This window comes from Macadamia integrifolia, chromosome 5, assembly GCF_013358625.1.
Source record: "Macadamia integrifolia cultivar HAES 741 chromosome 5, SCU_Mint_v3, whole genome shotgun sequence".
Lineage (NCBI taxonomy): Eukaryota > Viridiplantae > Streptophyta > Magnoliopsida > Proteales > Proteaceae > Macadamia > Macadamia integrifolia.
In genome coordinates, this window is record NC_056561.1 from 7992125 (window position 1) to 8064213 (window position 72089).

Genomic DNA, 72089 nt, shown 5'->3' on the forward strand with positions numbered 1-72089 from the left:
TAATAATATTTTTTATGCCATACAGTGGAGAGATATCATATTCAATGTAGAATATGATATATACAACTAGTTCCCATCACGAATCTACAACAAATCCTACAGGAGTGAACCTGTTGTGATCCGATTTTGGTCAGTTTGAATCAATTTCAGGCTTATAATAGGTGAAATCAATCAAACCATTAAGCCGTTATTCAGTTTTATTTTCGATTCAATTTGAATTGGTTTTATAAATCAGGCTACTATTGGTTCGATTTCAATTTTTTATTTTTATGAAAATACAAACTTTTTGCTTTTTATCAGTTTCAGATTCAATTAATTTAGGTTTCCTCCGGTTTCATAGATATTAAATCAAAACCAAATTAATAAAAATTTGACTAAACCAATTGTTTCAGTCAGTCCAATTGATTCGAGATGGAAATTGACACCCTGATATTATATCATATCTTTACCCTATTTTTATATAGTTTAAATTTCAAATCAAAGATTCTAACCCCAACCGCCCCCCTTCCCCAAAAAAAAAATCCCAATCAAACAGCTTAGTTGTGAACTCTTATCCTACCAAATAAATTTTGTTTTAATGAAATACAAAATTACAACTATTGTTTTAAAACTCAATGGATTGACGGATTCGCAAGAGATTAATTAGTTGCTTACTTGCTTTCTAAGGCCCTTCAATTATACTTCTTAGGTCAAATAATGACTTGTTGAATTGACAATGCAAGCTAAGCCAAGTTGATAGAATATTGTGATCTAATCTAACTATTTACTACAAGGCCATAAGGAATGTTTTGATGCACAAAAAATCTTCTATCATATGTCTCAAAATCTAATCCCATTTCTATCTTTATTCTTGTGAACTCTCCTCCCGAGTTCCCATCAGTGACTTCATCCTTATAAAACAAATCTCCCTGCATTTTTTTATTTCACTATCAAAGTTTCAAGAATCAACGAATCGTATTAAGAATCGCCCTAAATAAAAATGGAATTGGTGATCACCAATCTTGATTTTTAACAATTTGATATGATCGATTCTAGGATAATACAATAGATTTATGGGACACATTCCTTGAATCTATCAATTATAGGGCTTTTTCAAACTGATTCAAATAGATTTCTATTAGAATCGGCACTGACCCCCTTATGTCTCCTATTCCACTCATTGAAACGTTGATCACCACCTCCTTACACATCTTTTTGATTGGGTTTACTTAGGCGGTCAATTTTTTTTGGGAAGGGTATGTCAAACCAATTTTATTGACCTATTTTTACCATGTGTCTAAGAGATGGGATAATTTTTTTGAAAATTAATATAATTTAAAAGTCTTTGGTTCACATGTTAAGTTTTAATTCAAATAGAGTTTGTCATGTGGTAAAATAAAACAGTGAAAATTTCAATACTACTGAGATGATGCATAAAGTGCAGAGGGGATGCTTAATCAAAGAAGATAAATTATTAGAATTGAGTACATGTGACAAGAAGAGACTTTTAAATATATGTTAGACATGACAAATCCAAGTCATTGGCTATATGTGTACCAAACAAAATTATCAAATCAACCTTCTATGCTGTAGAACTTTTGCCTTTAGGCTGTGTTTGGTAGTTAAGAGAATAAAATAAATTAAACAAAAAACATATAAACTTGATTTAAGAAATTCTCTTTATGCTTAGCATATCTTGAATCAAATCAAGAGAATATTCTTTTTTAGTTAGCTAAGCGTACATTTATTTTTCCTTACCATTTCAAATCTTTTTTATTATTTTCTTCTCTTCTCTAGATTTTTTTTTTCTTTTTATTTATTTTCTTCTATTCTCTTCGGTAATAAACAAAAAATTAATGTGATGATTTTTTCTGTTTCCTGATAAGACCTTTAATGTGATGATGACAGTACTTAAAAGGGGCAATCTCTCACATTGGAGCCATACAATTATTTTCTTAATTGTTACTGCTATTGTGGTGATACGTCAAGACTTCCGGTTTAATTACTTGAGAGAAAATTTTCATGCAAGTGTCAGTATAATAAAAGGATATCCATTTAAGATCATTAATGCCATCCCCTTATAGCATGAAATCAAGGAACTCCTTCAACTTCAAATGTAACAAAGAATCTCTTCAGCAAGTGATGGAGCGTGCCCTTTCTCATATTCGAGAATTGAAGAAGCCTTAACAACTTCTTCGTTTTAGAATTACAGATCATCCAAACAATGTTCAGCAAATCCAACTAAATGGAAAAAACCACGTCATGATATTTTCAAGCTTAACACTGCTGTTACTCTTAGTTCAAGGAATATTTGAAGTTCTATCGAAGTCATCATTAGAGATGATACTGGTAACTTTATTACAGGTTTTATCTATTATGATAATTCAATCAACATCTCACAACTTGAGGCAAGGGCAATTGAAAATGGTATGCTTATTGCTATTAAAACAAGAATCGATCGTCTTGTTATCGAATTAAACCGCTTAGAGGTGATTAAAGGGATCAAAGAGGGGAGCCCAAACAATTGAAGTCATTCCTATTACTGAGGATATATTACACTTAGGCACCGTTTGGTATTGTTCATAAAAAATGTTTCTGTCGTTTTTTGGTTTTAAAAGAACGAAAAAACGAAATCTTCTGTTTAGTGTGTGTATGTATCATTTCAGTTTTTTTGAAACTGAAAGTGAGTAAAAAACAAATAATCCTCGATTTGACAAAACACCCAAGAGGTTGTTCTGTCGGGGGTGTTTCGTTTCAAGTAATAGATATTGAAACCCCCGTTCCCGATAATTCTCTGGGTCCGTGATAGAGAGAGGAGAGAAGAGAGAACCCAGCTCGCCCCCTGCTGAAATCTCCAGATAACCGCCTCTTCTCCTTCTTCTCCTTCATCTCTTCTAACCTCTTCTGAAACCCTCCTCTCATTGATGCTCACCTCACCAAAACCCTAGATTTTTTGTTGAATCTCTTCTAATGATAATCCGAGAAGATTCAGAAAAAAGGAAACTATTGGAACGATTAAAAATCCTCTTTCCCCCCTATGACCGCCTTTAGCAAGTCCTTTTTCCGCTCGGGGAGAACCGCCTCTGTTTCTCCCAACTGAAAAACTGAAGGTTTCGAAACCCTTGATTTGTGTTCGACTCATCACCATTTATTTGGGAAAAAACCTTTTCCCTCAATGACTCCTCTGAGGAGTCGAAGCTCGCCCACCACCGCTGCAAACTCACCATCTATTTGCTTGCATATTCATCGTTGTTCATTGTTTTAACGTTACATTAACGGAAACGAAATGGGTTCTCAGTACTTCTGCTTCATCTATTGTAATCACAGAGCAGGTATTGTTCTCAGATTCCGCGCATAGAGAGAGGAGAGAATAGTGAAGAGGAGCTCGGCCCCTTGTGAAATCTCCAGTGCAGGTAACTTCGCCTCTTCTCCTTCTTCTCCTTCTTCATCTTTAGCTCTTCTAACCTATTTCTTCTATTCTAACCTCTTCTCCTTCTTCTTCATCTATTGTAATCACAGAGCAGGTATTGGTAGCAATTTTAGTGTTTTTCTGGACCACCAATTTTAGGGTTTTTCTTTGGGTAAATTGGTTGTGTNAGAGCTCTCTTACTCTCTCTCTCTCTCTCTCTTCCTCTGCTTTTAATGGCAGAGTAGTAAGAGATGGAGGAAATGGTGTTTTTGACTAACAGTGGAAACAGTGATTTGTTATCTCTGCGCGAGCTGCGAGGTCGCACAAAACTATAATGCTTTTTGAAAAGGAAATTAAAAAATTCGCTATCAGAGATCTCTTAGAAAACGACTTTCGACAAGCTGCAGATCTCATTCAGATATTACCTAAAGCCCCTTATTCGTACCCTGAAATTGCATATATGCCCTCTTTTTTCAAGAAAAAGAATGGAAAACCCACAAGATTTCTAAATATTGGGTTTTGATTTACCAAATTACCCACCGATTGTTTATCCAAAATACTCAAAACAAAAATTGGCCTAACAAAATTACTTAAAATAGTCATCTCTCTTTTTTAGACATTTTTACCCTTTACTTCATTCTTCCTATAATCACCACCTCCCTCTCTTCTACTTTTTGGATTCGACTCCTCTACCATGCGCAAGAGGCGATAGTTCAGATCCAACGCTCTGAAGCGCCTTGCCATGAAACCCAACACATGAGTATATGTATCAAGGCACTTCAGGGCATTAGATCTAAGTTGTTGACTCTTGTGCGTATATTCCCCTCCTTTTTAACCACTTTCATACTCTTTGATGGAGTTTTCAAATATAGTTTTTGTTCATCATTCTTTTTTTTTTTTTTTTTTTATCTTTCTATTCATGCCCTATCTTCAATCTAACAATTTATTTTTTTGTAGTAGTATTCGATCTCTCAACTTAAAATTGCATGGAGCTGGAGAGAAACTAAACAAAAAATCTTAGATCATGAAATAAAAAAGAAACAAATATCGCAATTGTACATATCCATCAAAAAATGAAAACAACACTGATACATAAATTCAGACCTTCAGTAGACACAATGGAAACAAGAATAAAATCAACCGAAAATAAAAAATTTGTCAAAAAAACAACAGGAGAGATTTAGGGGGAAAATGAGTAGGAAGAAGAAGGAAACAGCGGCAAAAATGCTTGAAAAGATAGGTCCAAACGATTAAACATTATTTTGGATAATTTTGTAATATTTATCTTTGTTTTGGTTAATTTAATTAAACAAATGAGTCGGTAGGTAATTTGAAGAACCCAAATTAGAGTACTCTTGTAATTTTCATAAAAAGAATTGATTCCGATTTGGCGTATCTCCAAGTTCTCAACCCCTGACAACCCAAATTGATGACCATTGGTCCTCATTTTTGAACCACTGCCAACCGTCAGATGGGAGTAAAGTGCGATAATGGGTCAAGTGTGAAACCTCCGGACCCCACAGAATCCTTTTAAGCACGGATTGGGTTGTAATGATCCGAGTTAATTAGAGGTGTCAAATTTCAGCCTGGAAAGGTCGGACCGATTAAATTTGTATAAAAATTGAACCAAATGCTTCTCGGTTCGGTTTCTGAATTTTAAAACTAGTAGAATCAAATCGACGTAAGCCAACATATATGAAAAACCAAAATCAAACCGTACCAACCCATTAATGAATTGATAAATACCCATTAAGTGAACCCAATAAAACTAGAACTGAACCAGAATCAGTTTAACGGTTTGGTTTCAATTTCAACCAATAAATGCAATAAAACAGAGTTGAACTGATGAAACGTGACTGAATCGACTGTGATACCAAGTCCAATTTAAGACCAAAAATTTGGACCAATTCCACATGAGAATTTGTAATTTTTTTTCCCATTGATCCCTACCAAGAATCATGTGCACATACAATATAGATTAAGATTTTATAATAATATTTTTTATGCCATACAGTGGAGAGATATCATATTCAATGTAGAATATGATATATACAACTAGTTCCCATCACGAATCTACAACAAATCCTACAGAAGTGAACCTGTTGTGATCCGATTTTGGTCCGTTTGAATCAATTTCAGGCTTATAATAGGTGAAATCAATCAAACCATTAAGCCGTTATTCAGTTTTATTTTCGATTCAATTTGAATTGGTTTTATAAATCAGGCTACTATTGGTTCGATTTCAATTTTTTATTTTTATGAAAATACAAACTTTTTGCTTTTTATCAGTTTCAGATTCAATTAATTTAGGTTTCCTCCGGTTTCATAGATATTAAATCAAAACCAAATTAATAAAAATTTGACTAAACCAATTGTTTCAGTCAGTCCAATTGATTCGAGATGGAAATTGACACCCTGATATTATATCATATCTTTACCCTATTTTTATATAGTTTAAATTTCAAATCAAAGATTCTAACCCCAACCGCCCCCCTTCCCCAAAAAAAAAATCCCAATCAAACAGCTTAGTTGTGAACTCTTATCCTACCAAATAAATTTTGTTTTAATGAAATACAAAATTACAACTATTGTTTTAAAACTCAATGGATTGACGGATTCGCAAGAGATTAATTAGTTGCTTACTTGCTTTCTAAGGCCCTTCAATTATACTTCTTAGGTCAAATAATGACTTGTTGAATTGACAATGCAAGCTAAGCCAAGTTGATAGAATATTGTGATCTAATCTAACTATTTACTACAAGGCCATAAGGAATGTTTTGATGCACAAAAAATCTTCTATCATATGTCTCAAAATCTAATCCCATTTCTATCTTTATTCTTGTGAACTCTCCTCCCGAGTTCCCATCAGTGACTTCATCCTTATAAAACAAATCTCCCTGCATTTTTTTATTTCACTATCAAAGTTTCAAGAATCAACGAATCGTATTAAGAATCGCCCTAAATAAAAATGGAATTGGTGATCACCAATCTTGATTTTTAACAATTTGATATGATCGATTCTAGGATAATACAATAGATTTATGGGACACATTCCTTGAATCTATCAATTATAGGGCTTTTTCAAACTGATTCAAATAGATTTCTATTAGAATCGGCACTGACCCCCTTATGTCTCCTATTCCACTCATTGAAACGTTGATCACCACCTCCTTACACATCTTTTTGATTGGGTTTACTTAGGCGGTCAATTTTTTTTGGGAAGGGTATGTCAAACCAATTTTATTGACCTATTTTTACCATGTGTCTAAGAGATGGGATAATTTTTTTGAAAATTAATATAATTTAAAAGTCTTTGGTTCACATGTTAAGTTTTAATTCAAATAGAGTTTGTCATGTGGTAAAATAAAACAGTGAAAATTTCAATACTACTGAGATGATGCATAAAGTGCAGAGGGGATGCTTAATCAAAGAAGATAAATTATTAGAATTGAGTACATGTGACAAGAAGAGACTTTTAAATATATGTTACGAATGACAAATCCAAGTCATTGGCTATATGTGTACCAAACAAAATTATCAAATCAACCTTCTATGCTGTAGAACTTTTGCCTTTAGGCTGTGTTTGGTAGTTAAGAGAATAAAATAAATTAAACAAAAAACATATAAACTTGATTTAAGAAATTCTCTTTATGCTTAGCATATCTTGAATCAAATCAAGAGAATATTCTTTTTTAGTTAGCTAAGCGTACATTTATTTTTCCTTACCATTTCAAATCTTTTTTATTATTTTCTTCTCTTCTCTAGATTTTTTTTTTCTTTTTATTTATTTTCTTCTATTCTCTTCGGTAATAAACAAAAAATTAATGTGATGATTTTTTCTGTTTCCTGATAAGACCTTTAATGTGATGATGACAGTACTTAAAAGGGGCAATCTCTCACATTGGAGCCATACAATTATTTTCTTAATTGTTACTGCTATTGTGGTGATACGTCAAGACTTCCGGTTTAATTACTTGAGAGAAAATTTTCATGCAAGTGTCAGTATAATAAAAGGATATCCATTTAAGATCATTAATGCCATCCCCTTATAGCATGAAATCAAGGAACTCCTTCAACTTCAAATGTAACAAAGAATCTCTTCAGCAAGTGATGGAGCGTGCCCTTTCTCATATTCGAGAATTGAAGAAGCCTTAACAACTTCTTCGTTTTAGAATTACAGATCATCCAAACAATGTTCAGCAAATCCAACTAAATGGAAAAAACCACGTCATGATATTTTCAAGCTTAACACTGCTGTTACTCTTAGTTCAAGGAATATTTGAAGTTCTATCGAAGTCATCATTAGAGATGATACTGGTAACTTTATTACAGGTTTTATCTATTATGATAATTCAATCAACATCTCACAACTTGAGGCAAGGGCAATTGAAAATGGTATGCTTATTGCTATTAAAACAAGAATCGATCGTCTTGTTATCGAATTAAACCGCTTAGAGGTGATTAAAGGGATCAAAGAGGGGAGCCCAAACAATTGAAGTCATTCCTATTACTGAGGATATATTACACTTAGTTTCCTCCTTTTGTTTCTTTCAGACATATTTGTCATACAACAAATACACTAGTTCATTCTATGATCAATTTTGGATTAAAAAATAATGTTAATTCATGTTTTCTTTCAAACCCAAATTGACTTGTTAACTCTTTATACTCTGATCCCCTTTACTCTTATTAATGCATGCAATCATCTTATTAAAAAAAAAACAAAAAAAGGGTCAAGGGATTCCCTTGCCCATGACCATGGCAAAAGAAAACCGCTCTTTTTATTTATGTCCCAACTTTGAGGATCCAATATGACTCGGATGTTAAAAGTCGACCAGCTAACTGACAACGTGCCCTGGAGCGCTAGACCACGGGAATCAAAATATATCGAGATACCGTTTAATAAATGATGTTGATTTCCTTAACTGGAATCGCTTATAAACAAATTGATTTCAATTTCTGCTATTCTACACCAAATGGTACCGTTTTCTGTATCAATTTTGGCATTGAACGTGACCGAGGTGTATGTGTACATGTAACCCTTATCTGGGTTGGACCATGGGCTTGGTTTTTCATAAGACAAAAATAACCCTGTAAATTAGTACTAATTACAATGTGGGAACCCGGATCTGGATCTTCTTCATATTGCGACGTCACGTGTGGGGAGTACGCAAGTCGCCGGTCTGAATCCTGATTCCTATCAGGAGATTAGGAATGCCAGCTTTCGCGAAGCTTTGTCGTGTAGTGCAAGTGGGATTTGACTCCTCTACAGCTTGGGGTTGTGCTTCCAAATTGATGGTATGGGTTAGATGAATGACACGTGGTGGTCTATAGATATGAGAGTAGATAACAATGAAGGTGTAGAGATTTGGCTAAACGCGAGAAACACAGAGTTGGGCTAACCCAAAGAAAAATACCTTCTCTGTCTTCCCTCTTCCCTCCCCCTCTTCATCTCTTTGTCAAATCTTAGACATTGACATCGAAAATTTTGGCATGGCAGTTCCCCAGACCATCCTCACCCAAGACCTCTTGGACGAACTCTCCTCGTTGATGTTTAACCCCAACAAGGTCCGCAGTGAGATGTTCGACCTCCAGCATGCCGCCGCGTTCCCCCCCTTTGCAAGATCATCGCCTCTGTTGACTACTCCATCACCATCGGGTCCAACCTCTAAATCGTCACCTTACTGCTTTGGAGATCTCCCGCAGTCCCCTCCCCTATGCCTTTGTACGCAGATCCATAATCAAATATGAAATATGGAGTGCGAATACAATCAGTGAATTTTGGAGAATATGCAATGGTGATCAGTGATGGCAATTCAGAAATATCTCTTGTTGTTGCTTGATACACTCACTGGTGTTAGGGTTTTGAGATCATTGTTGTTGGTTCATGAGTTCTTGTCAAGTGGAAAATCAAAATTTTTTTCTTCCCTTTCAATTATTATTATTATTATTATTTTTTTGTTCTTTTTCTAAGCTTGTTCGATTTGAGATGGGCGGGTGTTTTCTGTGCTTTGAATCATCTACAGAACCCATTACCCCAAAAAAAAAAAAGATCATCTACAAAACCATGAAATAACAATTTCTACTATGTTTGCATTAGCACACATATAGTGGAGTGATTTTGTGAAATTGGGTTTATTTTCTATAATACAAACTACATCCGATTCATGGCTAAACTTCTATGGGTTGCAAAAGAAGAAGAAGAAGAGGGTATTTTCATGTCCAATCTTCCGTGTTTCTCATGTTCAGCCGAATTCCTACATCTTCATTATTCCTCTCCCTTAAATCTATAGACCACCACTTGTCATCCATCTAGACTGTGCCACCAATTTAGCATCACACCCCCGAGTTGTAGAGGAGCGAAACGAAATCCAAGCAGGGATGCAAGTGGGCTGTAATTGAGATTTGAGACTAGACAGTAGTTGTCAGAGAAGTAGAGGGTAGAAGTTGGACATAAGATGACTTATTTGAAGAAAAGGGATTCGATTCCGTACAAGGTAAGATGTCGTCTAAGTCACTTAAACTAATTTTTTTTTTTAATTGGGTTTGAAAATAAAAAAGAGAAAGCAGCCAACTGCCAACCTACCATTTGATTTTAATTTTGAATCAAAGGGTCTCGTGCGTTGTACTGGGTCTTTTCCCAAATGAACATATTATTGAACTTGGACTTGGGACAGCACGATCAGCAAAATTATCCTCTGATTGCGACAATCTCTCACATGTAACTCATGTTTAGGCCTTTCCTGTATTTTGTTTTTCATTTTTTTTGGTCCCCTCGTACCATGGATATTAAGACTCTTTTTATTCATCGTCACCTACCAATGACTCAAACCCAAGATTTCCTGATAGGATGGGTTTGACCACATCAAACCCTTTAGGTAATTGTCCTCATATCTTTATTAAAAAAAAAAAAAAGTAATTATCCTCATATTAAAAGCCGAGGACTATATATGTTGTCATTTTAGTTGGCTTACTATCTTTCACAATGAGACAATTTAATCAAATACTTTTATATGTATGTCCATGCACACCTATTATATTTTGTCATTGGCAAACTTTATATGAGCAGAAATTTTGTATATGAGTAAGTGACCTTGGGTTTACCTAGTTAAAAAATTTGGGCCCCATTTAAAATGCCACTGGGGGAGATATTTGGGTTGCTTTGACAAGTTTATTAATGTGGATCATTGAAGAAATTTTTGCCTAGGTTGAAAGCCAATAATAGAGATCGATAAATATTAAAATTTGATAAGTGACCAATCTAGATTCCTATCTAAACCATATATATCCAATGATTGGAATTACCACGATAGCTTATCACCTAACAAAAGTTGACGAATTATACATAAGACCTTTAGTCTTTTGTGTTTTTCCCATCAAAGACCATCTTTATTCATAGTTAAATCAATTTTTTAGGAAGTGCCAAACTAAATGCTTGGTGACATTTGACACCCCACAACCTACCACTTGGGTGAGACAATTTAACCACATGGGTGAGGCAATTTAACAGAGGACCACTACCCAAGAATTGGTACCCCACCCCACCCCACCCCACCCCACCCCACCAAAAAAAAAACTCAAAATTATAAAGATTTTAGTCCTTGATAGGTCAGTTGTCCTATGTGAAAAAATGATATGACAATTCTAATTAGAAAATAGTTTAGACTATTCACATATTTTAGATCTATCATTAAAACATATACCATTCATTTGTTTTTAATTATTTTGTGCGAGTTTCAATGTTCTAATATATATTTAAGGATCGAGTTTCCCTTCGCTCACGGTGAAAATATTCCCTACCTTAATCTCTCTTGAATCATAGTCCTAGGGGTAAGGGCTGACCTATGTTGATAGTAGATTTCCTTTACCCACGATAAATGAAAACTTTTACCTATATTTAAAGCTTTATGTAGCCAGTTGACGGACTCCATTTGAATACAACTTAAGTTGTAATCATTTGACTTTAAGGTTTACATATCTGTGGAATTTTGATCTATCTTACCCACCATAAAGAAGATATTTGGCTATATAGGTAAGCCTTCTTAAGTTTGTTTTTTTAAACTATCATAAAACTGTTGTGCTTTGTAAATTCATTTTTCTCATGATAGGAGAAAAAGCGTAGTAATTGATATAACATACGATTTAGTTGAATCACTGAATCTGACATATGATGAAAGGAAAAAAATTGCTATGCTGCCAAAGTATAATTTCCCATTGACATGGATTTTTTTTTTTTAATAATATTTTATCTTTTTATTCTGAATATATGGGTCTCATACGAATGATATTTTTTCAAAACAACTATTAGTGTAGTTTAAATTCTCATAATCCATAACTCTTGACAAATTGGCATTACTCAAATCGGAAAAGAGGAGTAGAGAGATCTGATTACCAAATCAAATCAACCTTATGTCAAAAGGAAATAGATATTAGTTAAGGAGGGAAGAAAGGAGCCATATACAAAGAAATCAAATGTGAACCACTCTCTCAATCTTTTTTTGTTTTTGGAGGTCAAAGAACCACTCTCCCAATCAGTCTAACAAAAAGCAATTACAACAACCATGAGAAAGAAGGGACAAAAAAGAAAATCTGAGATTGCTCCAATAATTTTTTTTTTTTTGGGGGGTGTGTGGGGGTGTGGTAGGCTTCATCATGTGAGATAATTTTGGTCACTTTCTTTCTGTCCCTGTTGGGGTATTCCGTGAATTTTGTGGAACATTTCTACTTTTGGATTGAAACCTTTAATTGTGTTTAATTTGCATTTTCAAAATAGAATTTGAATCTAAAATGTAATCTAAAGTGAGAAAATAAAGAAGAAATAAGTTTCTGTATACGTTTTAAACCCAAAATTTATTCCAAGAATGCATACAAAACACAAACTTAATGATCAAATTTTTGAATCTATATGTTTGAGAGAGAGCTCCAAAGAAAACCATTCTATAGGTTAAAGAATGGACTAAGAATATGCTTGAAGTGAACTTGAATGACTTAAATGGACAGTTCTAAAATTTTAAGTCTTATCAGATCAAACATTGAGAGTGCCTTGACTGCTTTTTCTGTTCACCAACTTTTTTATTCTTCAACCCAATGAAACCTGGAGCCCATTTGTACAGATATCCATTATACATACACACTCTCTGAAGCCACTGTTAAAACTTCACATTAGATTTGATTTTGATGGTCTTGTGCTTTTGCTTTTGCATCTGCTTTTAACATTTGCATTTTGGGCACTTAGATCCAAACTCATCAGCTCAAAAAAGCCAAGGTTGGTGGAAAAAAGGAAGAAGAGCTAAGATTGTTTTTGGATAAATTGAATGATACTGATGATCACTTTGCACTTTTGTTTCTTCTTTTTATGTCCACTTCCTCCCAACCCATCTCACAAAGGAACTGGACGAGCATTAATGATAAAAGTTTGAAACTTAGAAACCTGTACATGCACGACAAGCTTTGTACTTTGTATAGTCCGTGGGCAATTCATGCTAAAAAAAAAAAAATTGATGCGAGATGAAAAAGGTTGCAAGGGATGGGTGATGGTTTTAGGTATCAGGTATTGGCTAGATTGGTATCAAGTCAGATAATGTGAGGATCAGTATAAGATTGTTATAAAAGATGGGTTTGCTCTTAAAGATACCGATATTTGAATTTAGGGTCTTGATTTTATTTTAACAATAATATCTTTGGTCATATGTCAAATTTCAAAATGAAATTTAATATATTCTCTCATATATAGGCATACCATCCCATGTATATCCATGCACTCTATTGTAGTTTCACACAAAATTTTTTCTTGGTAGCAGCCATCATCAAAATTATTTTCTTATAATTTAAGTTTCATATATAGGAGCATGATTTAAACGTAAAGGTAGAGATACTAGTATTTTTGTCTTGTAAAGTCTATGGATTCGTATCTCACAAACCTAGGATAAAATCTTGTTTTGAAATCTTAATATTCTAACAACATTGATCTTTCATAAAAAAAAAACACCACCACCACCAACAACAACAACAATATTTGACTATCTCATCTATCCTAGATAATGACTACAAGAGAAAAGGTCGTTCTTTGAGCGGTCTTGGGGGCTCTCTCTCTCTCTCTCTCTCTCTCTCTCTCTCTCTCTATATATATATATATATATATGGAATGACCTTGTTGCCCTCTTATATATAAAACTATTTCATCACACTTCAATGGTATATTCTTCGATGCCGCTTGTTCAGAGAAGATTAATCCGGCTTGATCATGTGCAGTATACACCTAGACATAGAGTTCTTTCCTTTATAAACAAAATATATACCTTTTTTTTCCGGCTAAGACCTTTAAAAACAAAAAAAGATGTTACATAATGCTTTCCACATAAGAAATGCCTTTTTTTTTTTTTTTAGCTGGTTCTGCTCCCACTTACTCTCTCTATATATTTGAAACACTTCACTGTAAAGCTCACTTGATCGATAGTTTTCCCAGCATGTGTATTCAGCTCAATTCAGAAAGAAAAAAAATTTGCTATTAAGGTTATAATTTTATTTACTTTGGTTAAGAGAGTAGGATAGTTTTTTGGTAGAAAGAGAGTATGATAATTGAACCATTTAAAATTGATGGGTGCGTACTCATGATTTAAGGTTTGACTATGAGTGTTAGTCCAATAATCAAAAACCTTTTCAATGGATCATTTTATGTTTAACTATCGCTTTCTCACACTTGTCTGTAATGATGATAACATATCTATGCAAGATTTCTTTCCCCCTTAAAGATACTCAATCAGTCCTTTTTTCTTTACAAAGCCATAGGATGCTTACAATTGGTTTTGTGAATTATAGATTACTTCATCTTTTATATATATATATATATATATATAGAGAGAGAGAGAGAGAGAGAGAGAGAGAGAGAGAGAGAGAGAGAGATTTCTTATTGAAATTGAAATTTATGTAAAAAATTAAATTTGTTATTTTACTCAATTTAAATTTGTCTTGTCCTGAGGAAATTGGGGGGGGGGTCGATTTTCTAGATAGATCTCTTTTTTCTAGCTCTATTTAAACTAATTACAAGTCTTAGACTATGTATATCTTTCCTAATCATTTCTTCCAGAGACATTTTAGGGTTACTTGTGATTCTTTTAGTTTCTACCATTTAATCAAATCACTTCTTTGTACTAAAGCATTCAAAAGAATAAAATGGCATTGTGATCCCTTCAACTTTTATTTCAAAGGGCCTTTCATATTTGTCTATTTTTTTATTAAAAAAATATTATCATAATGAACAACATAAATTATGCTTGAGCATGACTAGTTGAACTTTCTATAATTGGTAGAATAGAAATAGTTTAGATTAGGCTCTCATTGGAATGATTTCTATTTGTATTTATTAACTATTTTTTAGAAATTATTTGTGACAATAAATTATGGACCACAAATAGTATTCATTTGGTTATTATTTATAAAATAGATTATATAGTGAGAAAATAGGTTTCAAATTTCACCTTCAGCTTTGAGCTTCGAGCGAGAGAGATGATAGGATTTAGGGTTTTTTATTGAAAAAGCATTAAACATACTGAAATTACCTATTTATCATTGATTTTGAGTAGTTTAGCACACGTGCTCATTTAAAATAGAAAAAATCAACATAAATGATTTGTTGTCACAAATCACATATAGCTTGAGAGTAATTTGTGATTTGTAATTTATTCTAATTTATAAATAGAAATAAGGCTATAAATTATACCAAACACTTACAAAAATAGAAATAAATCAAATAAATACAAATAGAAATCAAACCAAAGAGAGCCTTTGACTAGTAATGTAAACACAAAAGTTTTCACAAACAATTAAATGGGTTGTTTATGTTAATTAGTTATATCTTTCTCACACAGGGTCACTGTTGATGTTAACATATCAGTGCAAGATTTAGATCTGTTTCTTCCTCAAGATACATTGAATTGTCAATTTACAATACCATTAATATTTAACCAGAAACAATTTTTTGGATCATAGATTCTTTTCTTCTAGAAACTTCCATTTGGTTTAGTTTAAGTTAAAAAAAAAAAAATACTGACTATTGACTTCACTAGTTTAAACCTAATTTTGATAATAATTTGATTCTCAAGTCTAAACTTGTTCCTATGTAACAAGTAATTAAGGTTCTTCAACCTTTTTTAAACCATTGAATCCTAAATCTAGCTGAGAGCCTCTTGAAGGAATGGATGCAGTTCATGTGGAGCTACTGATGATAAAAAACAAAAACAAAATCATTTCTCTCTCTCCTTGAGGAATCAGATCGGATGAATATTGGTTCAATTCGATTCAATTCTTGATTGATATTGTATCATTGAATTGATTAGGATGAAGGAAGGGTAGGAAACTAAACAAAATCAAAATTTTTTTTTCTTTAATGTCAATCCAAACCAGATCTAATCAATATCGATCCTATTGGATCCCAATACTGATTCGAGTTTTTTTTTTTTTTTATATATATATTTTTATTTTATAAATATTTCAATATCTTAAACCAACCATGCCCTATATGGCCTCCCAAAGAAACTTATTTCCTGTAGTAGTTTTGGAACTTACTGGGTGTAGTCCCAGACTTTTTCTGTTTAATTATTTCTAAAAGTTGCTTTTACTTACGTCACCTTGATGGTGAGACAGTGTTCAACCTTTCACCCTCAAAGAAGGAGAAAGCCAGAGAATAAAACTCAAAGAAAGTGAACAAATAAGCAATAAGGGGGAGGAGAAACTTTAAAATGGAGAATGATGGAACTCATAAAATCATTAGTATGTAATTAATCCACTTAATTACTTTGGTAACCATTAAGCCAACATATTATAATCCCCCCTCCCCTTCTAGCTTTTCTTGAAACAAATCAAAATTAAAAATATTTCAACTTTTTTTTTTGATTATTATTATTATTCTGTATGAGTTATGTTTAAAGTTGGGGGAGATAGTCAAAGAGAGAGTTTTGTCTAACCATTCAGTCGAGGATGTCGGATGCTCAATGTTTTGCTTGTATCAACTTGCCAGTGTGATTAGATACAATGCCATGCGTTACCTCAACTTGACAAGATGGTAATAAAGGTAATTACCACCCTTGTTCCGAGAAAAGGTTATTCGTTATTACCTCACCTAACTGAAAGTTGCAATCGAAAGTTCTCAACCCCATTTCTCAAAAATCTCATTTCTTTCCATGATGTTAGAATAGAAATATTTTATTCACAATGGTATCAATTGAGTCATTCTTAGAGTTTCTCATCACTATAATGAAGAAATTTCTTATCAATCGATAGTCATAATCACTTCTCCTTATTATATAAAGTGTCTAAATTAACTTTGAATATAAAGTTTAAAACCCAAAATTGAAATTTGAAACAATTTTTAAAAACCCTACTTGAGTAATGAATGGCCACAAAATTGGTTGATGAAGAGATTCTTTGCTCCCCATAGGTAAGGGAAACTCGATCAGATGACTAATATGGTTATTTCAGTTGACCTCGTTGGGTTATCCTTTTAGGATGAACATGGAAGGAGATTTGATGTGGACCATAATGGCAGGACTAAAGGTTACCTTCGTTTTGTCACTTAGTGTCTAGTGTGTACACCCTTATAAAGTACTTCCCTTTCAAAAACAGATGTGTCGGCCATGTGTTTGTTTTTTTGTCACAGCCCCACCGGCCACACATCAAATACCACCCTTATCACTTTCTAAAGAAAAGTCATATGGTTGTTCTATGCACCGAATGATCACCACCTGCCTTGTTCACATGGGTGTCACTCTGCTCGTGCTGCTCAGATATGTACATGCTCAGTGTCGTCTTTCTCTCTCTCTCTCTACTTTTTGATTTTTCTAAGTCTCTGTGTAGACTCATCAGAACGTATCTTTGTACTGTTAAAATCGAACGGCTGTGGTTTCATGTCAACATTTGCATGATGCATGCATCATTACAGTTGGGAAAGATGAGGAGTACTATGATCAATTATGGATGGTATATACAGGATGAAGGAGATTTACTGGGTCCCACACTGATTCTCCTGTTGGTTCCATTACCAGATATGTTAGAAGACATCTAACTAATATTCTTGTCATTTGCATTAGCTCCAGCCTATTGAGACCTGTTTTTTCTCCTCTCCGCCAAGACTTTGGTAAGATGTGGAGTGTTCACATTGCCTATTAGTCTATCAAATTGTCCCCATGAAGAAAATTGAAAGAGAGTTATTAGACAAACAACACTATGGCTTGACATTTTATGGATCATGGGTTCAAATTTCAGTCTGAACCGGTTGGATCGATTGAAATTGATCGATTAAAATTGACTCGAACCCTTATGATGATTTGGCTGTTTTGCAATGTGAAAGGGTGATACGAAAACTTTGACCACTAAACATTTAAGAAATGCTGTGAATTTAACATATGTCAAATTTCAAATCAATATTCAATGATAAATTTTAGATCGCAAGTCATGGTATCTTCTCAATTATAGGTATACCCTTCCTATGATGTAAATGTATCTCATTATTATCCCTTGGTAGTCCTTGATTTTTTCAATATCTGTGTTTTTTCACTTGAAAAATTCAGACTGCACAAAAATTTGACATGCATGATAATTATTTCGCCATCCACCATTCACATTTTCTCTATGATTTCATTTCTTTTACATGTAAAATGTGAAAAGAGAAAATAATTCTCATAAAATAGGATTTATCAATATTTGTCTTGGCACCAAAAATATATATATATATATATATATATATATGAAAGGAGAAAAAAATTCACATGCATGAAACAAAAATTTGATGTAAAATGCGAGCTGCCCGGTGCTAATCATGGTTCAAACCAAATATGTAGGCCTAGGCCCACCCAAAGTAGAAGTCTTGGGCCAAAGTTTTCCTTTTTTTTTTAGTGTGTGGCCGCGTGGGGGGAGGGGACGAAATGATCAGTTGGACCATCTAATGGACAGTTAGAAGCCCACTTCTGTTTTTTGAGAGCAAGACCCACAAGGGGTTGCGTCTAGATCCTCTGCAACACTCCAGCCTCTCCAGCGTGCTTTCAATGGTTGGCTGGCCCTTGGATGCGTACAGATCTCCCCTAGCTATTGGATGCTGGCTAGAGGGGCTAGAGGGGTTGGAAAAGATTCAGACCTCAAGGGGTCAAACAAGAGCCCATGAGGGGCTAGAAAAGGGAATGAAATTAAGTTGTTGCTTATGTTGCAATTAAGTGGCAGCCAAAGAAATGGAATCTTAAAGGCATTGCAGCTAAAACCTAAGAACGTATTTGTGAATCCTAGAGGGAAGTGAATTATTTCATTTCATTGGTTGTTAACAGGGGATGTAGCTATTTGACTGCAACCCAGGTAGCAACCAATTTTTCCCCTAGAAAAAGGGCCACTTGGCCACATTTATTACTGACTACTAACCTATTTACTATTATATCAAGGAAGATGGGATGTAAAAAGATTGAACCTTCCTAACGCTAGAGCCTAATTGCCTAGCTGCCCACAAAGTAATCGTAATGTGATAAAAAAAATATCCATAAAAAATGTGTTCACGCATTTTGCTTGTTGATCTAACTTCTGGAAACCATTTTCCAAGCCAGCTTTGATATAGAAGCAAAGTAGTTGGGAAAATCTTGTTGTAACTTGGGAGGGAGCATAAACGAATAGAACACTCATTCCTCACGTATTTTCTCATTTTGATTTTTGATGAGTGTGAGGGCACTATAGGGTTTTGATAACATCATCTATTATAGATAAAGAGATGGATGGTGATATCAAAACCCACTTTGACTTGGTACCTACATGCCCCTATATTATACCTACTTTATCATTTTAACTTGGCAATTACTAAAACAGGAATGTTGAAAGTTATTGATTTGTATAATTATGTTTGGAAGAGGAAAGAAAAATATTGTTTCCCTTTCTTACATGTAGGCTTAAAAGTATTGTTTGGGTTTGCTTCTAAAAGCAGCTTTTGGCTTGCAAAATAATCCCAAAACCCTCTCACACCAAACAAAAGGAATCTTTTAACAGTTTAAACAAACAAACACCACCTTAACGGTTAATCTTAATTTAATGTTGTCGCCAAACATGTCCTGAGTTCCGTTCTACTTTTTCACAAAGCAAGACCTTACACCATTTTGGCTAGAGTGATGAAGTTGAGGTTTGCTAGATCATGTAATGGCTATACACATAGGCTATTGGTCTCAACTCAAAGAAAAGGACAGGAACCCATTTTCTTTGCCACTTCCTCTCTCCTCTATACTCATCTCATTTTGTTGGCATAAGCAAGAGTGGAATCTGACTCTATAGATTCTTTGTGGGTTTCAAATTTTCCATCCATTGAACCATTTTTATCTTGGAAGCCCTACTGTCTTGACATTCCTTCATAGAAAAGCCTAAGCTTTTGCTTGAAAGGGGGCACAATTATATTTAAGTTCATGTCAAGGTACAATCCAAGTTTCCATTCCAATAAAGAGCAATCAGATGTATAGGTCTCCCCCACTTTTCACCTGCAAAGGCTTAGGTTTCAAAATTTTTATTAGGTAGAGGACCCTTCCACCACCATAGCCTTATCTTTTCAATCCTTTTTTCTATTAAATGAAATGCCATGACAGAAAGAGACTTGTAGATCTCTATCTAAAGTTATGGAATTTGATTTCTATTTAAATTCTTAGAATTAGTTGGAGTAATAGGAATCTAATCTGAGTTGAGACTATCAACCATCACTTTCATTGTTGGAATTCTTGGTCCAAACAGAGCCTTGGGAATGGTTGTTTCTATTTGATAAGTTCACCAGCAATGAAATGAAATCAATCATCCATTCTTGGAACTATACCTAAGTTAAAAGAGACCAGTTTAAGACTACATGATGGGCTTTTTTTGGCTCAAAAAAACCTATTTCTGTCCTCTATGTGGGCCTAATCAATTTAAGCCTGGCCAGATGTAATCCAGATTGTATACCTTACATTGGTTTGGTTTTGGTTGGGTTGAATTGGTTTTTGTCTGTTATTGGACCTACCCAAAACCAAATCAGTTTCGGTTCACTTTGGTTCGTTTAATATCAGTTTTTTATTATTGGTTTGCAATCGGGCAGTTATCAGGTCCAGTCCGGCCCGATTACAGTTTTACATGTATACACAAAGAAATTAATGGAAAATTTCTGACTTTCCTAACCTTTGTTACCAGATCCTGCGTAGGATACTAATGGGTCCAGTGGAGAGTTGGCCGTCTGGGTTGGTTTGGAGCTAACAATTAACCAAACCCAACCCAAGAGCATCACAGGCATGCTATTGGGATGCAACTTAAAGCGGCTTAGGCAGGCTGAAGGGACAACACAACCTAACCAAACAAAAGCTAATTTTACTCAGGAACTAGTGCCATGAATGGTCCAACCACATAAGCGTATGTGATTTCGCCCAAAAGGGAGAAGGTCTCACGGTTGATCCATCATGAAAGCATGTAACGTGCCGTTGCATAGAAAGGGGGAAAAAAAAAAAAATTAAAAGGTATAAGTTACATAGGCAAGTTATGCATTGCTTAGGTCTTGTATCAAGTACGTCTTCGAATAAAACTGATTGGAAGGCAAGCATTCATGTAGTTGACCCCATTTAGTTAGATAATGTGAATTATTGTTGTATAAATTACATAGGATAGCCCAAGATCTATCACGTGGCTAATGGGATGTGACCATATTTTGTGGACTGATAGATCTCAAGGTACCTAGTTTATGTGTTAAGTTTCAGTACAAATAAAATTCGCCAAATAGCAAAGTATGACTTTGAAAATCTAAGGACTATAATAGGGTGTAATTGATGACATACACGGATGATTGAAAAATACAAGGATGCATGATAATATAGAGAATGCAATTGATTTAACTAGCTCATGAAATTTAACATGTGACTAATCCGATCCTTAAAGTGTTTATCACCGGTCAGAATTGCCACATTATCTTATCATATGCTAAAAATTGTTGAGCTTCCCCGATTAGTCTCTTCCTAATGAACTCTTATGTATTTAAAAATTTCAAAACTATAAAAAATTTCACTATTTTTTATGGGCTTGGTTTTTATGCATGGTTGTGTATCATACTCAATCGTGCCTTCAACCATTGAATGGGCACTACCGTGTATGGTACATGGCCCCATCCCTGTCCAACGGTTGAAGACACAAATCTCTTATTTCAATGTAAAATGCCCCCGAAGTGAAATAAAATAAAGTGAGGAAGTACTAGTTACTGAATATTAAAAAAAAAAAAAAAAAAAAAACTAGTTAACCTAATTTATCTTATAGTTTTGTGGCATAAAATAGTGGCTGTAGTTCAATAACTATGCTTTTCCCTTTTGTTACTTCTGATTAGGCAATATCTACAATGAAAAATACATCTTTTCCACTTCCACCCATTTTTAAGGAGAGTTCTTATGGTGAAGTGCACTTTAGACCTCAACATATAGAGGAGGAATGAGGCGACCTGATAACATTTTTTACATAAAAAACGTCACATTTTTCTTACCACGTGGTAGACATAGATGGAAGAAATAGATCCATGTGATAAAGGATCTCACATCTAACTCATTAGTCAACTATTAAATTAAACTAATCAAGTCACTAAAACGAGTCTATAGTTTTATATATTACATGTCATTTCATTATAGTAGAAAAATGATATATATAAAAGTAATTTTATTTTGATTTTGAACTCAATTTGAGAGGCTTCCCTTATCTGTTTCGGGTGGCTTAACAGAATCATTTATTTCTTACCATTCTGTAAATATATCTGATTATCTGAATCATTCTTTTTCCCTCACCAGAAGAATCTTTCTGGAGAACTAGACAAGTCAGGTTTCAATCATTCTTTTAACAATGAGGGACTGCAAACTACCTTAAAATGGGCAACTGAAACATTATACCTTCATTCAATGTCTGCCCACTATTTCAAAAATAGGAATTAGCTTAATCACATTGGTTGATTCAGATTAGAATCACTCGTGATTAATCTTGATTATGGACATTCTAGAGTGGTCGATTCTAGGGTTTTTGAAACCGAATCACTGGATTTTCAGATCTATTAGGTCAAATCCAAGGTTTTTGAGAAGAGTTTATAGTCCTTGTGGCTGCCTCTTGGTTCATTTGCTATGCTTATCATGGTTTGAGAACTCGATATCAAAGTCAATATCAATATGGCTCAGCTAAAATCGGATAGAAGTACCCGTGCTTTTAATTAACAAATCATTTTTTTGAAGTATTTTACCTTTCGTCTGTAGCGGCCACTAATACGATATCGACCAAAAATAGGGATCAATCAAAGCCGATTTTGGTCCGATCCGGATGATCCCGACCAATCCGATCTGATTCCTCGAACCACGATGCTTACCCAACACCTTCTACCAACATATATTACTTCGAAGGATACATATGAACCATGGGTCCGAGTGGAACTTTAGGGTGAAGTTATCAAAGCCCATAGCCCATAGCCCATAGCCCATGTGTATAAGTTGGTAGGCGAGAAACAATGATTCAGTTCATAGACCATAGATTATGGTGTATAAAATCTCTTTTTCTTCTGAAATGGCAAACCGACGCGTGGTAGATTTTTACTAACGTACGCCAGAGGCACAGATGTAATGAGTAAGAGACATTGGTCCGTTTGGGACCTCTTGGATCTCTCTTCCTCTCTCTTAGGTGGCATGCATTCTTATTGGTCGATCTCTCCGACTCACAAGGATTAACGGATCGATCTTCATATAAATCCGAATATTTTAAAATTTAATAATATAAAAATCAATAAAAAATTGTTAAAAAATAAGTATTCATTTCTTTTTAGTTGAACGGACCCGTCTCTGCTTCGCTCTCTCCTCTCTCCATTCATCTTTACCCACTTGTCATTAACATTTTATTTTATTTTATTTATTTTTTAAATTTATAGTGTTCTCCGTTTCTTTCCCTAAAAACTCCATTCCTTTCCCTCGCTTTGCTTGAAAATCCATTCTTCTTCTCTCGCTCTTACGCACTCTCACTCACTCACTCACTCACTTACTCTTTAGGGTTTGTCTCCGTTTCAGTCACTTTGAGTCTCAGAGGAATAAAGGAGATTTGTGGAGTGTGTATCTTCTTTTAAAAGGTATGTTTTGTTGGTTTTTCTTTTTTTGTTTTTAATTTTAAGGAGTTATGGTTTTGTTGAAAGAAAGCACTTTTATGTGGATTTTGTTCAGGTTATTTTTGTTAGAAATTTTAATTTTTTTAGTAGTTTGGTACCTTGTTGTGGTGATTAGTGTGTGTGTTGAAAAATTATGCTTGTTTTGTGCTTCGTACTCTTCTGGTGCGGCGACAATTCTGTAATTGTAACGTTACATACTAGTTTTTTTTTTGAAAAATTTTCACTGGAAGAATGGAGGAGAAAGACACAAAATTAGAGTTAATTTTCTACAGTTTTGGGGGATCTGAGCCTTTTACAGTAGCTATTGCTCTTTTTTTTTTCCCAGGTGGATATGTAGATATTGTTTTTATTTAAATATTAGTGCTGGAATGATGCATGCGTGTCTGTGCATGCGTGTCCGGGGATGTGCCTTTGTTTGATCTATATTTGGTTGCTTAGGTAGAGAAGGATACACTCGTTTATTGTTCTTTTTTGTTGGTCATGTGTGGTCATAGTCTCAGGCATGGGTTTGCCCCCTTCTGGTTGAGAACCTTCATCTGCCTTATGGCAGTTTATGAGCAAAATTCCTGCTTTCTTTTTCCATTTAGAATAATTTGTTAACAATAAGATCAATACATGGTTGCTTAAGGACATGATGATTGTGTTTAAGGGTATTTGATTTGCTTGCAGTTTTCAGCAGAAGCGTCTGTGTATTCTTCTCTAATTTGCTGGAATGTTGTCAGCTTTTCTATTAGTGTTTGGTTTCTTATTTCCCACATCTCACATCTTAAATGACATTGTGTATAATCACATGTTCGTCACTGTTCTTGTCTAAAGGTTTCTAGCACGATTCATATAGAAAAGGTTTCTGCCATGTAGAATGGTTTTCTTAGAACGGAAATTAACAAAATATGATTTTTCAAAATTTTTGAGAGTTGTCTAAATGAAGTAGTTGTGATTTTATTGTCTCTATAATTGTGTTCGTTGAACTGTATTAGCACATGGATTCTTATCAATAAAGAAGTTTATCTGTACTAATTAGCAATTGCCATGTGAAATTTGATTTTTTTCTTGTATGAATGATGACTTTACTAATTAGAAGAAACCTCACAACCTTCAGAGGAGGAACTGTTCAACAAGGAAGCAGTATAACACTAAAGAGGGGAGAAACTAAATCATAGGCTATGAGCCGGCTATAGGCATTTATATATTGGTGATCTATCAGTCCTTCCTGTTTCCAACTTACCCGCCAATGAGTTAGCTGAGCTTCCTCTCCCTTTAAATGAGATATTCCCAGATGAACATGGAGTTCTTGCATATGATCAACTGCATATATTTCCACGTACCATCATCTATAGAGGTCAACAATAACAACTACGACTCAGCCTTTTCCCAATTAAATGGGTTTGGATACATGGATCCGCGAGAGGGTAAAATAAAAAGAAAATGAAAGAAAAAAAGAAAAAGAAAAAGGAAAGAAACAAAGCAAGACACACAGGAACATACCACCTTAGAGTGGTTGGCTACATGGATATTTGCCCTTCAAACAGGTCTGTTTGAGGTCATACGATAGTCATGACCTAGCCTCTGCATGTCTTTCCTTGCAACATCATCAATATCATTTTAGGCCTGCTTCTAACTCTTTTAGTTTCTTCCATATGGATCTAATTACTCCTCTTCACTAGGGCATCCCAAGGTCTCAGTTGAACATGGCCATACCACCTTAAAAAATATTCTCAGAGCTTTTCATACCTTACTCTAACTCTCTTAGTTTTACCGCACATCCATTTCAACATCCTCATCTTTGCTACACTTAACTTATCTACGTTACACAATAAATACAGGATATTCCAACTATTAACCAAAAATTGAATCTTCCACTGCAATCAATTGAGGATAGCCTTGTGAAGGACTTGACTAACAAAAAATGATGGTCTTCTATTCTGCTGTGATGAACTTGTAAATTGAATAGGGCCCTAGTTTATCGTCGCAACCTGATCCTCAGGGTTTCTAAATGGTCTCTTGCCTGTGGGATGCAGGGATCTCATGGGAGCTTGCATTGAGATTAAGCTTCAAGAATTCCTTTTTTTTTGGGGGGGGGGTGGTTGGGAACAATGCTGGACTAAAAGAAATAAGGGGGTGATGGAGCTACCGCATATGAATTACAGATGCGTCCGAATATGTTCAAAGTGCCTGCTAATTTGGCAAGTTCACCATAGAAATATATATAATATAGTCAACCTCTTAATACCCAAGTTTTATCTCTTTGCAAATAGTTCAGATGCCATAATGCAGGAGTAGATTACAAGTAACTAACTCCGCAGTTTATAACCCCAAACAATACAAATAAGACCAATAAACAAAGAAATAATACCATCAAATAAACCCCCAAGGATACAATACCCATATAGGAGCAAAACTAGCCCAAAACCCAACCCGATAGGAGAGAGAAAGACCTTCTATAGAGCTGGAGAGAGAACGGTGCGGCAAGGTCTGTGGGAGTCCGATTGAGTTGTGCTTTTGGGTGTAGATAGTCCTTAGGGAGGGCACAAAAACCCCCAAATATGAAGGGCTTCTGACGGCTGGTTATGGAGTTACTCACTTTCTTGATTTTTAGACCTAAGAGAGAGAATGTGAGGAATTCTGCAGGAACATCAACTTGTCTTCTTCAGATAATCTTCAAGAGAGGATCGAATGATCTTCTTAGAGTATAGAACTAGTCCTCCAAAGGATCTGTAGATCAGATCTCAAACTTGGGTAGCAATGAAGGTCGATTGGCTTCAAGAACAAGAACTCTTTGGCTGGCTGATTCTGATTTTGTATGCTTTAACAGGTTTGAACTTCTAATAACAATAAACAGAAGATAAAAATAGAAAAAGAAGAATCGATGGAGGGTTGAGAAGGGTGAAAGAGAATAAAGGAATGGGTATCTCACCCCTCAGGTTTTGGGTATCACACCCCTCAAAGGTTTAGGCATCTCACCTCTCAATAACAATTTTTTTAGCTAAAGAGTAATCACTCAATAATTCATTCATTCAAATCTTCAATTATGAGTACATAGGCTCCTCTATTTATAGAGGGCAGAATAGCAATCAAACTACTTAGGAGCTAGTTTCCCAATAGGACTAGACACTCCTACTACAACTAGGAACTAGTTTCCGAATATGACTAAACACTCCTACTACAACTAGGAATTCAAAATAGAACTAGGACTTGACTTTACGACTCCAACATGGAGTAGAATTAACTAACTAATAGTCCATATAGGACTTTACAACCGACCAATGGCCTAATGGGCCTTTATTGAATTAAATAGCAACTAACTAAACTAATGAATTAAATCTCGTTTTTCTACCTTCTACTCATATTTTAGGCCCATTTCAAAGAAAATCCATGGGATCAAAGGCTCAACACATATATAACACAACCCAAGGCTTATTTGTAATAAAATAAGCCCAAGTGACTTATCTACATCATTCCAATATTAAATGCTTCCGTAAGAGTCCACCTCTTTTAACCAAGTGGTGAATTGTGAAATGAGCTTTAGTTGTCATGATTATTATTTTGAAATTCATGTACTGTTAGTATTTAACAATGGGGATGGTATTGGATGTAAGCCCATCCACAGTGGCAAAAAGGTGTAGTGATGGTTTCTTGAAAGTTTCAGAGGTATGGTGGGAGGGGAAATGGGACTCAAAATAAAATTATCAGCCACGATGTAGGTTTCACTCCTGTTAGCTGGGTCTCCTTTAGTTGGTTTGAACATTAGTAGACTTGGTATATTCATTCATAACCTATTGTTGCATTGATTTGTATTTTATGGTGAAATTTCTCGGAGTCTCAACTGTGCAGTCAAGGGGAATATCTTGTATGAACACCTAGTTGTGCTATGTGGAAGGGTGATGTGGCAAATCTAGCCATTGGATAGCTAGGAAAATGTCTGGATTGCCCATATGTAAATTTTCAGACTCAAATTCAATATACCCTTACATGTTAGTATATTTGCCTTGCATTTTCATCCATTCATTCTTTTCAATTAACTTCTTTTTGTCATTGGATTTTTAAGGCTTTATTTTGCCACTTGGCCAACTCCGTTTGCGCTGTAACCTGATTTGTGAACGGGAATTTGGGGTCTACATGTACAAAATTTCTGCAATATCTGACCTGCCACATAGCAGATACATGTGTTATCGGGAGATTTCATAACGGACGTGCTTTCTAGGGATACTGCTACTATATTATATGTAGAAATATACATGTAAATGACCTTGTGTGATGTAGTTCAAAAGAACAAGAAGAGCTGCAGTAAACCAAGCCATCAAACTGGACCAAGAATGATTGGCTTAATTTGAGTGCCCAATGGGTTGTAGTGTGCCTTGGGCTTTGTATTTTTGGGTTTATTATTGTAATGAGCCAATTCTATAAGCCCGAATATTAGGGATTTGAGTCTTATAGGGGATTAAGTAAGCTTTATTTTGCAGTGTTCTAGAATAGCTTGTATTTTGAAGGGAAACTTAAATTGTAAGGGATTCTCCCTATCATACATAGGGGCTTCCTATTTTGCTTGTTTCCATGAAGTTAATAATGAGTAGGGGATCATACCCACTACGATAATTTGAGAAATAATTTTGTCTTGAGCTTGCGAGTTCTGTGAGGGACTAAACATGTTTTTGTGGGATTCAAAACTGTTCTACTGTGGGATTCAATAGGGAAACCTTGGTGGGATGCCAAGGCTAGAGTTGATGGGTTCCTTCTCCACAATTAGGTGAAAATAGGGAAACCTAACATATCTTCTATCTTCATTTGCGTATTAGTTACTATTCTGTTTGATCTTCTAGGTGCTCTTTCTGTCCACTAATTTCTGTTAAGTTTGTTTCTCTCAGTTTTCAAATTAGATTATTTCATTGATGTTGCTATCCTTCTTTCGATCGATTTCAATACTTGTTGACTGTACAAATGCCTTCTCTAGAGTTCTGCGGCAGCCCTATTCATTCTTTTGTTTTCCATGTTGCTTCTAGTTTCTATTTCCCAACTCACTTATTAATTTGTTTCCTGTAGTTGCTGAACTGGATTCTGTTACAGTTTCTAAATTCCCAAGTTTCTATATTCAGATCTGCATATTTCCTAATCCTGGACATTTTTACCTCAGGTTCTAGTTCTTATTGTTACCATATTGGGGACCTTCTAAATTCTGGAGTTAGTTACTAATATCTATCAGTTTCTAATTGAATATTGAACACTTCCTATTTCAGTGGCAGTCTGGTATCTTCAGATCTGATTGTAGGATTAAGATCAGATTTTGAGGATTGAATCCTCACCTCCATACTGTCAGTCTGTCACTCAACAAGCATAACAGCCTTATCAAACTGATTGCTTCTGATGTATAAAAAAATAGCATCTTCTTGTTCTAGTTTCTACCCTGCGGTTCTGGGTTCTTCTTGGAGTCCTCAACTAAGCCTTTTGTGATTTAGGATCCCGTTGTGGTGGTGGAGAGATTAGGGTTGATGGAAGTTTTGAGTCATGCCAAATTCAAGTTTTTCTCATTACAAAAGTTAATAAAGGTTAGCAAGATTGATTTTTTTTTTTTTTGGAGCTGTTAGAACTAAAATCTGGATTGATAAGTTTTGTGTCATGCTGGATGCAAGCACAGTATAAGGTGGAATGGACTTCCAAAATGTTTTTGGTTGGAAGGCTTCCTACGACATCCACTGGGTCTGTGATGTTAAATGGGGTTTGTTGTTGTCTAGTGCGTGAATTAAGACCAGATTGGCCTGCATAATGCTATCTTGGGGCTCTTTTGAGTTTTTTCGTGGGTACATGAAGAAAGGTGTACATTATGACCCTCCCAGGACCCTGCCATGGTAGGAGATGAGCAAAGGCTTAACCGGATCCAACATACCAATAAAACTGATATGCTTATAACTGGAATCTTTCTTGACACTTACACTGCTGATTTGATGAGGGAAATGGTCCTCTTGAAAAGAATAGTTTTTTGTAGGTGAATAGTGGGCACCACAATTTAGTAGTAACGGTTGGTGGACACATGCGATTTCACTCGGAGTCTTATTAGAGCTACATCACATATTCGTCGTATAAGGAGTGGTGTGGGCTGAAATCTCATTTGTTATAACTTATGCTGGAATAATAAAATCTACCCACCATCCTGGCTTGGATACCTAAACAACTCAGGTATTGAGTTTACATGTTTATTATGACATCCAATATTTTGGTGTCCTTGAGCTTGTCTTTGCATTCCCGAGCCTCAATACTTGTTATCCAAATGCACGGTTAGCTAAACGTCATCAAATTGAGTCTATTAGAAGATCAAGCAATATATACAATATCTTCCAACAAAACTGATTGATTGAACCTTTTTTCGGTTGCTGCATTATTGCATATGAAAACAGTCACTCCAAGAAAAATGATTAAGCAAATTATTCAAATCAATTGATATTAATGCTTTCCAAAAGGGGGAAGAAAAAAAAGAACCCAGTGCACAAGGCTCCCGCTACTGTAGGGTCTGGGAAGGGCAAATGTCCTCAACCTTACCACCTGCTTTCCAAAAGGGAAATTTGGGTTAAAAAAAAGACCAAAGTGAAGTGGAAAGGTGGAGATGAGTATTGAGTATGTATCTTTTGCACAAATTTTCTTCATGTCAGTTTCTTCTTCTTTCTGAACATTTTGTCCTTTCTGGCTACAATGAAGCAAATTCAAGGTTTACTTTCTCCACCCCCCCCCCCCTCTGCTGGAAATATTTTTCCATTTTTGGCAGTAATGAAATGATTTCTACAAAGGCAAGGCTGAAACTATCAAAACAATGGTTTTGAGTTTGGATGTTACTCCTTTCATTTAGTGAAGTTATTCTTTGGGGAAATCTTGTTGAGTATTCAATCTTTTTGGACTACTCAAGTGAAGAAGTATATGTAGATTTGAATGCTACTAGTAGTTGCCATGCAAAGAATTGAGATCTGGCATTTGATGGATTAGAGTGAAAAGTTACATGGGACAAAAATCAAGGACATTGGATGTTTTCATGCATTTTATTCTACTCAACTAATTTAGATCATGTGGTGATTTTTGGTCATGGAAATTCCTAAGTTCTGTAATTTTTTGGTGGGTTCTGTTCCTCTTTAACATCTTGTGGTAGTTCATTCAATTGATCATGAGATTGGTGTGGCACCATGAGATGTTTATTTATTTATTTTTTGGGTGGGGATTAAATTGGAGAGAAATTGTACTTTTGTGGTAGTGGTTGGGGAGTACAAAACCTGAAAGATAAAACTAAGTCTGTGCACTAGCGAAATAAAGCTGAAACACACTAGTAGAGAATTCTCCAGGCCTTTCAATCAATTGTCTGTCAAATGTCTGTCTTAGGTGCTCAGACACGTGATGTTCACTTTTTAAATGATTCTGAATACAAAATTCGAACTGTGACATTTGTAATTTCTTAGACGATGCCAATTGTAAAGAATACTTTATAGTGAAATCTGTATTTGATATTTGGCTTCTCTCACCTCTCTTGAATCGACTTTTCAGGTATACATGTCCACTTATTAGGAATGGATTTGGATAATATCTGAGGTGTCCAACAATCTTCAGTCATGGGGAATGCAGATGCTGATGCTTCTACAAACACCGAAAAGTCATCTCCAGCGAAGGTATGCGTGATTGAAAAGGGTTTTCTGTTCCTTTCTCTGAGATTGTCTTTGACATTACTTATTTTTTCTTAATTTTTTTTAATTGCAGGAGCAGCCTCCTGCTAGTGGCCCTGCAACGGTTTATGCAGATTGGGCATCATTTCAGGTACTGACTTTTCTAAGTTTTGCTTCTTTCTCTGTTTAATTTTTCATCAATCCTGAAGTATATTCTTGGGCCTGGCTCTAGGCATATTATAACTCTGCTGGAACCCCTCCAATGCCACCGCATGGCTTCTTCCCTTCTCCTGTAGCATCCAGTCCTCAAGGTCATCCTTACGTTTGGGGACAGGTATTTCCTCTTTACATGGTTTCTACCATTTTGGAATTTTCATAATGGCTCATTAGTAGCTGCTTTTTTGTTATGGTCTAACTTGTCATACAGAGGTCCTGGACTTCGTTTGATTGAACTTTGATTTGGAGTGGGGTCACTTACCGGACTCCCTGGGTTGGGTGTACTTTTGCTCTTATATTGAAGCATCTTTAACATTTATTCTCCATGCAGCACCTAATGCCTCCATATGGCACACCGCCACCTCCATATGTTGCCATGTATACACATGGGGGACTCTATGCACATCCATCCATGCCACCGGTAACTACCTGCCAATACTGTTCACGTCTTATGCAGTTTTTAGTTGCCTTGTAAGAGTTATGCCATCTAAGGGCATAAATTATCTCCGTCTTTTAGTTTATCAAAAAATCTCCATTTAATATTCATTTCTTTGTGTCATTGCAGGGATCTCATCCATATAACCCCTATGCGATGCCTTCTCCGAATGGAACAGCCGAAGCTTCTGTGAGTATTGGTTGCCTGTACTGAGTAATGGCTACATAATGTTGTACCTGTATCTTGTTATAAAAATATATCTTGTGATTTCTGAAGGATCAGAAATCATGCATGATTTATGTGGTACAATCAAGTTGTGCTGGTAGTATACTTTAGAAGCATTAGAACTTAGGAGCTTCTCATGTAGAATAAATATGTTTTTTTGTTAGTTACTGCTCCAAACAGTGTATCAGCCACTACATACCTCATTTCCATGGAAGTCATTGCTATATTTTCCCAGACTTTGCAACATGTACACAGCAAATGAAAAATTTATCATATTTCAGGCTCCTGCTGGTGGGAAAGATGGAGAGGGTAAATCAAGTGAGCGCAAGAGCAGGAGTCCTCTAAAGCGATCTAAAGGAAGCTTAGGAAGCCTGGGTATGCTTACAGGCAAGGGAAATGAGATGGGAAAAACATCTGGGGCATCTGCCAATGGAGGCGTTTCTCAGAGGTAAAGCAACTCTAGGGTTTGCATAGTTTCAGGTACATTTCTGACATTTAGATAACATATTGATATTATGTCCATATGGATGGTATATGCAGTGGTGATAGTGGAAGTGAAGGTTCAAGTGAAGGAAGTGATGCGAATTCTCAAAATGTATGTCATATCAAACTATCTGCTTTGTATTTCCTATTTGTTCTGCTTAGGGTTCGCCTTATTATGCTACTCGGTTTATACTTGCTCTGAGACTGCTAAGATAGAACTACATATGTTGGCTTTTCTAATATGCATGGAATGGGAGCAATGTCCTGGACATAATACTGCAAGATTTACATTTTTCTGAAGATTTTTGCCCCCTACTACTGGCTGTACTTCGGAGATCCATCGCCCACCTTTGTACTATTATGGAATATCTAGATCATAAACTGTATTGACATGGGGGAGAATTCATTTGTTTCCCATCATGTTCCGCCGGAAAGGAATGAAAATATCTTGTTGAATTTTTACAGGGTTCTTATCAAAAACAATCTGGTGAAGAAGGTTCTGCTGATGGTAAGCTTTAAAGTGAGTTTTCTGTTCACTTGCCTCCTGTGCTGTATGCAATAATTTACTTGGGTACTTATATTCAAATCACAGCTGGGGCCCAGAATACCAGCACTGCTTGCAGTGTATCAGATATGGTTACACAGACACCTCCAACCCAGGCCATGTTGAATCAAAGTATGGTGATGGCTATGCCACCTAATGGCGCCTCTGGTCCAACAACAAACCTGAACATTGGAATGGACTATTGGGGAGGGTCTGCAGCCACATCCGTTGTTCCAGCCCGAGGCAAGCTCCCTACAGTACCTGCTACAGAACACTGGATACAGGTTTCTCTCTCTCTTGTGTGCTTGCGCCCACGTGTTTTCATACCACTTATGATTCATGTTTCTGAAGGCTTCCTCCTGTGACAGGATGAAAGAGAGCTTAAGAGGCAAAGAAGGAAACAGTCAAACAGGGAGTCAGCGCGGCGTTCAAGGCTTAGGAAGCAGGTTAGAAATATATTTGAATTACATTAGTAGATGTGTTGCACATCAATACAATGCAGTCTATCTTCCTTTCTGATGGTGCCAATCAGTCATATGTTCTTTGTGCAATTATCTTGTGCATTTGACGTTTATTGATATTCTAATGGAAATTGGTCGTGCATGGAGGCGGCCCATATAGTTTAACAAGCACCAGAAAATGGGTTGTAATTTATGATATTAATTTTGACTGACACATTTTGGGTTTGTTATCAATTTGTTTCTTCATCATTTGGGTTTCTTCTGGTTAAGAGTCGCAGTCGCACTGTTTGCCATTCTCTTTTATTAATAATGACCGATGACTTGGAGGCAGGCTGAGTGTGAAGAACTTGCTCAGCGTGTGGATACATTGAAAGATGAAAACAGTGCACTTAGAGAAGAACTGGAACGCTTGAAGGAGGAGTGTGACAAACTGACATCTGAGAATGCCTCTTTAACTGTACGCCCTTTTGCTCGTTTCTACCTTTGGCTTCTGTTTAATATGAGAATATGCACATCATAGAATGCCTCTCCTTCCGTGAGCTTCTTTTTGGTTCTGATCTGTTTTAGTTTCTACTTTCTTTGATTATTCAATCACTCAAGTATTTATATCAATATTATGATATGTTGAGAGAAGGATGTACATTTAAACCACCCCTCCAAAAAAGAAAAAGAAAAAGATGTGGACAGAGTCTGGTGCAGATAAATTAGAAAGTGGATTTATCTTAGTGGAAATAAGCATTGGGTTGGGTTCCTGATGCAATTTGGATTGCTTATGGACTTGCCCAGACTACTGAATGCTCAAAATACAAATGTAAGGGCAATTATGATATTTCCATGGCAATGCAGCCCTGTAATTAGGTAAACTAACTATTAGTGGGAAAGGCTGTAATTTTCTTGAATTTCCAAAGCAACTGTGAGACCAAGAGTGAATTCATAACATAAAGAAACAATTGCTTGGGGGGAGTTAATTCTGGATCTAGAACAAAATATGGGTATAAGAGAATAAAGGAAGAAATTGAGGGCAAAAAAGGGATGAAGTAAGAACAGTTAATATCATAAAAGAGTCATCTTCTTCCTTGGTCAGTAACCGAGGTGGATAATCCAGTGGAATCACAAGTTTGAACCCAACAAGGAAAACCCAGATTTATGCAGAACTTCAAGGAAAGGTTGATCACTCAAGGATCTAACCATCCCAACTCACAGAACCTCGAATCGACATCTTGCCTCTGCAACATGAAACAGCGATGGTTTCTGGTTCAGTTATGGTTGCTGCATGAAATCTCTTAATAGAATAAAGGTTTGGGTCTAAACTCCTAAGGTTGAGGTCGCTTATGCTAGGGTTGCCTACCCCCAAAATCTCAGGTCAAATGAATCAACAACGAAAGAGATTTATCTAAAATAGAGGGCTTGTGCCAATGCGAGGGATGGGAAAAGAAAACCAGAAAAAAGAAGAGAAGGAAAAAGAAGGAGAAGAATGAAGGAGAGGAGAGGATTTGCACAGAAGAAGGGCAGGTGGAATCACACATGCACCAGCCCACAGGCTCTCAAACACAACCAACTCAATTCATCTTTTCAAACTACTCCCAACGATGGGGATTACACCATATATAAAGGGAAGTAAAAAAGACTCCTAAAATATGAAGACTAACTGTCTAACTAGGAAACTAATTCAATAAGGAAACTTGGAAAATAGATCTTATGTCCTATTCGACCTACCCAACTAAAGATAACATGATAATCCCAATTAAAAAATTCTAAATATTCTACTGAACCAAATCCCAAATTTGACCTGGTTCATCTCCATCTGAATACCCAAACGGGTTCGAGTCGACCCATGGAAGCGCTCCTACATCATCTATACATGTTGGGTCTTTGATCCAATGGGTTTTCATTGTAAATTTGTAATAGGCATAGTTGTAAAAGTGTCGCCTAGGCATCCAAGCTCCTTTTTTTGGATGGACGCCTTAGTCAAGGTGGTGCCTAGGTGCCTTATTTCTTGACCCCCCCCAATGTCTTGGGTCGCTAGCACTTTGACAACTATGGTAATAGGCCACTTTAATGGGTCTAAAATAAGAGCAGGACTTTGGAATACAGGTTTACTTAATTTTTTAGTTTAAGTTAGAGTCCTAGTTGGAATAAGAGTTGTTTTGTCATTTATTGGTCAATTAAGTAGCTATGGTCAACGGAGCCCTTGGGAGGCCCAGTAAGGAAGAGTGATCAGATCCAGATGGAAGGAGCTAAAAGAGCTAGGGTCCGGCCTAAAATCAGAAAATGACCATTGTGGTAAGGAAAGACATGCAGAGGCTAGGTCTTGATCCTGGTATGACCTCAAACAGAGCTGTTTGGAAGGAAAAAATCCATATAGCTGACAGCTTTTAGGTGGATGTTCATGAGGTGTTGCTTTGTTTCTTTCTTTTTCCCCTTTTTTTCTTCATTTTCCTTTTTTTTTTTCCTCCCTCTCGCGGATCCATATAGCCGACCCCATTCAGTTGAGAACAGGTTGAGTTGTTGTTGGTCAATTAAGTCGCTAGTTTTATTTTAGTTGGTTTAGACTATTTTTAGTCACATTAAGAGTAAAATTTTGAGAGGCTATATATATAGCCAGCTATTGAGGCATACACAATTATGAAATAAAGATATTCAGTTTTCTTAATTGTGGCTTTGTGGATTCAGTGCTTACTGCCTGGATCTCCAAAGGAATAATGTAAGGCTCCGTTTGGTATCGTTTCTTTTCCAGAAACGCCGTTTCGTGTCAAAAACGAAAATTTCAGTTTCTGTGTCAAAATGCAGTTTTTAAACGAAAAAATGGTGTTTCAAAATTTCAGATTTTTATCAGAAACTTTTTTTTTTTTTTTTTAAAATGGAACGAAACTGGGAAGACGGAACTCCATTTTGGCGTTCCATCCAATCTCGTTTTTTCAGTTTTTTTTTTCACTTTTTGTTCCAAAAAAACAGAAACGGACCATAAGTGCACCAAACAGAAGATTCCATATTTTCGTTCCAATAGAACGAAAAAACTCTAGAAACGTTTTTTTAGAACGATACCAAACGGAGCCTAACTGTTAATCTTTTCTTGAGGCTCTTCTGCCCCCACTAGATCATACTCTTGAAGTTCTAGAGTATCAATTGGTTCCTCAATCAATTCTTCAACTGCAACTATAGCATGATCTTGAAGATCTTTGACTTCTTGAACTTCTTGCTCTTGTTCTTCAATAACTTATTCTTCTAATGCTTCAACTATAACTTCAAGCTTTTCACCAGCTCTTATATTAGAATGTTTCCTATACTTTCACACATAGCACTCATCCTCTCCAATGTATGCTCCATGTCACTTGAGGAATACCAGAATTATGTTCCAGTTCCTGTTCTGCAACGCAAACTTTCTAATCGAAATTGCAATTGAATTCAGCAATGAAATATCTTCCCCTGATGCAGCACAAGACCAAACCAAACAGGCCTTTAGTTAGTTCAGGTGGATCATGGGGCAAGAGTAGCAAGACATATCCAGCCCAAACCAAGGCCTGTTCTGGCCATCGGTTTTAGTGATAGTCTGGCCCATATTTGGGCCCATGTGATGATTATATTTAAGTCCCAGGTCCAGCCCATATTTCTGCCCAAGTAGCTTGTAAAGAAGATATTTGGATACCTTGCATGAGAAGATTCTGGGGAAGACTCTGGCAGATTGTCTGGACCTCCATAGGATCTTTGCATGGAGAAGATTTTCTGGAATTTCTCTGCTGCCTTGCCTGAAGAGGAGTTTTTAGAGGAAGTTGCTGGATTGTGCGTAAAACAAAAGATATTATTTAGTTTATATTTTGCATTGTCATTACTTATTTTCTATTTTTTGTAACCGATTCTAGTTACTAGGTAAAAGCTTCTATTTCTGAGTTTTCTTTTAGAAAGTAGACTTTCTATTTCATGTAGTAGCAATAGGGAGGTTTACTTTCTATTTCTTCCTAGAGGCCTCCATGCATGGAGGGTATTATTTTGTAACAGCTTTCAACTATATCTTGTGACATGTGAGTGTGTGCTCCTGTGGTGAAGTAGTAGCAGCTCTATTGTGGTGAAGCAATAGATTATTGGGCGGTGAAGCCCTGTCTCCCTTGGCCTATGGCGGTGAAGCCTGGTCAATCTTCTTCTTCTTCCCATTCTTCTGTAAATTAATTTCTTCAGTTTCAATATTACTATTCCGTGGTTTATTCCACACCTGAGAGACATTCGAAGCTCTTGAATACTGTTGGAGTTTCTGTTCATACATTTGAAGATCAACCCATCAAGTTCCAGGTGTGAAAAGAGACAAGGCTTGGAGATCAAGTTCTCACTCTTGCAGTTCCCTGGTGTTGGAGATTTTGGTAGAGAATTTTCATGGACCTGGATCTCCTGATCCAGCCATCTATTTCAGCCCAAGTTTTGCAAGTAGATTGCCCACCTAGGGTCCTTCCTTTGATGGTAACCACATTCTCATCAGATGGCTGAATTAGCTGGTTTCTTAACTACCTTTGCCTGGAAGATCTGGTCCATCAGAGTTGTTAGTTGCTAAATCTGGGACAGTCACTAATTCTGTGATTTAACGCACTTCTGTATTCTGCTGACAGTGCAGGTTGTGTACTGTCCTATTTTGGGTAATTGGTTAACACCTAGCATTGAGTTTCAGACCGAAGAGTGTTTGGTATGTTACGGTCTATTTTAGTAGCTTGATATGGGGTGATTTTTCTGTTAAAAGTGTTTTTCTGGAAATTGGTACACAAGGCACTATTGTTACTTTTGAAAGATCCTGCTGTAAGTTAGGTTCATGTTGTCTACTTGAGCTCTAGCATTACAACACCTCCTCCCAGCCAGCTAAGGATAACATCTTTTAAGGTGGCTGGGTGAACACATAGTCCTGATTTTAAGCCTGAAGAAAAAGATCCCAGGAGGAGAACAACAATTAATTACCCCGATTTAAAGCATGATTCCTCCATTTTCAAGCTAAATGTGCATCTGGTCAGCATCTGGCTCCCACTAGTTATCAGTGAGAATCATCAATAGAGGGCAAACAAGAGGGGAAAAAAGGCTACTTAAGAGGTTTAGGTTAATTTCATATAGCCCTTACAAGGGGACAAGAATCACCTTCAGTCTGGAGCGACTTGCTAATTCTTCCGACAGAATGGAACTTTAAAGAGAGAGGACACAATCTCTTGAATTGTTCTTTGAGGATCCACAACTTGCTCAAGCTGTTGGGGGCATAAGAATAAATTATTGTGAGTCTGCATCAGTAGAGATTCTTCCAGAAACAAGACACCAACTAATTGTCTTATTTATACACTTTTTAATGGTACATCACTGTAGCATTCTTATCTCTTCCAAATAAAGGAGGCTCAGGTAAAGTATAAACTGTAGAACTGCAGATTAGTACAATGACTGTCATTCCAGAAGCTGAGAGCATCAGCTTTTCCAATCTATCCCTGGGATAAATAATGGCAAAACATTATGGGTTTACTGACAGTGTCACAGGGCCTGATCCCCAACTGTTAAACCATTTTTAGCACTAATAATTCTTCTCAGGCTGTCTTGCTCTGTCCCATTCCTCCACAGCCATTTCTCAAGAACTGGTTTGTTAACTGCCCCTAAGGGTCTAAACCCAGATCATTTCACACTTGGAAGTGGTACTTATTGGCATTGTGAAACTGTAAACAGTCAAGTGAATAATCCCAGTGACAATTTTGCCCTGATTGTGCTTGGGTTAGTCCAGCCCAAGTTTGCTTCCTTAGCCTCAATCATGTCACCTTTGCCAATATTCCTGCCAGTTTTGCATTTCAGATTCTCTTCAACTCATCTTCTAGATTGTTTGTTTTCTCAAAATGAAGTCTTCAGGTTCATTTTCATCTTATTTATGCTCCCCCACCCTGTGGATGCACTTGCATGCCATCAAACCATTTGTTTTCCACCTAGGTTGAACATTCTGATTATCTGATCATCGTGCTGTGAGATATTGGATTTCTTTAGCTTCACATGCATCTATGAATTTTTTGCAGGAGAAACTTCAGAAACATGAGGGACAGGACTCTGGAGTGGATGTTGTTAATGATCATCCAGAATCCGATCCCAAAACAGTGGCTAACTCGGACCCAATGGACAGAGATAGTTGAGAGCTGGTAATATGAAGTTTGAACACCTCAGAGGCTGAGCAGATAAATTTTCAAAAGCTGAGTTCTGGTAGTATTCAGTCTACCCTCTGTTCCCCTCTTCCTTTTTTGTGCAAGAGAGAGGTGTTGCTCTAGGCTGTATACAGGAGGCTATTCAATTACAACTAATTAAAGGTTTATCGAGATAATGTATTATTAGAAAATGTAGTTATGAAGTTAACCAGGATTCCTCACGGTAGAGTAATTCTTTACCCCTTGGCTAGCTAACACTCACATGAAATTGTAATAAAGGTTTGAAAGGACTAATCAAGCTTTTAGGATACATCTTTGATTTAAATCTTCTGAATGAATGGGTCGTGGATTCTTCTAAATTGTGTGGAATACTTGTTTCCTTTTGGTCTGTCCTTGTATGGTGTAAGATAATACTTCTAATTACATGCATGTACACTTTGCCTTTGGGTATGTAATCATTTAGTCCTTATTTGTGACCGTTTGACGAGGAACCTGTCTAGGTTAACTTCCGTTTTCTAACGGTTGAGGTGGATGAGATACTGGAAGAACAAGTAGCCCAGTTTGTGAAATCCCATCCAAGGCTGTAAGACCTGTACCCTGGCCTAGGGTTCCCATGTCCTAGAATAGTATGGTGTAGGAGTTGAAGAACTACTTTTTATGTTGTTGGTTCTTTTTTTTTTTGGGGGGGGGGGGGGGTTTAAAGATTAGATTTATTGAATAAAAACTTCACGAGGGGAAGATTACAACTATCACAGCAAAGAGAGATTTTTATTTTTTAATGAAAAAAATGAACTTAACTAATTATAGGCTTCCTTAGTTAGATCGGTCAAAGATCATGACGCACTAAAGTTGATGTGATATGTGGAACGATGTTGTGATAATGTTGACTGTGTATAGAAGCTAAAGTGACGTTTGAAAGTCGAGAAAAAAAATTCAAAAGAAATATGAAATTGTGTGGAATGTGATGTGATAATTTAACTGTTGAATAGAAGACTAAATAGTATAGTGGATTAGCAATCTGTCAAATTTCAAGTTCTAGTTTACTCATGTGTGTTGCATGCATCTTCATGTGCGTTCATGTTAGCCTATGGTACCTGAACTACTGTTGTGTAGTCTCTTGCATGGTCTTAAATGTTGAAAGTTCTTTTTTTTTTTTTACTTGTCAAACAGGCGGAAATTGACATGTTTGTAATAAGACATGGGGTTTGCTTGTTCACAAAATTTGAGCTTACGCAATTTATCACGTCCTTAATATGTCGGGTCATTTTGATAAATCTCATCAAAAAGTCTTATATTGAAAGTTAAATCACCTATTGAGGTCAATTTTACATGTTTGGTAAGAAAGCTATGAGGTGGCATGTGAAATGGAGGCTGAAATTTCAATACTCGGCCAAGTATCAAAGCTTTGCAGATCTAATATTACAAGAGGACCACATGAGGGTGCAAAGCCAATACATGGGTGACCAAAAAAAAAAAAATGATGTTTGGATATACAGGGGATGGTATTTAATTGAATTTGATTATAATTTTCAACAGAGTGAATCTATATCTTGATCTTTCTACCAATTGCCATATCATTTTATCACGTGGTAGAATTAAATAGGCCAATTAGATGGGACTTTTTTTTTTCTTATCATCATTAATATTTTTTTTCTTTTTTGGGCACAAGAATGTTTCCAATCCTGTATTCCTGCCAAGTGCACGGGCCAATGAGATTATAGGTAGGAGCATCTTTAGCGTACATAGTTAGTGGGCAACGTGGTCATGTCATGTCCTATTGTGTCTAGGCATTTCTTGCTATAGTTTTCCTTCTAACATTCTCCTCTTAGCTAATTGGGCAGGACATTTTTTTTTTTTTTTTTTTTGATAAGGCTTTTGATGACCCCTCGCAATCCCGAAATAAGCCCAAATGAATGCCTGGTAAATCAATCATTGTTATATAAAGCATGTAACCATCTACACAGTATGCATAAGACCTTTTCACCTGGTGGAGGAAAACTTTTTCCAAAGATCATTTATGACTTACCATTTATGCTCCCCTTATTGTACGAATCAACCCTCTGACAGAGGGTAAAACCGTCATAGTCACAAACTTGGGTTAACCAACTGTGGTTATATCAGGCTTTTTTTATTTTATTTTATTTTTAATACAGAGAAAATAATATTTTGAAGCTGAAAACACGTTTCCTTGTAAAGCCAAAACAACACACCCTAGAAATGTAAGCTTGATGCAACTCTTCTCCATTTTCGGCAAAAGCCATGAAAGCTGTTTGTAAGAGGAAGAAATAGGCAAATCAGAAACACAGTAAAGCGGGGTGAGATTGTTTAAGGCAGTGAAGAGGCATCCTAGAGCAATTACATGATATGCATGAAAGGATATTATGGGATATCCCTCCACACATATGGGATATCCCTCCACACATATGGCAATATATGCCTACAAATGCTCAAGTATATCTCAGCAAATTTATGCAGCATATGTTCCATACTCTTCCCACTTGTAGTCATCCTCAATAGTCCCTCCCCTACAACTCTCCCACCATCACAAGTCTCCTTCCATAGCCATTAATCTCCCACCATGCATCATCAAATATAAAGAAACAAAAAAGAAGAGAAACCCACTCACAGCAAGTCTTCTTCAACTCCGATATGCATTCCCTTGGCAACTCTTTCGTCCATTAGTGTAACCCTCTCACCATCACCCAAAGAATGAAAAATAAAAAAGTGAAGAACATCTTTTTAGACTTGCACACACTACCTGGCGACCACATGATTTACTGAACTTAAATAAAAAGTATTGCCATCAGGTAGAGAAAAAGACAGGACAGGATTTGCATGGCTGGCCCCAAGTGGTTTTGTATAACTGCATAATTGAATCTTCAAGTGGGCTCAATGACATCAATGAGTATATATAAAAAAAATCTTCCACTTATGGTTCTCATATGCCTGCAACTAGTCACTTTGTCAAGTTGGGCTAATCAAAGGATTTAAAAACCAGAATTAAGAATTGAATAAGCAGAATTATCCAATTTTGAGTTCTAAATCTATCATGTGCAAACCTGAGTTCTGGCAATTCTCATTTAGAAAACAGAAACAGCCAAAAGTACACATAGGTGCTGCTGTTTGGCCATATCTCCTTATTCATTTGGCCACCAATTACATATAAACTTCATCTGACTTATTCTGGGATGATTCTGGTTCATTTGAACGATTCAGATTGTAATCAATGAAGATTATATTATATATCCCCCAACCAAAACAGGAACAACCGGCATTTATTAATTGAAAAAACCAACCTAACTCACCTGATTTTTGTCACATTATGGGCTCTGTTCTGCACCTTAATTGTTTTCTTATATTTAACTCTTAAATGGGAATGGACCCATTAAGGTTTTTTTTTTTTTTTAGTAAAAGAACCCATTAAGGGTTTATTACAATTTGAAATCTTGAGATGTTTGTCTAGTTCTATCCATTCGTGGGTTGTCCAGATGGTTAGAGCGAATTGGGATTATGTGGATAGGCACATGATCCCAGGTTCGATTCCCCATCTATGCATCTTCGATTTAAGTGAAGACCATAGCGGTGGGTTGTTGCACTAGTCTTCCATAAGCTGACCCGAACACCTTGATTAACAAAAAAAAATGTTCATCTTGTTCTAATTGAGTGCTTGAAAGGAGATTATTAATATAAATTATATTGCAAATGGAAATGTAGGTGAAACTTTCTAGAAGAAAGAATTTGTCAGTTCCCTATGACTCTTAACAGTCAATCTCTGTCTCTCTCATATGGATTCAGTATTAGCTATTGAAACAAGAGGTAACTAATCTGGATTAGGCGTATTATGTATTGAAATTTATGTTAACTATCCATAATTCATTACAAGGTTAATTTTATCAATGTCATCAAAACCCATCTAATGAGTTAACTTAACCAGGAAGACTAGCATTTGGCATCCCTGTGGATAGATAATGCCGGGCGAATTAAAACTTAAAAAGGAAAAGCCAAAAAATGAAAAACTCAAAGGAATGAATTGGCATAATTACTGTCTGGCTCAACAGCTTAGTGCTAATTAATATGATCCAGTAATATCGATGCTTAGTGCGAAAACACCTTTGATGGCTACTTCTTTTAGTGCTTGAACAATCCCAAATGGCATTTAAACTAATAAAGCTTGTGTCACTAACTCACTTCTTTTATGGGGGGACCTTAGACCATTATTAGTCCCTTTTAGTTTTCTTAATAATTAAGTACATTCTACAAAGAATTAATTCACTAGTCTAGTCCATGAATAAGTCACTCAAACAAGTTTTGGGAAATATGAGATGGCTGTGGACTTCTCCTTAGATCATCAATAGGAGTTAGTCTCTCTCTCTCTCTGAATTGCTCTGCAAGCTTGAAAGCAAGAGATGGTCTTTATATATAATATAAATGCATGGACCCTCTTTCTTCAAAATGGGTCAGAAAGACTTTTATGTCTTTGTCAAATTTAAAAGGGAAAAAGTTAAGGAAGAAATAGATTCAACATGGGATTTGCTTCCCATGCGTATCTTGAGTTTGAACCAATCATATATTCTCTTCTATTTTTCTCTACATCTCAAGCTATATATCAAGTATTGTTCTAAAGGGTGTTCATACATACTCCAATGTTAAAGTCAACAACATATATATATGGTCCCCTCATGAGAATGAGAGGCCACCACTGATCATAGTTTCAATGAAAGGTCTTCTTGCTTTCAAAAAGGATTATAAAATGAGTACATTACATGGGTGGCTCATAGCCCATCAGCTTTCAGCTTTAGCTGGAAAGTCTTTTTTCTTCCCTAACACTCCTTGTATTCCCTTCAAAATTTCCATTTCAAAAGGAACACAGTAACTGGTATTTATTTGCTTTTCATTTTCTTATAATGCAGTGGATCCTTAGTTGTTCACACTTGCTTCTCAAAAGAATTTTTTTTAGTTAGGAAAAGTTTATTTGGAAGTTATTATACAATAAAGGTTACAAAATGAATTCCTATTTTTCATTAAAAAATTTACTGTTAAATTGAGGATTTCACACAATTTCAGAATAATTCATGTGAACTTCAATTCTAATAATCAATTTCAATATGGGTTTTCTTTAGTCTTGTTTTGGAGAATCACAAGATTGGTAGTTTAGTCATTCTTCCAATTTAAATTCCACATTTATGTTCTTACCAAAAAAAACAATTCCACCTTGACATGACTGATAAACATGTATTATTGATTGCTTTGTTCTTTGTCTATAAAGTTTGATTACAAAGATTAAGAAAGAAGTTTCCCTCGATGTTAGTGTATTATCGCTCTTTTACAATATATGTTTTTTTTTACTGTTTTCTCTTCTACCTAACCATGTGGATTATACCATTCTTTGCATCATCATTGACGGCGTGAAAAAATCTCTAAAGATGCACCACTGTTATGGCGTGAAAAACTCTTTCTCTAAAGATTATTTATGTTAAATATATTTAATGCAAGTACAAACAAATAAACCAAAATTATCAGATTTTTTTTTTCTGATTTCATGGCAAACAAGCATCTTAGGCTTGTGATACTTCCCTTGTGCTGTTGTAAAGGAGTTGAGCTCCCATAGGAGAGAGTTAATTAATTAATGGTAGGCAATACTTCAATGCATTCTGATTTCCATATACTCAGAAGCATTTAAAACTAGACCAATCAATTGTCAGAACATGAATAATTTCAATCCATTTTCTATACTTGCCTATATTTTTTCTTTCTCATTATTATTCTTTCCTTCCATTAAGTGTGACTTTCCTTAAAAAATCACTCCAATCCATTTAATGATGATACAAAATATTTATCTAAAATCTATAAGTTTTCAACCTTTATTATTCTTTAGTTCACCTCTAAACCAAAAGAATTAAATAACATTAGGGGAGGAATCCAGATTATAATTATAGGTTTCACAGAATGAAATTTTAAACCAAACAATTAACATTGTCATTAATATTTAACTATTTGATTAATAGAGGTCCTCATAGATAGATTATTATATAAAGAGATCTATTGAATCAGAAGGATCTAATTTGTGTATCCAATTTGTAATCGACAAATCAAAAGCTTATCACATAGACAAATTAATTAAATTAGTCAATTAACAATGTCATATTCAACCAAAAAATGTATGGTTAATTTCAGCACACTGGTTGTTCCCCTATTAATTAAGTACAATTATTATAGAAATAATCCAATAGAAAAAACAAAAAGTAGCTTAGTGAGTTAAGTCTATCCACTTGAAATGCGAGAAAACAACAGGTCTACATGCATGGAAACACACAAGGTGGGGAAGTCACTTTTTTTTTTTCTTCTAAGAAAATGATATATTAATAGACCAATAGTATAAGACCAACCAATATATAATTGACTAATAATAAAAAACCATAAATTTTCATATAATATAATTTTTTTTTTTTGTGTGTGCTATTAAAGTAATAAAAAGGTTAGAACCTCAAAGCAATTAAACATTCCTTCCCTCAATAATATACAATAAAAAAAAGTTAAAAAATCAGGATTGAATTTCTATGTGACGTAATAGGGCATCTGACGTCTATTCAACGATCAAAAACACTTGAATACAAATTCTAAGATATTTCTAGATGTTAGATATACGCGAGATGTCTTGTTACACCACAGAGGATTCAAGTCTTGAAAACCATTATTAACTTCACTATGACTGATACTCTCCATCTAAGGGAGGTGTGGTGTGTTGCAATTAGTTACCGGGGGGGGGGACCAATTGATAGGTCCCTAACACTCCACGTTTGCGCATGTAAGTGGATCCGAGATTGCCTCGGGTACTGTTTGGGCGGCGAAAACCTGAAAGTGTCGGTTACAACTTACAACCGTGACGGACAGAAATGGATACGGACTATCCATATGTCACGTGCATCTGATCATAAACCTTAGCCCTATGAGGAAAAAACAGGAGAACAAGAAAAAGAAAAGCAAAAGTAAGACAAGGGAAGAATGGCTTTTGTTTCTTGGTACAGGAATAAAAGCGTGGGTCTTTTGTATCTGTCAACTTTTGTTTTCGTAATCATTTTCGGCTGTTTCCCACGGACCGGGTCGGGTCAGCCATATAGATGACGACCCTTTTTTTTTCCTAAGGGTATTTCTGCCGGGTCAGCCATTAAGGTGATAATTTTTTTAATCTGTGTTTAATTTAAGAGCAGAAGAATACTCCCTGGATGTGCAGCTCTTATGCGATTGTGTAAATATGGAGGCTAATAACGGGATGCACACATTGTTGGAAAATCATGTTTTTCGATTCGACTTATCCCCTTTAAATCCTAGTGAGTTGGAGCGAGTCACAAAAAACTAGGCAAGTCATGCTAAATTTCCCTCTCTTATTTCCATATTAGTCTTTCTCAAGTAATCCAAATAAATAATTAATAAATTAATTAAATGCGACAAGATAAAATAAAAGTGTTGGCTTTTCAAAATTTTTTATGAAGGTCATCATTGGCGAGTCATGCTAAATTTCCCTCTCTTATTTGCATATTAGTCTTTCTCAAGTAATCCAAATAAATAATTAATAAATAAATTAAATGAGACAAGATAAAATAAAAGTGTTGGCTTTTCAAAAGTTTTTATGAAGGTCATCATTCATTGTTTTTTGGATGAAAGTGATAAGATCCGACTTGGAGATGTCATGATCATAAATCATGTTTTTTAAATTAAAATTAGATGTATACACTCAATAATCACTAGATTCTTCTTTTTTTTTTTGGTAAAATAATCACTAGATTTAATACATAAAACTTCGGTCATTGAACATTTAACCTCATTAGAATATATTTTAGTTCAAAACTATTAAAAAAAGCTGACTTATATTATTAACAAGAATTGGCCGTTTTATTGACTTGGCAAAACAAACTAGTCTTGAATCACTCAGTATGATTTGGTCCCTATCTTATTATTTTTTACTACAAGACGAGTCTCCATGATTCTTGAGCAAGTTTCTACTCTTTCGACCAAATTTGACCTAATTTTCCTAGTCAAATCCTATTAAGGACGTCACTTTGCCCCTGTTATGTCTTAGAGCAATAATAGTTGCGAGTCTTGGGACCAAAAGTGTTCTTTTACCGTTAATTTAATAGGTTTCGTTTATTACTTACAAGGATATTTTGATCAATGCATGAGATCATTATATTACAAATTTATTCTCCATTTTTATTATATTTACAATAATACCATTATTATAATACCATCATAGGGAAAAAAAAAATCCCTTTTCTGGCTGAATGGGTAATGAGAGCCCTGACCCAACAACGGCCAACATAAGTTTTGGAAACTGAACCGAACAGTCAAACCAAGTTACAGAACACTTCTTGGTTTTCCATTGGTCAGCCTCCAGCTTTAGCAAAAGTTGAGTACATTTTAGCTAGAAAATAAGGATACTACCAGATCAATTAGTTTGAAACTATGGTTAAAAATTGGGACTTGAGTTTTTGACTTGACCTGCAGGTTGCTTACCCGGCCTTCAATTGATTCCACCCCTCTTGTTATACCTCTACTGCTACACCTTGACTAGTCCAGACACCAGAATCTCAAGTTTCAAAGTTAAAACTGCTGAAGAATGAGTGCCAAACCATGGGTCCAACCAATTTAATCTGCTGATTAAACTCTTTCAGATAATTCAACCCCTGGTCAGCCGGTTTATCCAAAATGGTTTGACCGGATTTGATCAGTCTTACTGTTACACTTGTTTTTAGGGTTGGTAGGGGTAGTTAAGTATGTGAGTACCAGGAAAATATAAAAAGACATAAGATGACATGAACAGTATGGGTGGGCACGTGAAGTAGCAGTTATTTATGAATCTGAGCATCTTACCACTTGAAAAAAAAGAAAAAAAAGGCCAAAGTGCAGACAAGAAAAGCCACCGTGGAGTGTAGACTAGAAGGTTTCTTGGGAGTGGGAGTGGGAGTGGGGAGTGGGGGGGGGGGGGGGGGGGGTGGGGCAAGAGGTGAAAGAGGAGGAGGAAAGGGTGTGTACTCTGTTCAATGTGAATGCAGTAGCCTCTACTTGTTTTATTCCCCAGGATCCAAGAAAACTAGAACACTCTCTCTCTCTAAACTATTCATTGGATCTTATATCAATTTTTTTTTTCTTTTAAGTTAGACAGTGGGCTGGGTGGGGGTTTTTGGGTTATCTGTGGTGTCAAAGAAGCACAAATCACTCTTTCCCAGGGGCCAATAGAATATTATTTTATTGAAAAGAGGCCTATCGATGAGATATACATGAATAAATGTGTTTTCTCATTGAAGCAATTCTCTTATTCCTCTCTGTTTTTATTACTTTTACTTCTTTTGGGGAAGCAACAACACCATCAGAGCATAGGAATTTGGAACCCAACAACCATGTTCCCATTTAGGCTTCAACAGACTCAATGTCTATAGCCTTATAGGCCATGTACTGTAGAACTATACTGCAATAAATTAAAATTTAATACTTTTGTACCTTCTCAGGACCAAAATACATATTGGTCCCCCCAGTTTGGCAGATGCACAGAGAATTTGAATTTTGGTATCAAACATACATTCTTAAATGAAAAATAAATGATTATTAGAAAAATGGAATTATGGGAAGAGATGAGATGCCATGGTATCATGGGCAATCAGGCATACCATGCATGAAAGTAAGAGAGAGGTGTTATGGGGAACATGAAGGAAGGTGATGGGTGTTTCTGAAAGAGAAACTAACCCATGCATTATGGAGTTATCTCAAAACACTTTTGAAGTGGAGAGAGAGAGAGAGAGAGAGGAGTATCTTTGGTGGGTCAAGTATTGTTTACATGTTCTCCCTCTCTCTCTCTCTCTCTGGTATTGATGACTCAGATGTCTATCCCATTTGTAGGAGTAAAAGTGTTTGTTCCTTCTTGTGGTTGAAGAGGCCAAATTCAGAGAACAGTGGTGTGGTGAGTGTTTTTTCTCCTTCTCTTTCTTAATTTATCCAACTACACCTTCCTTTCTGACTTCTCTGACGCCCCACCGTCGTCCTCTCTTCTATCCTTTTGCTTTCCCATAATTAAACATCACTACCCAGTACCCACCTTCACTATCTTTCTCTCTCCCCATGATTTAATCTTCCTTCTCTCCTTTTTTATCTCTTCCACTCTTTCTCTGAGTAGCAAAAGCCGAGAAACCCAGAAGCCTCTTTTGTCTCCTGATGATCAACAACCAAACCCAGATAGCTGTAGCTCCATTGAAGATGTCTACGGTTTTGAAATAGTATGTATGAAGTAGCTCCAGTTCTAGACTCTATTGAGTAGGTTGTTTCGGATTAACTTTTCTTTCATTTTCACTTTCCCTTGGTATGCCCTTTTGGATGTAGAAGCTAGATGGGTTTTTGTTGAGTTCTATTGCTTTGATTCTTTGTTTGTGTTGGCTTTGTGTGCTATTGTAGCCTCTCTCAATTAGGTTTTGTTATGGAGATTTAGTCTGTTGTTAATGATTTGTGGCTCTCTTCTATAACAGGCTCTTGTTTTATGCTTTAACGATTTGAGTCGCTTTTTTTCCATTTCTTATTCTTCTTTGAACTTCTGTGGTTCTTTTTGTTTCTGTGCCTACGAGGGTTTGGCTTTGAGTGTATAATCTGCTTTTTGGTGCATCTTTACTCCTCTGAAATTTTTGAGTCTGCTCCTGGTAATGACGAGAGTGATGACTGAATTATTCAAAGAAACATGCGAAAAGATACTGGGGAAGGAGGATGCATGGCTAGTTGAAACTTCCAGTGATACTGTGAAGAAATCGGATTTTGAATTCTTTCTGGATCTGTGTTTTATTCAATTGTGTCACCCTTTTCCCCCTGTTATGTATCAAGCTCCCTGGGATATTTTTGAGGATTTTGCAGTAGCTGGAGATCAGGAGAGCTAATCTGGATGTTCAGTATTTGTCTTTGCTTGCACTTTCTCTTAATTGAATATCTCAGTCAGGTGTACTTTTATACTATAATCTAGTTTGATCAGTGTTAGGTATAATATTATCCTTAGAATATTGTTCAGTATTTGTCTTTGCTTGCTACTGGTTGATTTCTGATTACAAAAAAGGAAGAATAATGAGAAAACCAATTTAATTGAAAGTAATTTTTGAACTGAAAATTCTTTCTTCTATGACATATGTCTTCCAATCTTAAGAGAACCTTCGAGTCTGTGTCTAATGTATATAAGTGAGATTAAAAGGCATTTGGCCAGACCCAGATTGTAAGGATGGACATTAATGGAACCTTTCTTGATGTCGTTCCTGATTTTGATGGAGTGAGGATGAGTAGAACACTTTACATGCTAAGTGTGTGGATGCCGTCTTTAGTTTCTTTGAAGAGGCCCTTTGGTGCAAGATTTCCAAAGATATGTTATGATTCAGGCAAAGCTTTATTGATAAATATGGAGGAGAGAGGATTCCTTGCCAACTAAATATCTTTGACTTGTTTGATTGAATGTTTCATTTACATAAGGTCCTGGGGCTCTTTGATACTCCCTTTCTTCCACGGCCCTGTGTCCAACACAGTTATTTTCTCCTTTTTTGTTGAGTTTTTCTGTGGTTAAGATTCTTGTGGATTGATCTTTATGGCTGCCTGTGATCTTTGGTACACTTTCTGAAAAACTTGAGCCTCAGACTTATACTTCCAGCATTAGGAGATCCTGGGCTTGAAGCTTTCAATCTTTAGCCGAGGTCAGGGGCCCCAGATCCACCGACTCAGGTTGATTTTAGAGACTTCATCATATGGATATGGAAATATTTATTAATCTTTTGCATTTTGTCTTAATATAGATCTGAGACACAATTGTCTTAGATTTTTTGGATCCTTGGATACTTTTTCTTCTCGCCTCTTCTTTATCTTGTTTTGTCAATGTGTGTTTCTCCTGATAAATGGATTTCCTTAGCCCTCCAATGATTCTTTTGGGCTAAATGGTGTTCTTGTCTCTGCTTCTTTTAGTTCTGCTGTAATTTCATTGCCTTCTATGGTCGCGGTTATGCATTTTATTTATTATGCCTGTGCTTCTAATGCAATCATGATGCAGACATAGCAGAATTTCTGAGAGACGAGAAATCAATTCACAAAATAATACTAGCCTTCTAAGTTAATACTTGGAATACTTCTATTGATATTTAGACAGACATTTTTGTCTTTTGGTTTAGTTTGGACTACATCTATTGGGCTGACTGATGATAAAAATTTAAATTGTACAAAATAACTAAATGTTTGTTCACATATGTCCTTCTGAATAGAAGTGTGCAGGTGACCTCATTTTATTTTGTGTCCCATCATTATGAAGTTATATATATTTTCTCATAGCTAGCTTTCTGACATCAACAACCATTGTAGGGCTGTATGACACAAAAGGGATTAGGAAAGGGGTAGGATTTCATGTGCTGAAAAATTGGACATTGCTAAAAAAAAAAAAAAAAAAAGGTGAATTCGGGGTGGATGGGCCTTGTGGTTATGCCCATTGGTGCCTGATTCTCTTGGTTCGATAGTTTTCAGTTAATCAAATGATTAAAGGAAAGCCTCCTCGATCTGCCGCTATAGATAGTGTGCACTGCAGTTGAAGGGTTATATGTCTAGAGGTCATGTGCTGCTTACGGAATTGCTATCCTTTTTTTTTTCTGTTCCTTCAAACAGGCCAGCAATTGTCATGATGTAAATAACACCCTTATGTTAAGGAATCGGGAAATGATCTCTGGTCTGTTAATAAATATGATATCCATTTAAACGTGAATCACAGAATTTCAGTTTTAGAGATTACAAAATGGAATGGTGGAACAGGATTCATGCAGCCAACCACAGTAGTTAGATTATGGATTTGATAATCATAGAATTATCACTGTTCACTGACCCAGTTTTTGCTCCTTTTCTTGTTATTTTTAACCAAAATCTGAATTGCTTACTCGCTTGACATGGTCTTTCTCGTTCATACGAATAAAATTAGTATGAAGTACATAGCATTACCTCAACTTGGCTGAAGTGAAAACCAAAAATGACCAATTGTGCATCACTGCGCCTCCCCAGTGGAAAAGGGATGAGACGGAAAGGATGATTTTTATCTAATTTAGCTGCCTGTATTGATTTTTCATGCTTGAACTCTTCCCCAAACTTTTGTATTCCTATTCAATCTGTGAGCAAAATTATAAATGATGTACAGTACCTTTCTGCTGGACATTAGGGAGTTGGAAAATTAGGAAGGTTTTGCTACTGTTGTTGAACAAAGGGCCTCTGGAAGGTCTATAAAAGGCTCAGTAGAACTAAGTTCTGAAAGAAACCTAGGCATCAGTAATTTCATGGTCAGGATCTCCTCAAGACTTCAACTTACTGTTAGTTGTAACTAATAACTAGTGAAGATGTATTCTTAATTTAACTAGTTACTAGTTATGGAGCAATGAAAGACGGTGAAGTTTACACTACTGCTTGTTGACCTTCCTCATGGTAGGGTTTTACTAGATAATCTAATTTTGGTGCTGTATTTTGGTAAACAGTACTGTCGTAGGATTTTCTCAAACTCAGAGAATGTGATAGTGCATATAATGTTGATACTTCATTTTTGATGATTTGTCAATAACTTTTTTCTATAGAATAGTTTGTGATAACTTTTGATGGATCATCTGATTGAAACAATTGCTATGAGATTTCAAAGATGGGACCTTGAAGATGGCATATCCTATAAAACTCCTCTCCCACCCCAGGTTAAATTCCTTTTTTTTAATTACAAACTTTTGTGTTAATGAGTACCTCAAATTTCTCATATTCTAAGTTCACTAACTTGGAATGCCAGGGGATTTGCCTGACACTACTACACCGAATTCAAAATACAATTTTAGATTCTTATCGGTGTGACTTCTTGCTTGTGTCTCGTATTTGTGCGCCCAGTTAAATTGTTTGACCTGGACTTCTTAGATATGGAATTTCCATTTTTTTTTTATAGAACACAATACCTGACCCAGCAGAACTGAATCATTCATAAAATGATAAATGCAGATGAAGAGCTAGCAACAACTACCTGTCAGTTGGTTTGATCCTATCCACAGCCAAAGCCCATCCTGATCGGAAACAAGCTCTCTCAGATCTTGTTGGAGGCAACCATGAAGACACCCAAGTCTGATTTCGAAGCAGGAGGCTCCTCAGAAGAAGAATCAGAAATCAGTAGTCAAGTTGCTTCCAACGTATCAAACCTGGAAAACTCCCCAGATCCCTCCAAGGATATCACCAAAAACTCTTCCTGCCTAACAAATATCACAAAGATTCAACCAAGTCCTAGGCCTGTCTCGCTTGATTTAACTCTTAGCTTCAATATCAGTGACGATGATTTGGGAGGCATGAAGGAGTCAGTAGGGATTTCAATATCAAGCACAAGTGATAGTAGTAGTGAAGCTGGTGCACATCCTCCGGCAGTTGCTGTAGCAAGAGTTTTCTCTTGCAATTATTGTCAGCGCAAGTTCTTCAGCTCACAGGCTCTAGGTGGCCACCAGAATGCACATAAAAGGGAGAGGACACTTGCAAAGAGAGCCATGCGGATGGGAATCTTCTCTGAGAAGTATGCCAGCCTGGCTGCTTTGCCCCTACATGGGTCAACATGCCGGTCCCTCGGGATCAAAGCTCACTCTTCAGTGCACAACAACATTGCACCCCCAGAGAGACCCCCTGAGATGAGAGGTGGTGCAAGGTTTGAGCAAGGATACCTTGGCCTGCCAATGTTTGTGGAGGACGATGATGCCGAGTTGTTTTGGCCTGGAAGTTTTCGACAGGTGTCTGAGGTAGCTGCTGTTCATCCCGGTTTTGAAATGGGGGGAAATTCTACTTTAAATTTTGGAGCAATGGCTCCAGCACCAGAAACGGATTCATCAAAACCAGATCTTACACTGAGACTTTGAGAGCTTCCTCCATTTCTTTACTTTAGTCTTGCTTCCTTCTTTTTGCAGTGATACTCTTTGTACAGTGGGATATACATGACCCATGGCTGAGAGCTTTTGTTCCCTCTGGTTAGCAATGTTGTAGTATGGATATATTATTGCTGCATGACAGCTTGAAAAGGATTTTCATTCCCAGAGCTTGTCATGTTATTGATCATATTTTTGTTGAAGGCGATATAAAATGATTCTGGATGCCCATTATGTGTTTTGGAAAACATGACTTTGCAGTGTACCTCATAGCTGATGCAGTGAAGCATATTATGCGAAGGACAGAAAGAACAGTAGTAAAAAGCCATACTTGAATGTATGTTTATTCACCAGTAGGAGGGCATGTCACTGAGAAAATTTTTTTTTGTTAATGTTTCATTTAGATATCCTTGCAATTTATACCTTGCCATGGTTCATGGGCATGCCAAAGTGCAAGGCAGAGCTCAGGTCTGGAAATGTGTGTACTGAGTCTTCAGACTCAATAGTATTTTTTCCTGAAAGAATTCTGCAAAATGTGTCTTTCAGTCTTGCCACACCTGTAGACATTGGCCAACACAGATTAAGACCAGGAGCAAGAACTGTGCTTTGCCTGGTTACTGGTTTTAGATCATCACTTGTTCTTAATTTAGGGGTTAGGAGATAAGCCAAGTGGTGGTCCAATTGATTAGTGAAAAGGTTCAATACAAAAAATGGTACATGGCATGAGGCAGACAATGAACCAGCCATCTATATATATGTAGCTGAAGTACAATGAGGTTTCCACTAGGACAGACATTTACTGCAATTAATACCTCATCTTCGTAACACCTCTCCTTGTTTGACCAATCACTGTGACACTGTGTGTTGTCCCTTTCCTTTCTTTGAGGTTGGTTTGATCAATCAATTGGTCATGTAGACCACTTACGTTGATTGCAGGGTTTTTGTGTTTCGTTGTCCTCACAATTTAGTTCACAGTATTGGATCGGTATCAGTCGCAGGTGAAACTGATATTGTTACTGATATGGATCCATTGTATCAGTCCAATACTGAATCAAAACGTCGTTTCTTATTAAGAAACCCGCATCTGTATCGTATTGACAAGGTATCGGTATCAGTATCGGTCATTCCTAAAACCTTGATTGTCCTTCAAACTGGAAAGATTCCTAAAACCTTGGATTGTCCTTCAAACTGGAAAGTTGATACTTCTAGGACTGTTTGAAAGGGCCATCCTGCATGGGTTTTTGCTAAATTTGGTTCCATGTGAGACCCGGATGGGATGGAGATCGTCTATAGCGTTATACTTCTTGTAGCGTACATCTAACGACAAGAATGCCTTGAGGCTGTGCTTAAGCATCTTAGGTTGCATGTTTGAACATTCTTGATCGTTAGATGCACGTTACACACTCTATCACTACGGAAGAGCCCGAGCCACGTGAGACCCAATGTGTACTCAATGTATTATTCACATATATTACATGAATTTACCATTATAGAACCACTGCCACGACCCATGATTCATTAATGCGTTTCTTGCAAAAAGAGAATCCATATATTTATGGAGAGAGAGAGCGAGCACTGACGGCAGTACGTACGTCCTTTTCCCTTCAAATGTTAATCAAAATTTCTTATAAGACTAAAAAATCGTGACTGGGCTTAGGGGTGCAAGTTTGGTTCAATGAGCCCAACCCATCTCAGAGCCCAACATGCCTCTAGGGTTACGAGTTTCAGCCCGCATTTAGATCTAAGATAACAGAACTGCTGGTGAAAGAATTCATATATGAACAAAGTCAATATTTTTTTCCATTAGATAGAATTACTTGATTCTCGTTCGTCTATCCGACAACTGAAGTATTGATCCTAGGGCCTGTTTGATAATGTTTCTGCCGTTTCTGTTTTAAGAAACAGCAGAAACATAAATTTCCATTTCTAGAAACAGAAACGGAATTGAAAGTGTTTGATAAGTCATGTTTTTAGAAGTCGATAGTAACAAATGAAAAAATGGCCAGAAGTCGTTTCTAGAAACGGGAAACAAGTTGAACTTGTTTCGCCTAGGTCGTTTCTTGAACCATAAATAAGTTAAAATTTCTATTTCTATTTCTGAAAATAAGTGAAACGAAACAATTTTATTAAATGCTTTTTACTCCGTTTCTGTTGTTTCTGGAAACAGAAACGGCAGAAACACGTTTCTTGAAACGTTTTCAAATGGGCTCTTAGTGTTTTATACACTACGGTGTAAGAAAACCAGTCTTTTATACTTTTTCAAAATGGAAGGAAGTTTTCATCCACCATCGGTAAAAGAAAATTACACTCAACTAGTTAATGTCATAATTACTCAGCCCCTATTGTACAAAGTTAGTAACGATTTTCCCATAGTTTTCAATGCGCATCTCAAGACACCCAAACACATTAATGAAGGATTTCTTTTTTCACCATGGGTGAAAGGAAACTAAGGGAAACTGCCTCCTTAAAATTGCTTATTGGAGATGAGAAAAGATAGAGGGATGACTTTTTGATGGCTGACTGACTGATTGATAAGAGAGAAACATTAACACCTGGATTAGGGATTCAAAACACGATATCAGAATCCAAATCAGACTTGAAATCGATATATTCTTGGCAACTTGGATTTACCCTATTAGCATGCAACTACCAACACAGCTCAATTTTTTGTCTGAGTCTTTATTTGTTTCGTTTCGTTGTAAAAATTTGCATGCAAATGACATTTTACATAGAAAATTTTCCATTATATATGTAATTTTTTGTTTTTTTTTGGACATCTTATGTTAAAACAAAATTGTGAGTATTCCTATTTTACAATTAAATTTTCCTTTTTCTGTCCTTTTACATGGAAACAAAAGGAGCTTATTCTATAATGGGTTTGTTAATTCTAACCTGATTTTGATTTTGGGATTACCAAGATATACTGCCCAAAAATTTCTCCCATTATAATTTATAGCACATTTATGTGTGTATTGAATTTCCACTTTTAACGGTATACAAATTTGCAAGAGAGAGAGAGAGAGAGAGAGAGAGAGAGAGAGAGAGAAATGTGAAGCTTATGTCCATTTTACAAAAAGCGTGGAGGGAGTTTGAAGTGTGAAGCTTATCATGTTTGTGCAAAAGGTTGGATTAGGTTGGATAAAGATGGTTGAAAAAAAAAAAGCAGTTTGAAGCCCAAAGCCGAATAGAATTTATTGACTCCACAAGCTTGGTGTCTTGGGCGTTCAAACTTCAAACATCACCTAAAAAGAAAAGAAAAAAGAGATCAAATAGAAAGAAAAAAAAAAAAATTTGTTTAGGAAAGGAAACAGCCTTGTCTGTTAAAGTCATAGCATGGTCGAGGTATAAAGGTCTTCATTTGTTAGGTGAATTAGATAAGACTGGCCTCTGATCCCCCTATTATGTTTCCTTGAAAAGAGTATAAATGCGATATTGTATACTACTTAGTTCTAATAATTTTCAGGAAGAAAGTTTTAGGAGTGTAGATTTTTCAATATTAAAATAAAGGGTGGAGATCACATGACATAAACAAGGGTGGGTTTTTTGGGTTTCATAGGGGTGGGATGTCATGGCACAGTCATTATGTTTAGGCGTAGGACCATGCATCTAGGGAGCATTCTTTTCCCATTTATGGGACAGGGATCGTTACCCAGTTGTGTGGCTACTATGCTAACACTCGGACCAATAAGAGAGCCCTTGGAGACATCGACTATGGGGTTTGTTTGGGCAATCTTTTCACACGACTGTATGTCTAAACATAGGGGCATATGACTAAATAACATTCTTTTTCCCTTTATTAACTTATTTATATACTTAATTACAACTACTAAAAATAAAGATATAAGATGTAGGACTGAGTTTCCTAAGATGTGTATAAACTTATAAGAGCTAAATTTCTACTAATTGAAGTATATATTATTAAAGGAAGAAAGAACTACGCTATCCGTGTTCTCACGCCTAGACATGTAGAAGTGGAAAAATCATATTCGGGAACCTCACGTTTCAAAAACTATGTTTAGGGTATCTTTTTCCCATATTTCAAATTTACCAATGACACCAACTTTTAGAAAAACGTTGTTTGTTCACACTTCTTGTCACTTCTACACTCCACCGTTGAGTAGAGTCCGATCAAGTACTGTATTTTAATATGATGCTTGATTTACATTGAATGAATTCCATATATAAATTAAATACAGTATAAAAATGATTCTCATGTAAAGGCCTGATCCAAACTCCATTAAATGTTGCACCTTTGCAACTTGTGCCCAGATAAAAGGAATCTTGCCCCAATGTTGTCATACGTGGTGGAGGCTAAGCTTTGGAAGTATTTGGAGACGGACCTGTCTTCTAGAAGATTCATCCACCCAATCCCTTCCACGGGAGCTGAATCACCATAATGTCCACTTTGACATACTTGATCCTTACCAACTCTCCTCCTGGAAAAAACTCCACAGCTGTCGTCAATAATATTCCACACCTCTGCAAGACCCATTTAGGATCGATAAGACCATGTTTTGATGGCTTAAGTGCTTGGTACGTAGTCCGTGTTACCATTCCATGCTTCGCGAAGGTCAACGCGAGTGGGGCTATGATGTTTCCGGAATTCTGCATATTGCAGATTCCTTACTAAACAATCTCTCTCTCTCTCTCTCTCTCGTGGAGGGTGTTGTGTGGTAAATGATGTTTATGTAGATCAGAGGAAAAGAAAATGAAGTGGAAAAAAACAGTGTCAAACAGATATAGAAAAAAAAGAAAAGGGTTTTTGTGTGGAAGTGTAGGTTTGGGATTTGGGAATTTGGATCAAGTTCTATTATAAAAATCATTCTCATACGATTTGATCTACATAAATAAAATCCATCACAGAGTTGATTGTTGAATGAATTCCATTTGTACGAATTAACCTATATAAGAACTAGAGAATACTTGTACGAAGACTTGATCTGCCCTCATATAAAAGTTGTGCCCAAACAGATAGGGGCTCACACTTCCACAAATTGAACAAAAAAAATCCCATATTAATGATAGATATTTCCTATGCCTCATGTTCCATGAATCCTTACCCTTTTCTCAAATTATACATATCGCGATTCTTAAGACAAATAGGAACTCAAATGCATGCATTAGAGATTTTGATTAAAGAAAAAAGGTCAAAGATTTGTTTGGTTGTTTGGTGCCAAGAACGTTAACGAATGGATAAATGAATTAAAGACTCATCTATGCTCCTCCTTTTCCTTTAATTTGTTATCCCCCGTCAAAGGGTGATGTGACTTGTGAGTGGGCAAATGATCCTTGCTTTGTGGGATCCCACATAAATTTATTATCATAAAATATAAAAAGTAGGAAGAATGAGGCAGCCAAGCTGCAAGGCGTCTGCAACCGAGCACAAAAAGGGTGAGAAATCACCGTCCCACGTCACCCCAAGAAATGAAAAATCTAACCCATTCGAGATGTTATCAAGTAATTTCAGTGGTCCCACAGTGATGTAAGAGTTACATAGTCTGGCAATGATCCCTCTAATAAGAACTTACCTAATATAGGATACTTTATAATACTGAAATCTCAACTCTCTCAAATCTCAATGGTCCTAGGCTGTTTTCATAATTTACTTTCCATTTTTAATGCTATAATTCAATTTTCCCCAGTCACGCAATTGTTGTGAGTCTTGTGACTTGCGAATTGTGATTAAGAGATTATGCTTTTAAGTTTAAGTATTAACGCGGCTGCAAAAAGCAAAAGCAGCGAACTTAACAGTTAAGCATGCTTATGTCATCCACTTGACTTGGGAAAAAAATCATCTGTAATTTCGATCTTGTACAATTTCGTGAAATACCATCTTCAGGGGGTGACACGTGTATTGATACCAATGCAATGGTCTAGATTTGATTTAAATGACTCTTTACTGATTTAAGGTTTTATTAGTTGTATCATATCTGGACCATTGCATTGGTATCAATACACGTGTCACCCCCTAAAGATGGTATTTCACGGAATTGTACGAGATCAGAATTGCAGACAATTTCAACCCCTTGACTTGGGTTCTGTAGTCGTGGATTCCCAATCCAAAATTTCATGACTTTAAGTACTCTTTGCTTCCTAATAAAAATATCCTAATGACGAAAATGCCATCACATTCCAACTTTCCAAATACAAATGTCTAGAGTCAAGAGTCAAGACTTCTCTACCATATGGGTGTCAATTGAGATGGTTCCTAGCAATCGAGACGGGTCTGTAGACTCTGTACACTATAGATAGTGAGAAAAATTTGAATGATTCTTAACGAGATGATTCTATTATCAGTGAGTGTTGTGAAATTTTTCATTTTTATGAGATCTAAGGTCACATTTGAGACCTGTTTGGATAAATGAAGACTTTTGTTGTATCTTTTATTATTTTAACTTCCCCCTCTTCTTGCAAATTTCTCTAATGACTCCATCAACAAAAGTATATTATTTTGCTAATCTCTGATTCTCTTTTTCCCATTTTAGTAGCGGGCTGCCATCCTAGAATTAGCGGTAATATATGATTATATATTCATCTCACATCGAAAGAATATCAAATTAAGGAGTTGAATTACAGCGTGTGCCACTCTAAGAATCCATTGCATCTAGGTTTAAATAATTACAATCATGTGGTAGTCCACTTTGGGGGTTCGAATTTGTTAAACATGTTGTCTACATCATAATCTATTTCATAGTCAAAACTTTATATCCTTATAGAGGCGTAAGAGAAATTTTGAATCATCAAGAATGAATGATCATATATATGGTGGGATCCAGCTCCTCTACTGAGCGGTGATTGTAGTGCCGAGAGTGATTGGATCGCCATTTAGGCACGTATCGATCGCCCAAGTAATTATGAGAAAGACCTGAGCGATCACCGCTCAGGAGAGAATCCCGATCCTATATGGTAAATGTATGATTGAGATTGATCATCGATTTTGATAGATGAGACTTATTAAAAGAATCCCAAATCTATCAAATAGTTGACTTACCAAATCACTAATCCAAGTGGCAAGTGTAATGGAAATCTTCCTAGTCTCTTAAGAACCTCTTAATTTCAATTGTGCTAAAAAAAGTAAACAATTATGCTAAAATTGTGGAGTTAGATTATGACATTCATGACTAGGTTCTAATAGATGATGATGATGATGATGATGATGATGATCTCTGTTTCAAATTTTCTCTTATTTTTCAATTATAATCTTTGGATGTATGACATGCGGCATGCGACATGCTTGAGAAATCATGAGGAAGACATGTGGTGGCGTGGAGCTTGAACATGGCAAAGGTATTTATACATATATATTGGTCATATTGAACTTTCTCTCTTACATTTTGAGATTTTTTCATACTAATAGTTAGATTACATCTATAACTAATAAGACATCTTTTAAATACCATTATTAACATTAATGTGTGCATCATACATCTCCTATTAGCGTGTTTAACATGAAACATGAAAATTTATTAATCAGCATATTAAATTAGTTATCATTTCGGTACCCAAAAAAAAAAGTTATTATTTGACTGATTGGATCCAACATATCCCTTAATTGCATGTGGGTCCATTTTTTAAGCTTAACCTAATATGTCTCCCCCTTTTTACTAAAATTAAGCTAACTCTAGTTGGTGATATTTACGAATGGAAGGTGTTGGTTGTCAAAAGCTCAAAGGAATGACAATCTACTCCTTGTACTAATTTAAGAGCAATTTTTAAATTTTGATCCAGCTTTTCTTAAGCCATGGTGAAGGAGGATATTTTCACCGATGTCCTTCAATGTGCTTGGATAGGGTATCAGGAACAATGAAGGGAATTTTGGACATTTAACGTAGAAAGAGAGTTATGATGGCCTTAGATTCATGGGTAGAAAAAAATAATTTCCTTTATAATTCTATTTTCAAATATATTCTTATGCAACAAATACTCCTCCCACAAAGCCTCTCCTTTATAGAGTTTTTCTATTCTCAAATTGTGTCATGACCTAGTAGTAGTGGATTGCTGTACTAGTCTCCCTAAGGATTAGTCAAGGTGCGCGTAAGTTGACTTGGACACCTTGGTTAAAAAAAAAAAAATTTGTGTCGTGAACATCTGTTATAAAATTGTGTAATCGCAAAATATTTTTCACTTTTATGATAAAAAAAGACTAATTACAAAGAACTGCGGCATTAGCTTTTATAATTAATTGTGTGAGAAAATGCCTATATTTACATAGAATTCATTAGTAGTGTTTTTCTTTTTTTTTGGGGGGGGGGGCAAAACATTAGTAATGTTCTAGTTGCAAGGGAAAGAAAACATTGAAGAGTAAGCAAACAAGAAGTTGTCAAATTAAGTAAACGGTATTTAACTCCAATACAAACAGTTTCATTTTTATGATTATCTAAAATATAACAATATTAAATCGTAATAATTTTACTTTCTTGTCCTTTTAGTATTACACATTTCTTTTTTGAATGTAAGTAATAAATTCCTATTATTAACTTTATGTACTTGAAAAATGTGCAAACGTACCATGGCAGTTCTTGGGAATGAGATAATAATAAAGTACTTTTAAATTATTGTGAAAAAAACCCTTTTAGATTTTTGACTTAAAAACTTTTGGATAAGACAAAGGCATTCAAAAGAAGATTAAAATTTATTAATTCACCACTTTAGTTACAAGAAAATGCACCCCAAAACAAAATGGGTCATTATAGATTTTAAGTCTCAATTTGAACATAACAAATCATTCTATGAGTTTATAATCCATCATTCCTATGTCCAAAAGCTATACAAATTGAGTAGAATCTGTTTAGACCAAGGTTCTAAATAGTGTAATCGGGGACGTAATCAGTCAGAATCCGTCTAAAAAAGCCCTAGAATCAGCCAATATAAAGAATATTCCAATAATTTCTGTATTTTTCTTTCTAGGAATCGACCGTGTCGAATAATTAGGAATCTAGGTCAATGACCGTTAATTCCAATACGAATTGGATGATTCACTCACTTGATTCCAAACTCTTGAAACCAAAGTCTAGATTTTGATTTTGACAACTTCAACATGAAACCCAAAACAAGGGATATTTCAACCCTTACCCTTTAACCTGAGCAACCTTTTGGGGGTTTTTTTGTCCTAAAAAATTTGTATGGAGAGAAGTCTCTTGAGGGCACATCTTACTTGTGCTATATACCATTTGACATTTATGAAATGATATTGATCACATTTTCATCAAGGCCAATTAATAACCAATACAATACGCAAAGAGGCCTCAAGACTTACGATTATTAGAATCAATTTACCAATCCATGTGATAGAATACAAAGCATTACCTCAGTCAAATAGAGAGAAAATCTTCATTAAAAATGATTTGACACTGTAAGAGACTTGATCGTACTAGATCACTGTGAGAAATCGATTACCCACCCAAGTCCCAACAGGGAGAATCTCTTTGTCCAAAATGATTTGACACTATAGAAAACTTGATGGTAGAAGATCATTCTGGGAAATAGATTAGCCGATCGGGTAGAAATAGGGCACGTAGCCAATTATAAGGTTGATACTACAGATTTGAAAATAAGAAACAAGAATACGTGGCTGGCCATTGATCATAAACTATACATAAAAAATTTTCACGTGACAGAAAAAAATAAAGCATACGTTACGTGGAAGTTGATAATAAGCCAAACATAAAATTTATCACGTGAAGAAAAAGAAAAGAAAATATCTCCGAACTTGTGATCCTCAATTAAATAGTGTTTATATTAGAAGGGTAAAATAGTAAAATTATAAAAGAAAAATAATTTCATAAGTTTTTGTTACAATACAATTTCTTTATTATCCATGTAATCGATCTTATTGAATTGGAATAAGGCTTTGTCGTCGTAATACAACAACCTTTGTCCTCTCTCCTTTTCATTGTGAACTGACTTATTTAGGTAGAGGAGAGAGATAGACTCTGTGAAACGAGCTGGTGAAGCTTGTGCTTCTCACAAATTTTCTCTTATATTTTTTCTTTTAGTATTATTGTCGTGTGAATTTAAAAATATTTATTTATTTATTTATTGAAAAGACAAAATCAATATCCATGTAAATCTATTGTATGCCTAATAAAACAAATGTTAAAAATGTTGAGATATTCAAGAACACAGTTTTTGACTTGAAAGATCTGAACTGAGTAGATGATTGATTTTCTAACAAAAATCAAAATAAGTTTAGAAGAAAGAGGTCTTCACACCGCTCATATGTATTGGAATCTACCATGTCAACTTAATGGTTGGATGTGAGAGTGTCTCATGGTTCAATACAGCAAGATTCACATGCATAGACAGGGAAGAAGGAGAGTGTTAGGAGGTGAAAGAGAGTGAGAGCAATGAAAATCCGTTGATTTGGAACAAAATCAGAATATAATTTATTTATACATTCAATATAGAAATAAAAGGTTCATGCTAAATGTAACTATGTATGGGTTACATATAGTCTAGCACCATCTTAGGAACTCCGTTTATTAGAGGGCATTTTAGGTAATTAAAATATCAACCTTATTATAGTATTTTGTCTTATATTTTACTAGGTCACATAATAAGATGGTAATAATTCATTGTCATATCATAAACGGTGATATGGAAATTGGCCCAAAATAACAAAGTAACAAAACTTAAAATTCAATGATTTTAATATATATAATATAGAAATTAAACATGTGTATAAACGTGAAATTAGACAAATTTTTTAAAAAGAAAATACATGAAATTAACATTTTTTTTTTAAAGGGAGAAAGTCATTTAAACAATCTGGCCTAGATGAGGCTCTCTTTGATATGATTTCTGTTTGTATTTATTAACTATTATTTAGAAATTATTTGTGACAATAAATTATGGACCACAAATAGTATTCATTTGGTTACTATATATAAAATAGATTATATAATGAGAAAATAGATTTCAGTTTTCACCTTCAACTTTGAGTTTCGAGCGAAAGAGATAATGGGATTTGAGGTTTTTTATTGAAAAAATATAAAACATATTGAAGTTAGTTATTACCATTGATTTTGAGTAGTTTAGCACACGCGTTCATTTAAGATAGCAAAAATCAACATAAATGATTTGTTGCCATAAATCACAAATAGCTTGAGAGTAATTTGTGAATTGTGATTTATTCTAATTTATTATAAAAAGAAAGAAGTGTTATAAATTATACCAAACACTTATAAATATAGAAATAAGTCAAATAAATACAAATAGAAGTCAAACCAAAGAGAGCTTAAGCTTATTAAGTATGCCCATCATTGAATGATGATATGACAATTATGACTGCTAAATAGCTATTATGTGCCATAAATTAATCGTATATTCAATTTCAAAGTATCATTCAATCAAATACCCTCCTAATTAGTATTCCCATTCATCCCCATCTATCCAACAATTAGATTGACCTAATCATCAGTCCATGTGACAAAAATAGACGACAGACTAAGGATCCTCTTCTAAAGAGTCAATCTAGGTTTTTCTTTTTTCTTAATAATGTTATCCTTCTAAGAAGTACCAACATATGAAGACCCTATTAAGATATGGAATTAATGGATCACTTACCTTCCAATCTTGGAAACCTTATTCTACCATATATCACTCAATTTAAGATCATATCTCTTAATTAATTTTAGAGGTATAAGCTTTCATATCTATATATTGTTATTTTCCTGCCAAATTTAACATTTCCTTTACCTAGATAAAGCCATGTCAGTTTTTAATATCTAATTTTCCATTGCAGGTATAAGTATTGATATTTGTTGCATATTGTCCTAACCATAGTTGACTCAACTTCAATGTTGATTTTATAATAAATCAATCTTTTCATTTAACATCCTCATCTATCATCCATATCCATTCTACAATGAATTGCCTCTATTTAAATAAAATTTTTATCTCATATTTAGTTTTTTTTTTTTTTTTTTTTTTGAAATTTATATATGCAACGACTTTGATGGTACCATTGATTATTCAATTCTCCAAAATAATCCATACGTCTGAACTTGATCTACCAGCTCTTGGTGAGATGTTAAGGCGTCAAATTTATTATATGAAAAATTGATAACTGATATATATAATTCGCTAACAAAGGTTGTCAACATTTCAACGTGTGACCATGGCTTAATTAATAAGTAGGGATAAAGCATTCGACTTTTTAACAATTATACGGTGTTCTTGTGAGTATCTTAAAAAACACAAAAAGGAAAGAAAAGAAAGAATATTTCTTGTACTTTTATATCCTTAGTCTTTGGTATTGAAAAAAGTTACTCATTATGGATTATAATTCCATCAAATATTCTTTTGTACATCCTAATGTAAATCCATGCATGTTTTTATTTGTTTTGGTGTATTCCATGCATGTTTACAGTACTAGTACCCTTACTTTCCAGTTTGTAATATACTTTAGTCCTCATTTTCAAGCATTTTTTGTTTTACTAAATAGCAAACTCTTTTTCTTTTTTATTTTTCATCAGACCCACCTCAAAGTCCACATCCTCTGTAGCGAGCGATGAGATATGGTGAACATTAGACAATTGAGAGCATCTGGGCGTGTATCACAAAGGTTTTCCAACCACCTGATGTTTATTGCACCAATGTGACGGCTGTAGACGATTTTCACACCCTATCTGATGATAAATATTTGACTTGCCTTGATAAGCTCATTTCAATGTGGGCTTAATTTGGCTCTTTCATTTCAGCTTTAAAAACATGAAATGCATTCAAATCCTTTGTCTTACCATAACCCTGCATTATCTTGTATCAGGCCTTTGTAATTGGCATCTAGCAAGTTAGAAGGGCTAAACATTTTTCCACAGCTGGGTCCCAATCTCCTCAACTCAAGTGTCAAATTCAAGTTCAAATGGAGTTCTATGTGCTTTACCAAAGGTTAGAAAGTTTATTTAAAACATGACTAATTTTATAAGGAAATACAAAAAAAAAAAAAAAAAAAAAAAATCTAAAAAGAAAAAATAAAAAGAATACAAAGAAAATAATACAGTCAAAAGTGAAATTAAAATATGATAGATTAGTGTTCTAAAATTTAAAATGTGGCCAATTAAGAGACTCCTTCATGCATTCAATGGTTTCGATTGACCAAATTAATCCTCCTTATCATCAAAATGAAACCTAATATATGTAGGGTGATACAAAGTTTGAGCAATAGTGCATGAAAACATGCCAATTTTAGTTATTTCTACTCATGTATTATGGTTTTAGAAAAATCAAAATATCTCCATACTAAGTGAAGTAATATAAAAAGTATAATGATATTATCAAAATCATCTAGATAAAGATAATATCACTAAAATATTAAATTATGAGTCAATCAAAAAATAGATTTCCATTTTTATAAATTTCGTCGGAGGTCTTCAGCATGGACCTCTCTCTATCTACAATTCTTCATAGAATAATAACCACCCTCCCCAATTAAAAAACTATCTTCATTCTATGTATTTTTTTTTTAATTATAATGTAATCGTATATTAGGTTTCACCACTCTTCTGATACCCCGCTTGTACCATAGAATACTTTCTCTCAATTAACCTTAAAAATATATAAATTCATTAAAATAGTTATAATAAGGGCGAAGAAATGCTATCCACATGTGTTCCCCATGCCTAAGCATAATCCTTGTACAACCATGGCTTTTTAGAGGTTTTGAAAGGAAGATGTTGTATGATTGCTATAAATGCTAGACGCGTAGTGTACTCTCCCTCTATAATTATTGGGAAAAGATTACTGTGTAATAATATCTACTACGTCAAACACATTGGTGATGGAAAGATCACCCAACTACATTAACACAATGGCCACACCACCAGACAGTGATCTCCAACCCACAAGTGGTTTCTTACCGAGGACCGGTAGAGAATTACAATTTCTCTGTCCTACGCTGGCGTAGACCACGATTCCAAATATATATATATATATATATATATATTTTTTCTTATTATAGTGTCCAATCTGGTTCTGGATTGGGATCGGTGATGACTCGTCAGTGCCTTTGACCCATGTCCTCCACCTCGTTACCCTTTTCAATAATTCAGTAATTAGATAAACTGCAAAGGGCATTATTGGTATAGGGCAAGAATCACAGGTTTTTGGGTGTAAATGCCAGGAAAAAGAAATACAGCCGTTATGGTCTACTCTTCCAGGCAAGCAATGGAGATGTGAGAAAAGATTCGCTCAGAACGAAACTAGATCTGTTTTTGAAGTGGAAGAGTAGTAGAAGAAGAACTGGACAAAAGGGGAATCTACTCTTCTCTATCTACTCCAACAAATTCTGCCGCGCTCTCTCTCTCTCTCTCTGTTCTTTTGGGGGAGGAGAGAGGAGCTAGTGACTCTCTCGCTCTGACCAACCATGTTTCCAGATACCGATCTCTCGAATGGTTTTGTTCACGCAACTGAAGGCTCTACAACAAATAGGCTCAGACAAAACGTTCCCGTGCAAAATCGAGAGAGCCCAGATGGGAAAATTGGCTATTCTGAAAAGGGTAGCGATTTTCTGAGCGAATCAGAGTTGGGTATTGATGGGTTCCGTTCAAATGCTTCTTTAAGAATTGGGAGTCTGGGATCACAGGAGCTTACCCTGAGCTATCTCTGCGATAATTCCAAAATGGGTTTCCAAGAAAAAAATATTTCAGGGAAGAGTCTATTGAGAGCGTTGGACAAGGACAGGTATAATAAGGGGAAGGAAGTGATTTCGGAGAATCCAAACGAAGAGGAGAGATTGATAGAGCGAGATTTTCTGCAACTAAATGGAGTTAGGGCTACAGCAGCAGGGACGAAGCGAGAGCTCAACGAAGAAATCGAAAGAGAGAAGAGGGAGAAGAAAGTGAAGCTGGAGACTCTTAATCTCTCTTTAGCACTTCCAGATGTGACCCTGTCGCTCACATCTTCACCGAATGCAGATCCTCCTGCTCCTCCCAAACCAGCCAGAAGCACTCAATCATTGGCTCCATCGAACAACAATACTGTCTATACACGAACTGCGAGCTCTGACGACTTCACGGCTGCTTCGCTCTCCTATTCTTACTCTGTCCCGTTCTCTCACAACCCAAGCTGCTCACTCACTCGCAACTCCACTGAGAACTACGAGTACTCAGTTGGGAGTCACCGAAGAGATACTGACCAGATTTGGAACTGTGGAGAGGGAACTAATGGATCAGTTCATAGTCGGTTCAGGCCCGTCGGTGAAGGCGGTGTTGCGCTGTTAAATCAGGGTGGCGGAGGAGGCGCCGGTGGTTTTGGTCATCAATTGATGCAGGGTAGTCGTCGGATCAATAAGGAATCATGCAATAGTCTTTACAGAGCAACCACGTCTGATAACCAATCCTTCTACCCGTCGGAGCTCCCGGCAAGGCCGAGGAAAGATACAGCCTCCGTGGATTCTAGAGGAAGAGCTTCTGGGCAGAATTCAGATGGAGGCAGAGCAAGAAAGCTCACGAGGCCTGAGAGGATTCTATTCGAAATCGTCTCTGAATCTATCCCTGATATGTCTCAGACAATTCAAGAGCTCCCAGATGATACAATCGAATCCGCAAAGGAGCACTTGAGGAATCTCATTGGGTCGCCTGAGAAGAGTGATGAATTTAACTATCTGCAGAATCGGCTTGAGAGGAGATCGGACCTCACTTTTGAGACACTCTCCAAGTCCCATAGAGACCAGTTAGAAATTTTGGTTGCAATCAAGACTGGCATTCTGAATTACATATCAGGGAAGAATCGTCTCCCCTTGACCGAGCTTGTGGAGATCTTTTTGCTCATGAGGTGTCGCAATGTGAATTGCAAAGGCTTATTGCCTGTTGATGACTGTGACTGCAAGATTTGCTCGAGCAAGAAGGGATTCTGTAGTGCTTGTATGTGTCCCGTGTGTATGAAATTCGACTGTGCCTCCGATACTTGCAGTTGGGTTGGTTGTGATGTTTGTTCCCACTGGTGTCATGCCTCCTGTGGCATTCAGAGCAATCTCATTAAGCCAGGGCCCAGCTTGAAAGGGCCTGCGGGGACAACGGAGATGCAGTTTCATTGCCTAGGATGTGAGCATGCTTCTGAGATGTTTGGATTTGTTAAGGATGTGTTTATGTTATGTGCAAAAGATTGGGGTATTGAGGCCCTGAAAAAGGAACTGGACTGTGTCAGGAAGATCTTCAGGGGAAGTGAAGACTTCAGGGGGAAGGAGTTACAAAGTAAGGCAGAGGAGACTCTCTCAAAGCTTGAAAACAGTATAATTTCTTCCGCGGAAGCCTGTAATTCCATCCTTCAGTTCTTCAAGTGTAAGTCTCACTTTCTCAAACTCTTTTTTTTTTTTTTTCTATGTTAACTATCTTTTCAACTGTAATATGCCTTTAGCAAGGGAAATCTGATCAATACAAGGGTGCATATTGGTGTTAAATGGATAAGAATCTGCTGAAAAAGTAGTTTCTCCCATGAGGTCCTTGTGAGTTGTTATTGAATTTGAACTGGTATACGACACTATATTGATCTCTATTTACTGAAAAAGCTATTAGGGATTTTTAGATCAGATTGCTTGGTTTTGACTATTCAGTTATAACATAAAGTGCTTTCTCCAGGCTAGCGTTGTTTGGATGGCAACATTCCTCAAACCGATAATATCTGTGATCATATGGTGAAAGTTTGTCTTGTATAGAACTTATGGGTCAAAGTCGGCCTTTCCAGACAGATCCCTCCTTCCCTTTTTATTTTTTAAGTAATTCGTACAAGGTTTCTTTTGGGAAAGTGGACCACATAGTATAATGTGTTTGAAATGATGAAAGAGATATAGTCTTGCTCACATTCTAATTTGTTTTATCTTAAGGATATAATCAGTTTTGATAGAGGGAAAAAGAAACCTAGACATTGTTCAATTCCTTATTTCATGTTTAAGCTTTCGGAATTGAAACTATATAAGATTAGAATGCAAGTAACTGTTTGGCCATATACATGAAAAGTTTGCCTCTCAAGAACGCACATAGTTTGGTTGACAAGCTCAGTGATGAATTTGAACATTCTACCGTGCTCATGTCTACTCAACATTTATTATGAACCACCAGTAGTTGGTAAGGTCCCTGAACTCAAGGGGCTACTTGAGAGGTTGGAAGATACTGGCATCTCTTAGGTTGCCCTTACACCCACCATCGTCAATTTCCTGTACACATGGTTGGAATCCCAAGGTGTTGAATTTGGTGTGATTGGGTGGTTGGAAAGTATTCTAGTGATTATGGCTTATCAAGGGAATAATACTTCCTAGTATGTGATTTCCACAGCATGGGATTTCTTGGATTTTCCGTAGGAATTTAATAGACCACGTTAACAGTTGAAGTATCAAGCATTAGACTCTCATGGAAGTTTTTCTGAAGTATGCTGGAGTTACTTTCGGGAGTTGTGAAATGAGAGGAAGCCATTGCTAGTTGAGTGATAAATGTTGCTCCAGCTTGGCCATATTTCAAAACGTGATTGACTTGCTTTATTCTCTAAGAAATTTCCTTTTCTTAAGTGGTGTTTGTCAGTTATCAATATAG

At 35.9% G+C, this 72089-nt stretch overlaps 3 protein-coding genes across 8 annotated transcripts in view; all 3 read left to right on the forward strand.

Annotated features, from left to right (window-relative positions):
• The first annotated feature begins 23208 nt into the window (after window positions 1–23208).
• On the forward strand, window positions 23209–40020 carry LOC122079583 (bZIP transcription factor 1-B-like). The gene is made up of 13 exons (XM_042646170.1): window positions 23209–23492; window positions 31044–31165; window positions 31254–31310; window positions 31392–31493; window positions 31707–31796; window positions 31941–32000; window positions 32318–32484; window positions 32577–32631; window positions 32985–33027; window positions 33112–33347; window positions 33432–33509; window positions 33856–33981; window positions 39539–40020. The coding sequence occupies exons 2-13, from the start codon at window positions 31109–31111 to the stop codon at window positions 39650–39652; spliced, it is 1185 nt and encodes a 394-aa protein (XP_042502104.1). The 5' UTR covers window positions 23209–23492; window positions 31044–31108; the 3' UTR covers window positions 39653–40020.
• Window positions 40021–49472: 9452 nt separating this feature from the next.
• LOC122079412 (zinc finger protein 4-like) lies at window positions 49473–54735 on the forward strand. Of its 6 annotated transcripts, none has more exons than XM_042645854.1 (2): window positions 49473–49613; window positions 53669–54735. In XM_042645854.1, exon 2 carries the CDS (start codon window positions 53773–53775, stop codon window positions 54559–54561), a length of 789 nt encoding a protein of 262 aa, XP_042501788.1. In that variant the 5' UTR covers window positions 49473–49613; window positions 53669–53772; the 3' UTR covers window positions 54562–54735. The 6 variants fall into 6 exon arrangements, with proteins under 6 accessions (XP_042501788.1, XP_042501785.1, XP_042501786.1 ...); XM_042645851.1 differs by lacking the exon at window positions 49473–49613 and adding an exon at window positions 49626–49967; XM_042645852.1 differs by lacking the exon at window positions 49473–49613 and adding an exon at window positions 49626–49963.
• A 13963-nt stretch (window positions 54736–68698) lies between these two features.
• The window catches only part of LOC122079969 (protein OBERON 3-like), a 5884-nt gene continuing 2493 nt past the window's right edge, over window positions 68699–72089 (forward strand). Inside the window, exon 1 of the mRNA XM_042646782.1 lies at window positions 68699–70844. Coding sequence (XP_042502716.1) covers window positions 68930–70844 — 1915 coding nt within the window. The 5' untranslated portion in view covers window positions 68699–68929. The remainder of the gene's footprint in view (window positions 70845–72089) is intronic.

Bases quoted from the DNA above. Each gene is read 5' to 3' on its own strand.
- LOC122079583 (XM_042646170.1), top strand. From the start codon at position 31,109: ATGGGGAATGCAGATGCTGATGCTTCTACAAACACCGAAAAGTCATCT. The intron at 32,485-32,576 runs GTAAAGCAACTC...TGGTATATGCAG, and splicing joins AATGGAGGCGTTTCTCAGAG to TGGTGATAGTGGAAGTGAAG. The intron at 33,348-33,431 runs GTTTCTCTCTCT...CTCCTGTGACAG, and splicing joins CTACAGAACACTGGATACAG to GATGAAAGAGAGCTTAAGAG.
- LOC122079412 (XM_042645854.1), top strand. From the start codon at position 53,773: ATGAAGACACCCAAGTCTGATTTCGAAGCAGGAGGCTCCTCAGAAGAA.